The sequence below is a fragment of the Eulemur rufifrons genome, chromosome 17 (assembly GCF_041146395.1).
Source record: "Eulemur rufifrons isolate Redbay chromosome 17, OSU_ERuf_1, whole genome shotgun sequence".
In the NCBI taxonomy this organism is placed as follows: Eukaryota; Metazoa; Chordata; class Mammalia; order Primates; family Lemuridae; genus Eulemur; species Eulemur rufifrons.
Window position 1 is genome coordinate 73377870 of NC_090999.1, and position 72089 is coordinate 73449958.

Consider the following 72089-nt stretch of genomic DNA (forward strand, 5'->3'; position numbering starts at 1 on the left):
AGCTACTCCTCCAGCTAATAAAACAGTGAAAACCACAATACTAAAAAATGTTAAATTTATATTGTTGTTACCATACAAATTTGGTACCTTTTGTTGTCATTTTTTCTTACCTTTCTATTATATTACATTGTCATTGCCATAAGATATTTTTCTGAAAAGATCTTATTTCAAAAATATGATAAAGATTATACATTTATTCTATCTTCAACATGTAAAAATTTAATTATTTCAGTTATAATAACTAAACTCTGATCCTATCCATACTAGTAAGGATTTTCTTTCTTTCTTTCTTTCTTTTTATATCAGCAGTATAATAACAACTAGAATATTGAAGTTCTGTTTAATATTAAGTTTATGTGCTTTGGCTATATGGATTTTCTTTCCTGAGTATTGCCTTTCCACATTCTTTTCCCATTTTCTTTTTGTTTTCTCTGTTTTGTATTTTGAAACATAATGCATAATCAGAATATTAGTGCTATCTTAAATTTATAAACTATAGCACAATTTATTTACAACTGACAACATCTTTCTTCTCAGATATAACACTTAGTAAAAGGTTAAACTTTTAAGAAAGCAATTTCAGATTTTCATGACTAGTGCATTTTGGTAATGAATGAAGATTTTGTCAAAAGTCTGTCACTTTATCAGGGTCAAAAGCATAAGCAAATCTTAAAAATGCTTACGAACTTTATTAAATGGAAGAGAGGTGGCAGATTTTTGAGGTCTGACTTTGTGAAAATTCTAATATTGTTTTCAAAAAGGTTTAATAAGTAAATTGTCAGAAACATATTGCTCATCATATCAACTTCCTATAATCTACAATTATCAGTATCAAATAATTTTCATGATTTTCAACTGACCTTTGCTGTCTGGCTATAGTGGTCGAACGAATACTTGTCTAACTGAAATGTGAAGGGACATATTTCTAGGTGATATATATGTAAAAATGAGATAGTGCCTTTTAATTTTTGGTCCAGTCTCATTTCCCGCTTTGGCTTGCACTGTGGGTTACTAGAGTTTACAACACAAAGGGTTTATGGTGCTTGGAGTTATGACGTGATTACAGTGGTTGGTTGGTGGATACTAACAGTCAGTATGGGATTCTCAGTATATGTAGGAGGTACAGTGAGATTATTTCAGACTGTGGGTAGCAAGAAATTGGTACATCTGACCTTGCCCAGCAAATAGAGATTCTAATTATCCAGTGGGGACAATGCATTCTATGTGGTCAGACTTTTGGTGACATCACTGTGTCCAGAAAGGTTGATGGTTCTAATCTAGTCAGGGTATCTGGGCTTGCAAAGGAATCTAGGTGTATGTCTCTCTTCTAACTGATCAGCAACTCTAAGCCACTCAAGTAATTGGAGTAGTCAGCCCATCTGGTCACTCTACCAGAGAAAATCAGATCATGACTTAGATGAAATGGGGGTGTGGGGAGAAAGTGAATGAACATAGAGAACAACACTAATTCAGTAGATGATATTGAATTTTTGCTCTATTCAATGAAAAACCATAACTTACAAGAAATTATCCTTTAGTTATATGAATGCATGGCCACAACTAAGCATATATCGTAGAACAGAGAGTATTGTGGAAGTTTGCCATTGTATTCATGTCTTTTAATGTTACTACATTATCTGTTACAAACACACATGTGTACTATATTCTTTGCCATATTTATTTAAATCAAAACTTTAATGAAAGAAATGAAGGAATAGATGGCTTTCTAAGCACAGTGGTATTGTGATAGTTCTCTCTTGTTTCTTTAGCGTCTGCATAATCATTCATCTTATGATTTGGCACATGAATATGTGTCTTTCACTACTTAATTAAAATTAGTGGATTTATGTCTCCTGTATTGAATTTCTTTAAGAAAACAAAATTATAGTTTGCGGTCATAGATTCCACCATTTCATTTTCTTGATCATTAACCCTACATCATGCTTACTTTTTGCCAAATACTTGAACTGTGGTTCAAATAAAATAGATATTAAGTAAGGTTTATTTATTTTAATTTTTTTTTGTTTTTGCTTTGAGAATGTTTGAGATAAAGTTATTAAACACACAAACACACACATGTGCAAGAGAGCGAGTTATTTATATAAGCTGTGTGAGGTCTAGAGGTTTTAGAAAAGGACAGGACTTTGTAGGTCATCTAGAATTGTTTCTTCTCCTATCTTACTCCAAACAGTTATTTTCCTTTGTGGATTAGCAAAGATGGAAAACATAATGAGTAGTCCTAAATTCTACTCTCAACTCCCCAACTAATTTGTAGTATGACACTGAGCTGGGTCTTTGCATGTATAGTGCTTCTGTGCCTTGCCAGTTAAACTTACCAGATATTGCTTTTGAGAACTATGTCACTATGAAATATAATATTTGTATTCAAAACTGCAAGATTTCTGCTTGGAAATCAGAAAAGGCTAGAAGATCTGTTTGAAAATCCACAGGGATGATAATCAAGACTTGAAGTAAATTTGGAACACACAAGTAGAAAGAAACATTATTCTAAGGTTAAACTAAACCAATCAGAAGACACTTAAGGAAGATTTTGGTCCCGATGATGTTTCAACAAAAGAAATCTGATGCTGCTTGCAATAAACAAAAATGCATTCAGTAACTGGAGATAAAATAAAGTCCATTAGGGAAATAAGTATGCATTATTTTGGTACAACTGAATAGGAAAAAATTTGTAACAGTAAGTAGCTGTTCATAAAAACAAAACAACTCAATTTACCCACTTGCTGAGGAAAATATTATCTATCCAGAAGTGGCCATAAGGTTTTGCTGAGCCATCTACATAGTCTTGCCTGATTGTGAAGCTGTTGGCTTTAGCCTGTATGTGTGCTTCCGCATTTATAGGTGTCTGTAGACAAAAAAAGAGAACAAAAGTCTAACTATCACTGAGTGTTCTGCAGTGTAGCAATATTGCAAAATTACCTATTTCTTTATATGTGTACTTATATAACTATAATTAATTAAACAAAGAATTTGAAGCTTGAAAAGAATATAAACTCCAATAACATAATTATAAAGCTTGAATAAAAATAAAGTATTATAACAGAAGCAGGGATAATGCAAAAATAGGTCTAACTTATAAATCTGAAATATGAAAACATAGGGGCATAAATGATAAATACTTCAGAATTACTGCTCATAAACTCAAAATGTGGCTCTGAGTTTTTTAAAAGCTGGAAGAAAACAGGTCTTACTGCCCCAGATTGGGCTTATGATATTGATGAAGGTAACTTTCTGGATAATGAAAAACTGTCCCAAAGAAATATAGATAAATTTTTGCAGCACCCTTGAAAAACTCTCATAGTCCTTTGTTAAAACCAGGTGAAAACTTTAGAAGTATTAATATGGCAATGGAACAGAAAGTGGTCAAGATTATTGTGGGCACATTTTTTTCCTAAATAAAAAGTACTGAATGTATCAATCATGCTCAAGTTCAGCCAAAGAGAGCAAACCTTGTGGCCCCATCCAGAGAAGAATATGATTTATTTAAGGGGTTTTCAAGTCTGAAATAGATGGTGTCATCCATGGGGATCTCACCATGCAATACAGCATTGGAAGAGCTGAAAACATCAGAAATTTATTTGAGCAACTATCCATGCTGTCTGAAGTCAAAAGTAAACACAAAGCCATGCTTATTGGTGCTAAGCTACTTTCTCCTTTTATGCCCCTTGATCCAGTCTACCCTGGCCTAGACTTCTTCCAGTCTACCCTGACCTCTGCTGTTGTAAAGAGAATAAAAATTACAGGTGCAGCTGAGATCTCCTTGTCTCCAAAGGAAACCCAAACGCCATACATACTCATCTGAATACACTGAGGAATTTTGGGGAGGGGAGGCAGTTAATGGTTCTGTTGAACCCAAGTCACCACTGTACTTGCTTTTGTTGGTCAGGGAGAACTCAAATTTAACTGATGGATTTGGAGTGAGGTTTAAAGCAGGAAAGGGTGATAACAGTTGCTGCATAGGTGGGGCCCTTTGGGATGATTCAATGTATTCTTGTGACTTCCACTGCTGTATGCTTAATTGTGATTGATGTTTTACATGCTTGTAATATGAGGGATATTGACTTCTGAGGCGACCCACTTGATTGGGAAGAGCTGCATGTAGAAAGGAACTAGTAGGACACATAAATAATTGTCAGAACTCATCGCTGTCCCCTCTCTGATGGTCCAACAGAAGCAATATAAAATTCCAGTGGGGGAAATGGAAAACACAGCCTTGATGAAAGATTTAAAGACAGTGGGAGTAATAAGAGATGAAATGTTTCAATACAACAGTCATGTGTGCTGCTAAAAAGACTCACACAATCTGGAGAATTACACAAGATTGTTGCTGTCTGTATATTGTTGCTCCCATGGCCCTGACTGTTCCAGACACTGTAACTAAAACTGAATCCATTGCTCAGACTGATGTCACTGAGCACACTGTCTTAGACGTTGATAACAACCGTTTTTACATCCCACTGGCATCTGATGGCTAAGACTAATTAGCATTCATGTAGCAAGTCCTCCAATATATGTCTGCAGTAGTTTCTGAGGAATAAACTACCCTGTGTTTGCCATCAACAATCACTTCAGCATTTAATGTGTCTTTATTCTCTGAGGTTCAAAGCTTTTGCCGTATAGATGATGTCCTGCTCACTGCCAGGTCAGAAGTCTTAGACTCAATAAACCTGAGTGCAGTGCTATCACACCTATGAAAAATTTATTTAGGGACCTGCTTACCAAGAAAAGTTTTTGGACTACATAATGAGATTCACAATGCTCAACCCTTCAATAGTCTAAAAAAGTCTTTACTTTTATCTCTTTGAACCTTGACTCTTATCTCTCTGAATCTTTGAATCTTGATTCTTATCTCTTATCTCTTTGGGTTTTAGAGATGGGCCTCACTGTGTCATTACAGTTGATCCTACATAACAGCTAGACCACAAATGAGCATACTGATGGTGGGGCCCCAATCAACAGTCTGTGCTGGAAGACTGCCGAAAATGCCCAAAATGTGGCATGCTCTTTACTTTCAAGACAAATATCCTAATGGCCTTTTGAGCTACAAGTCCCTATGACTGATGGTTTTGTTTATCGGACACTCTGACAAAGGGAGGCAGACCCTGATGTTTTGAATTCATCATCTCCCTGGCATGGAAATATGTCCATTATGAAAAACAGTTATTAGTTTTCTATTGGGCTTTTGTCAAAACCAAATGCCTATGCCATGGAAGCCTTGTGACTCTGGTCAGATTTTACCATTCTGAGGTGAATCAACTTGGATATGGTGACTAATAAGGTGGGAAAGACTTAATAATCATTAGGTCAAATGGATATAGTACATTCAAAAAACATGGCCCCAGAAACATCTCAACATTACATGAAAGAGACTCAGGCATCCTTTTTGAAGAAACATTATCAACCCACTTTAACACCCAAATCAAAGCTTCTGGCTCAAAGGGGACTTTGATTTGTGGGTTTATGGAAACTCCATCATGCATCCCTCAGATAACTTGGAGATCCCTCCAAAATGAAGCTATTCTTGCTTCCTCAGGAAGCTTCCTGTAGGGATAATAGATTTATTATTTATGTGTTACCAGTAAGCATTTATTCCTATAATTGGAGTCATCCAGTTGGAAAAGTTGGTAGAAAATGAGTTTCAGAATTTAGATGAATTTAGATGAAGATGACTAACATTACCTTATTTCTGGGAAGGCATGCAAATGGGTTGCAACTCACTGGCCAGAATAGTCATGAGTGCTAGAACTGATCCAGATTTCTTCTTTGCAAACCAAGATATAATCTGTGAAATCATTAATACATCCTCTGCCTTGATTAAAACATTGTACGGACAAGAAAGATCTTTACAGAAACTTAAGGAAAAAGCCATCTGTTTTTGTTTTTTTTTTTTTTTAAATAGACCTTTAAATTTTATGAAATTGTTCACCTGGCAATATCCAGGTCCCTGGTGGACATGGTTGAGTCCAATACTGATGATTGGTCTCAAATGCTGCTTGGAGTCTTGTTTACAGTAGCTTTAATTAAGCGTTGAGTGAGCCAAATTGAATGGATTTGGCTCTAACCTTTGTCAGTCAGATTAATTAGAGTAACATATCAAATAATATACCCTTGGGAAAATTTGCCAGAAACCAAGACAATGTAGAAATGAGGTGTGGACATTATTGAGAGATAATACTCCATGATACTACTCTCATTACAGCTATTGCTATGCACATTAAAGTCCTTTATCTTTGATCCAAGAGTTTCATGTTTTCTGCTAGCATCTGTGAAACTGACTAACTTGTTGTCTTGCAAGTATGATAAAATCTCAGTCTTTTCCCAGAACTTCATGTATGTGTGTACGTGTGTGAAAATATTATATATTTATATATAATATTTATAACATTTTATATCTAATTTTAACCATGTCCAAATCTAGTTTTTCAAAAGAGTATAAGGTTGAATAAACTTACAAATTCAGTCAACATAATTCCATATATTAATAAAAAAAACAGCCAATGATCACATCAATAATCATGTGTCCATGTGATAACATTCAACATTCTTAATGATAAAATAAATTTATCAAGGTAAGACTGAAAGATAATCTCCTTTATCTGATAAAAGTAACTTACTTCAACTGAGGGCAAATTACAATTTATTTGTACAGTTTATACAATCTGTAAAACTTTGATATCAAACTTTAATGTCACAGATAAAAAAGTAAGCAAAGAATAAATAAGTGATTTAATGGATGAATAATACATAGATGAATAATTTTTGAACAAAATTAAAATTATTATTTGCAGATGTGATTGTCTATATAACTCCTCTATATGCTTAATAGGAATTCAATTTTAGAGCAAAATGTAGCAGAATATATTTTATACCTTCGAAGAGAAAGAATTTCTTAACTAAAATATAAAATCTTTAAACTTTTTAAAAAATGTATTAACTAGGCTACACTAAGATGAATAGTTTTACTTTTTCTAAAATAACATAAATAAAGTTAAGAAAACAAGCCTGGAACAATACAGCAGAAACATATAAAACCAATAAGGAATTAGTTTCTAGAATATAAAAAGAGCATCTAGAAGTCACAAATTCATAAATATTTAAAGTAAATGAATGGGATGCAAGTAAACATACGAAAATGCAATTAACACGACAGTAAATACAGACAGACAATACACATATTAAAGATGACTAAATTCACTAATATTTAAGGAAATGCAAACTAAAGACATAATTACTTATTATTAATACTTAAGACTTGTGAGGATTTAAAAAGTATGGCCATGACAAAGATTAGCAATACTCATTTACTTCTGTTGGAATATAAAACTGGAACCACCAATTTGGAGAAAAAATATTAGCACAATTTAGTAAATACTCAGACTCATTACTCTCGTATTTTCACAACCTTATAGGAACTTGTGTACCTGTAAATAGTCCAACATGAATATGACTATTATAAGTAGCTTTACTTATATGGTGGGGGGAAGGAAACAATGGAATGAATAGTAACAGGAGAGGATACAAATGGAATAATACACAGCAATAAAAATAAATGAAAGAATGAAGGAAAGCCATCCTCAATGAGGATAAATCTGAGGACGATAATATTTGGGATAAAAATGAAGTTTCAGAAGAATACAAATAATTCGATATTATTTGAATATATTTTAAATGCAAAAGAATATCTTATTTAAGGATAGATCAATACATGATAAAACTAAGTATAGGTCTACTCTTGAAACTTAGATGAAACACATTTGAATAGAAATCTCTAAATCGTAATTCATAAATGCAGTGGAAAGGGAACAGGGTATAATCAGAGAAGAGCTCATACCTTCCTCAACATTAGTAATATTTTGTTTAGCAAAGACAGTGGAAAGACACAAGTGTTTGTTGTGTCATTCATTATATGTTTTTTAATACAAAATAGCAAATATTGAGGAATACTAACATTAAAGTGAGAGTTATTTACTGAAGGAATGTAAGGAATTAAAATGGGAATAATTTTCCCAGTATGAATCTACTGCTATCTAATGCTGTTTCATGTAACAGCTAAAATCACCTGGAGAATTGTAACTCATCCAACACCCATATCCTGGGAAACAGTAGAGTGGATACAAGACTCATAACTGGGTCCCCTGCCAAATTCTGTCATTTACTACACGTACGATTTTGTGGCAAACCCCTCTTCTGCTCTGTCTCATTCTTTTTCCATCTATAAAGAGAATTCTTAAAGGTGCTCAGTACTCTACAACAATAAAACTTTCTGATATTAAATTTAAATCATTTTTATCATTTAGAAGTTACCCTTTCAGAGAGGTCCTTTCAATGAGAAGAAATATGCAGATACTTGAGAGAGGGAGACGACATGGGGTCTGTGTTCCCAATTCTTTGTCCCCTCTGGTAGGTCTCACTCTGTTCTTCTTGTGCAGAATATTAGAGAAAAAGAGGAGATAAACAAAGTGAGATCTGAAGAAAGAAAGCAAAGAGAATTGAAAGGGAATCCACAAGGCAGAAATAGGCAACATGGGGATATTTGTGAGTACAGGTTCTGAAACCAGCAAAGCTGGGTCTCAATTCTGGATCTCTAGACAGGTCTTTGTGTGGCCTTATGCAAGCTACATAATCCTCACAGCATCAGATTTCTCATTCAATCACTTGAGATTCTAATACTTAGTATACAAGATTGTGGTGAGGATTAAGTGAGATATTTTAAAGTAAGCTTAGTTGAAGAAAAGCATATTTGGTCCCTGTAGGGAGAATATATATTTAGATATGCAAAATGATGGATTTTGACCTCCTTTGTACTGTCAGGCTCTATAATTTGATTCTTTCACCTCATTTCTTGTCAGCACCAGGCTTAGAGTTGTTTTTATTAAGAGACAAATATAAAAATAATACCAATTAATAAAGTTGAGCAGAAAAATAAAGCCTGGAGTATGGTTAGTTCTTAGGAGAAAAAATAAATGTTAAAGAAAACCACAAAAAATTAGATTGTCTTTTTTAGGCTTTTAAATGTATATTAAAAGTAAGATGACAACTAGTAAAAAATGGGGGAGGTAGATTGGTCTGGTGCAGACAAAAGTTATAATATTGTTAAGTAATATAATTTACAGTGAGGCAATTCAACTCATAGTAGGTGCTAGTTATTACTGAAAAAGATAATAGTACACAGTAAATTGTGGGATTAATATTAGAAATGAAAGATTGATATTCAAATAGTTGAGCTTTTAAGAGAGGATATTCCACTTCACCATGTGACTTTATTTTATATATGCTGTGTTACTGGGAGAAATTAAAAATAATCAGCTGTAAAATAGGATAACACTACCCAAATCATGTGTTTCTTTTGATATTTAAATTAGATAATACATATAAAGTTTTTAAAGAGTTTTAATATTCACATTAGTTGCAATAGTAAGAGATAATCTAAAAATGTTCCATGATTCCCAGAAATCACAAGTGACTTATTTGTAAAAATGTGGATAACTATAGTACTCATTTCAAGAGGTTTTAGTGAAAATGAATGGTATAATATTTGTCAAGTGTTTGAATAGCACCTACACACTAAGAACTCACTTCATGTTATTTATTGGTATTTTTAAACATGTCTGTTAAATCATTATTTATAATTTCTGAGGTATCATGAAGAATATTTAGGTATTTTATGTCAGAATTTGAATTAACACTGTTGTTTTTAAGGGAAAAAGATAAATTTCTTAAATATACACCAACAAATCTGATGCTGATATCAAATTATGGAAATATTTATGTAAATGATGTTTTGTGGGCTCTCTATATAATTGATACTTTAAAAGTTATGTAATTATTCATTTTCAAATATCTACATTTTCTTTAGCCAGTAAAAGATATGGCACATTGTTCTTTTAAGTACACAGTAGTGGTTAAAGTGCAACTTCTGAAATCAGAAATATGTATTCAAATCTTTGTTCCATTGCTTTCTAAAAACATCACCTCTGGTAAGCAATGAAACTTAGTCCCTCAGTTTCGCCATCTGCAATGTGAAAATAATAAAAGTACTGGCTGCATTTTTGGGGTAAAATTTAGGACAGTGCCTGGCATATAAACACTCAACAGCTGTTTCCTTTTATTATTATTTTCCAGACTTGTTATAACATATTTTGATGAAGTTCCTATAGATTTTTGTGGATGCATTGGATGTGGTACTCACTCATTTTTTAATTTGCATATTCTTATTTGTAGTCTTTTGCTTTCAATTAATTGCACAATACTCTGAAGCAGATTTCTTGTTTTTCTTCTCCTTTTTCTTACATTCCATGATTAGTCCTCTCTTAGACAGATAGATGAATTATCTTATACAACCTAGTTTTAAACAGGGACAAGAAGAAAGTGTGACTGGAAAGATTTAATGTTGAAGACAAATTTCATTTCTTTCATTTCAATTTCCATTTAAATTTAAGATTAGAACAAACATTTAATTATTCTGTTAGAATCACAAGACATAAGGGTCCTAAATACCATTCAGTAACCTGTCTTTATGAAATCCAAATACAATTTTATATGACTTACATTTGATGATGTTTCACCTCACTACACCGCTGGAAAAACTTACCTTTGAATAAAGGGGCAATAGCCTAGCCTCAAGTTGTTGAGGTTGTTGCTAAGAAGAGTTTCCATTGTGAAAGATGACAATATACATTATCATCCAACCTGGGTTATTTGGAGACTGGGGAAATTACACCGGGACAGTAGATATAAAATGGTGCTATCCCAGGAAAAGTAGGAGGCAGGTTAATCCTCCCATTGTGGATTAAACACTAATGACAACATCAATGATGAGTAATTTATGATATAATTGTTTAAGAAGCCCAGAGGTAAATACTGCTTTCAGTTATATGCATATTATTATGATAACCTCCCAAAAAGAATACTTTTATATTTTCCACACTTTTATATTTACCTACTGGCAGCCTGCTGGGTATCTAAATCAAGAAACTTCTCTCAGAAGCAAATCAAAATTGCTACGTGTGAATTTTTAATTTTCCAGTTCCAAAGCTTAGAAGAACCAATAAGCATGCAATCAATTTTAATTTAAATTGAAACCCACAGCTGTATTTACTGTAGATAGTCTTTCAGGGAACTGAATCTAATATAATTTCTTCACTTATCTAATCATATTGAAGGGATGTTTGGGCCAACCTGTTACAAGGAGAATATATAATGAAATAGGAAGAGATGATATTATGTTTTATGATGTTTCATATTGTTCTGTTACTCTTCGGTTGTGAGAAGTAGTGAGTCATTTATATTAAACATGTCAGAGTGTGTAATGACTGCTGATAATAGTACAAGAAGCAAAACTGAAATTGTGGCTATGAATGCAGTCACAGAGAATTCGGGACAGGACTGTTAACATAGAACCACACATGTAGTGTATTGCTCAGTTCTTGGCGGTATCTGCACATAAATTATAATGTTATAAAAAAGGATTTTGATGGGAAACCAGAAGAAATGGTATCCTTTAGGACTTTCTGATTTGTTTGTCCTAGAGTTTTTCAGGAAAAAATCTTATACCTGGGGATAAAAGAGGGAATTTATTCCAAAACTTTACAGACTTTGAAACTTTCTAGTGGAATAAATAGGTAGCCTAACTTTTAGAAAATATGGTAGAGATGACACACAGATGATTGATAGATAAAGAGATAAAGAGATAGAGATAGACAGGTAGACAGACCAACCCAGAAAAAAGGATGGTGGTTCTTAGTGTCCATCGTCAGTGTTTACTGGACATGTAGTAGGATTTAAAGTGCTGCCCAATAAGCTAAATAGAAAATCGCAAAGCCATAATTTTGTGTCCTTGCTTGATATGCTATGTAATTGTCCACAAATAACCCATAAATTTAATCGCTTTCTCACTGGGTTTACCTTCTGAAACATAAAATGGTTCCCTAAAAACAAAGTCATATTCAGAAAACATTTCAAACGTTTATTTGAACATTTGTCCTATTTCTGCAAGTTTGCACTTTTCTTTTATATAAAGGCAAAGTTTTCTGTAAGCCTTTACCTTCTTTGAAAATTAATTCTTTCTTTAATTTTAAAAATAGGAACATTGGATTCCCGTTTCAGGAGGTAGAATTCTTTAGCTACATACTGATCTAGATGATATATGAACTTGCACAAGCTTGATCCAGATTGTGTTTAGAGTCATTTCAGGGGTTTCTACTCTGTCTCTGAAACTCATCCAGAAGTTTTCTGGTATTCCCACTCAACTCTGCCACAGTGTTAACACTCTTTATCAGAGTTCTCCATTAACAAAAACCTAAGCAAAACTCCGTTTGGGGGAGTTAAGCTCCATGGGGTCTGGAGGTCAGAGCTAGACAAGGCACTAAGGAACAAGAAAGAAGGTTTGGAAAAGGAAAGAACGTCAGAAAAGGATGGGGTGAACGAGGAGTTTACATGTGTTTTGAATAGTTTTTCTATAAATATATTGTGTCATGGAAGCATTTTATCTTGTTTTGGAAAGATTGCTCAGAATGTTTTACTTTGGGGCAGGGCTTGTTTAGGAAAAGTATTTTTAGAATCTCTCACTTGATTTCCTTCTCCAAGTGGCATTAGGGAATTGGGTTTCTAGGAGGTGTGGAGTTAAGAAGTAGAAACTGGGAAATTTTTTTTTTTTTTTTAGAAAGGGTGTGAAGTGAGAGAAAACAGATCTTATAATTTACCTTCTGTTTTATTGGTTTTGTAGACACTCCTGAAAAATGTCTTTGTAGCACACAACACTACTTCCTTTTTTTTTTTTTAATCTCTCTATGCTCTGCAGTAGAGAGTAAGATGGGAGAATAGGAAGGTACATAAAAAGTTTCTGTATAAACGATACAGCATGGATGAAGTTCCAAATAATTAAGCTGAATAAAAAAAGCTAGACAAGAAAGTGCACATACTGTAGGCTTCCATTTACATATAATTCTAGGAAATGCGATCTAATGTATATGTCAGAAAGCAGATCTGTTGTTTCCTGGGGATAGAGAGAAAAGTTAAAGAAAGGTGAAAGAGAAAGGAATTACAAAGAGGTAGAATAAAATTTTTAGGATGATAAGTATGTTTATTTTATTGTTTTGCCAATTTCACAAGAATAGACATGTATAGACACTTTATCAAGTTGTGCACTTTAAATACGTGCAGTTTGTTGTATGCCAGTTTTACCTCTTAAGTTATTAAAATAATAATTTTTACATAATAATCGAAAGCAATTAAAATGAAAACTATAAATAGTTATAACAAGTACTTTGTGTGCCTGACTTTTGAGATGTATGAAAAAACCCCAACCAGGAAAAAAAAAAAAATAGATGTTCTTCCATTATTCAAACATTGTTTCCAGACCTTTTAGGCCATTTTTATAACACCTCTAATATTTTACTTCTCATATTATGATCAAAATATTGGTTATTTAAGACCAAAATAATATTTAAGGTAATGTTATGAGTATGGTGGTTATAACCATGTTTTTAAAACAGTTTCTATATTTCATCTTAACATTTTAATGACTGGTTTTAACCAGTTTGAATTTCTTAGACAAAATAAATAATTGTGGATCTCTTATTATGCTAGGAATTTGCCTTTGCTTCTTTAACTTTTTAGCCCCCAAAATATTCTAGTATAGAAAACTTTTGTTTTTCTTACCCTTTTAGATTAGAGTTTGTTCTGTCTGACTTTCCCTAATCAAATCTTTAAAATATTCGTAATTGAATTATCAGTCAGTTTTTTGGTAACTTGAAAAGTAACAGTGACTTCAGTAGCAAATCAAACTTGCCTCAATGTCATTTCAAATTAAGTTATTAGTTTCGAGTTTCCTTTCATTGTTGTGCATTTGCTTTCTTTTGTATGTTTGTTAAACTAAATGTTTAGAACATTGCAGATAAATCTTTATTCATCTCAATCTATGATATATCAGAAATGAATTTTTAAGCCAAATCAACAATTCATCTAGATTTATAAAATTTTCATAGAAATGTGCATGTGTGTGTGTATGTGTGTATAATTCAAAATTCTGGACTCTTGAATTTTGAATTTATAATAATGGCTGGTGTTGTCCTTCTCATGGTTGCTATTATGCCTAAAAGAGCATTCAAATACCTTCTAAAAACTGTGAGGGTATTAATTTAGAAGCTTAACCCATTAATTTAAAATGTCTCATTGCTTAGAGCAGTAGGTGTCCCCAAGCCTGCAACTTCAGCAGTTTCTGGAAACTTACTAGAAAGGAAATTTCATGGACCACCCCCCCCCCCAGAAGTGCTGATTCCAAATCTCAGTGCTTTAACCAGCCATCCAGATGATTCTGATGTACAAAGTTTGATACTCACTGTACTAAATGAACATCTTCACTGCCAACAGAATAGTTTTGGAAAAAAAATAAGAAAACAGTACCAATTTGTGACAATGGTTAAAGACTTTATCTCGATGAGAACACACACCCACATGTATACGTGTGCACACACACACAAAGATCTTTATAATCACCAAGTAGAAAGTAAAAATCTTTTTAATGTTATCATATGTAGGGTCAATTAATTTCTCTTTCAAGATTTGAACTTAATTTTTTTTTGCCTTTGACACTTTTATAGATTAAACTTGAATCAGAATCTCTAGACAGTAATTCCAAGAGCTTAGCCTAAAAGTACCCTCCATCTAACTGGGATACCTGAGCAATACAAAGTTTCTCAGGTGAATTACACAAAAAAGATATTTCTACCCTCTCAAATTTTGATAGTTCTGTTTCAACAAAGCATAGTAAAAATGCAGAACACGGAGGTGAAACAATTGGAACTCATATCAGAATAGATCAGCGTGTTGCAAAGACTGAGAAAAATGCTACAAGCTCCCAGCTGGGAAAACTTGTAATTGCAACCAGCCAGAACATTGATATAGAGATAGCAAAATTACTAACAAGGGAAAAAGAAAATTTAGGAGACAAATAGAGGAAGCGTTTTCCTATGTATGACAAGAACCCTAGTAAATATGACAAAGTGCTCGTCAAGAGCAGAATGTTGAACTGGCGTGAAGAAAATGTAAAATTGATTACTACAATGACAAGCCACATAAAATGCCATAATAACAGCACAAGAACTCATTTCAAATAAAAGTGAAATAAAAACACTCTCCCAAATTAAGGGGGAAAATGTGAATAAAACTAAACTTCTTGCTTTGGGCAATTTTGTAACCAGAAACTATTGTCAAAAGCAATCAAGACTAATGGTAACATTATCATAACAGAAGAATACATATGGCTCTAGGGATTTCTTCAATATATACATCTATAACCTCAGTTCGTGTAACATCAGGAAAGCAGCAATCTAGGAGCTAATACCCCATTACAGTAGAATTCGAACAAAGCTATACCATAAATTCATTTCTAAGCCAAGAACTATCTCTTCCTTGATTCAAGGATACCAAAATGCAGGGAAGCAGAAATATGCTTCAGTTATGTATTCAGGATTGCAACACTATACATATTGATATCAACTCAAAAATTTATCATTACAGCTGGTTATTATAAATGAAGTCTTATTCTGAAGTCTAGGAATTAAACGGATCAGGAAGACTCTAGATCTCATTTGCAATGGTTATCCCTGAAAAGTTGCTCAAATGCAACTGAATGACAAGCACTTTATAAGTGATTGCTAAATAAATAAGTGTCTGGTGAGCACAAAGATTCATGTTGTCGTGTAAACTGTCAGATTCTGTTGGACAAGAATTCCAATGTTAGAAGGTAACCATGGTACAGTTTATTAGAATTAGATATACAAATCCCTTACACAGTTACTAACAATAGATGCATAGACTGATACTCACCTGTATCACATGAGATTGTCCTGGTTATTGTAGGTGCTCCTGGGTTTCAAAGTTCCCTATATTTTCCAGACCAATGAATTGGGCAGTAACCAGGAAATTAATGACCAGAATTATGTGGGATCATACAGGTTTGTAGAGAGATGTCTCTGTAATTTAAAAGGTGCCTCATGCTCTTTTTTCTTTTACATTGTTACTATTTTTACAGTCACCCACATTTCTCTCTTACATGTAATGCTTGGCTTTTGTTTTCTTTCATTTTGATTTGTCGAACCTATTTTGTCCGCCTTCCACAAGCACAAGAAAACAATACACTACAATGCATAGGTAAGAATAGCTTGTTATGGGTACAAAAATAGAGTTAGATAGAAGAAATACAATCTACTGTGTGGTAGTACAATAGGACAAGTATAGTTATCAATCATTTATTTTATATTTCCAAATAACTAGAAGAGTAGATCTGGGATGTTCTGAAAACAAAGAAATGATAAATGTTGAAGGTCATGAATATCCCAGTTACCCTGATTTGATCATTACATTGTATGCATGTATCAACATATCACACATGGACAACTATTATGCATCCACAACAATTAAAAATTAAAAAAATAACTTGATATTTAACTTGATATTTAACAACGAAATGGGGGCATAAAAATGATCCCATTATTGCTCTCTATATATTCTTTTGTACCATTTAATTATTTTTACCATGCTCATGTGTTCACTATTTAAATAAATTATGTTATGCATTCAAAATTTCTTCTCAACTTCATGAATCCATGTGATCTAAAAATCCCTGTGGCATAGAAAACACAAATAACTCAAACCTTTTTTTTAACAAAAGTCAGAAGAATAAAAGAAGCAACTGCAAAGTGAAATTCCTTGTCAAAATTTTATTATGGCCGGGCGCGGTGGCTCACGCCTGTAATCCTAGCACTCTGGGAGGCCGAGGCGGGTGGATTGCTCAAGGTCAGGAGTTCGAGACCAGCCTGAGCGAGACCCCATCTCTACTAAAAATAGAACGACATTATATGGACAACTAAAAATCTATATAGAAAAAATTAGCCGGGCATAGTGGCGCATGCCTGTAGTCCCAGCTACTCGGGAGGCTGAGGCAGTAGGATCGCTTAAGCCGAGGAGTCTGAGGTTGCTGTGAGCTAAGCTGATGCCACGGCACTCACTCTAGCCTGGGCAACAAAGTGAGACTCTGTCTCAACAAAAAAAAAAAAAAAAAAAAAAAAAAAAAATTTTATTATAACATAATAACTATATTTGTAATACAATGCTCCGTATGATTAAACACATTTTAACTCCTTTCTGCTACTTTTGACTCTCCATCTCTAGCTCTAAAATGAATACTTTTAGGGATTTGTAGAAGACAATATGGAGAAAACTGCCCCCCCCATAGTGATCAATGCCTTTTGTTTTTTCTGGATTGGCATCCACTTTTACATACCACCATTTTTGCCAAACACAGAGGAAGTAAGGTATATGTGAACAACCCAGGGATATAGCCTGTTGTCCCTCTCTCCTAAAATTTTATGTCTCTAGAAGGGCTCAGTTATTTTCTTCTTGACACTTTCATATATATAGTGCCAGTGTTTTGGTTTATTTCTTTAGTTTCTTTTATGTATCCTGATACTTTATTGCAATGATATTTTCCTTCCTCTTCCATCCACTTTAACTGTTTTGTGTATTGTCAACTCCTGGGTCCTAAAGAAGACCCTACAAAGTAGTGAGGCAGGGGATCTGGAACAATTATGTCAAACATGAGCTGTGCTCACTTCAGAAAGTTTAAACTATATGACTCTCAGTTGCCCATCCATAGACCAAATTGTGAGAATGAGAGATACTTCATTCTATACAGAGAAAAGAGAAAAATGCATTATTTCATAATGTCTGTGGACTATAACAAAAAACTGATTGTAGATTAAGTTCAATGATATTTCAATATATTAACAAGTTATACTACACATAATTATTGACCATAATGCAATTATGTTATATATTAATAAAAAGGGATAAACAAACAAAGGGAAATCTTTGAAAACATCTCATTTAATTGCCTGAGTCAAGGAACAAATCAAATGGTAGTTAAAAAACATTTAGAAAATGAGGAAAGTAAGAATAGTAAATATAAAAATTCATAAAATGGGTACATTTATAACTGTATTGGGTGATACCTATAACAAAGTTGCTTTCATGAACAATCCAGGTTAAAAAGATAAAGTAATCCATTGCACAAAAAGCTAGAAAAATAAAAATAAAATCAATCTAAAATGAATAAAATGAAGGAAATAGGAGGTATTTAATAATTGCTGCATCAGAAGTCAATAAAATAGTATATAGTAATCACATGACAACAGACAAACAAATTTATAGAACAACTCATCAAACACTCACAGAGACTCTTCAAGGATGCAGATTTTTAAATACTAACTTTTAGGGGCACAATATTCTTTCTTAAGGCCCAGCCTCATAGATAAATTTGAAGAAGTCCTGAACTTAGTATGGCCTGGATATATGGGAAAGGACAACTTATTTAGGTGAAATGCACTTCAACCTCAGAGTACACAACCCAAAATAAGACTTCAAGGAATCATCCATTCATGAGCGAACAATGTTCTGATCTATCAGTTTTATACTCTTGGGGAAATCAGCCCGATCCAAGAACATTCCTGAGGTCACTTCTATAAAACCAGAACAACAATTACTTCTGACATGTCTCCAGTAGAATGCCAACAAGCCCTACCAGCAAGCTATAGAGGTTTATCCCACAAAATATATAGCTTGTGTATTAAAAATACATTTCAAAAGTTTTTTGGCATACTCAAGAAGAGAGAGAAGATACAAATCAAGAGTAAAGAATTGGAAAATATGTCCAAAAACACAGAAAAAAATATTTTGTTCAAACTATGATTTAAAAAATTACAGATAATATACTATATTGAAATCATAAAATCAAACTAGAAAAAGATATATGGGACAAAAACAATGAACACATGCCCCTTCACCCTCCCCCATCCACATCCATCCCTACTCCAAAATTAGAAATTTACTCCAATGAAATAATTATGGGAATGTGCAAAAATAGATCAAAAGAACCACAGTGCCATTTATAATTGGGAGAACATGCATATAAAATTTTACTATCTCTCTCTCTATATATATATATTACATGAAGACAATGTACAAAACAGGAGACTCAACAGCATTGTTCTCCATGGAATAAAGGAAACTTCCCTGTCCTTCGAATTACTACAAAGATGTCCTGCCAAGGCCGACTTCTTTCAGATTCTTTCAAGAAGCATGTGTGCTGTGTAGGGGACAAGAGTATAGTGGGAAGTGGTTCATATTGATCGAAATAATCTGGAGTCTCTGGATATCTTTCTGCCAGCCCAGTGCACTGCCTCAAGTAAGTGGTCAATACATTCCTTAGTGCTTCTGTGAGGTTGAAGAGAAAATCTGTCTTTCAGGGCAAAGTCTTCCCGGTGCTCTAACCCTTAAGAAACCTGAACTTCAGGCCTAACTGAAGTAGATGTCTGCACATACTAAATGTCCAATTTTTAGAGATATGTAATAAATGATGAATAATTTATAAAATGAAACCCCCTGTGGGTATAAATGTTATATTACAAAGTCAAGAGGCATCACCTCCTCTAAGTCTAAAGAAATAGTATTCTTGTTCCGCGTTATATAAATTGGATCTATCAGCTCTAACTCCAGTCACCTTCCAAAGAGTGATTCCCAACTGTGCTAACAATTTATGAATGAGTCCCTGATTTGGTGATAATGTCATATTTTAGATTACTGGTTGTTTTTATCCATTTTACTTTTCAATTTATTTCCAGAAAGCACGATAGAGATTAAATGCTAATCTTTGTGATTTAATTTATACTATTATAATTTTTATTGTATCAACAAAGGCTGTGCAATTTGTACTATTTGATACCACATACTTGATATGTACATACTATCATTCATCTGACCAGATAGATTTTTGAGGAAGAAGTTCTTCAATTTTAATGTTTCCCCATTTGCTTTAGCCACTAATAAAACCTTTCCTAAATTTTGTGAGTTTTCTGGAAAAAGTTTTCTTACATATATAAACTAAAGTGAATGAGGGCTTTTTGATATAGTCTATAATGCATTATCAACCTAGTTAATACAAAATTACATTAAGCAACTACTAAATGTAAGATTCTTATGTTTAATACTATGAGCGATACAGTGTGATCTTTATCCTCAAGGAGCTTAAAGTCTAGTAGAATTGAGGAGAGGTACAAATATATTTATAATACAAAGCAGAGTGTGCTAAGTATTTTGAGAGCTTTACAAATTGCGATTACAACATATAGTGTGCCTTTTGCCAATTACTTCCAGTTGGGAAGATTAGGGACCACTTTAAGGAAAAAGGAATACTGAGACTTGAAAGCCAAGCATACATTGAGCAAGTGAAAATAAGGGCAAAGTACTGTATTCTGGGACAGAAGAAAGCCCCCAGGTCAAGGAAGTTTCAAGTGTTCAAGTTCAGGGAACAGAAATTATTTTATGAGATTAAAGAGTAAGGGATATAAGGATTTCTAGCACTGTTGAAAATGTAAGTTGAGACATGATTTAAAGGACGCTATTTCATATTTAGTCTTGCAAAATTGTTTCAGAGAACAATTAGTATCTCCCTCTTTTCTATTACTTGAAGTGAGTTGCATTTTGGAGAAACATTTCCAAGAATAGGTTTCATTTCATATCTTTAGGATTGCATTGTTGTATTCATCTACTGAGGAAATACATCCCAACTAAGGAACACTAAAACAGAATTCTCAACTACATACTAAAGACTTCTGATTAGAATAGTAACTCCTAGCAGCTAATATTAAAATTTCTTGCTACTTACCAACTTTCTTCAGACTGGCTCTGATAAAAGTTTTTCTGGAGTGAACTTCAGAACTTAATGGCACCCAATATTTTATTTACTAATTCCTTTTCTGAAAACAAACTTGCAGAAATGAAATGTTAATTTGGTTTTTACCCCATAAACATTGGCTGAGGTGTGTTCCCACTATTTTGTTAATATGGCAGGACACCAGAACAAGGAACTTCTCCTAGGCTTTCAGAGCCACACAGACCAGGATTTCCAACTTAGTGACTCTTCAGTAATTTTTCTGATCCAACTGAATTTTACTCTGTTTTCTCTTAGCAGTATTGGAAATGCTTCAGGTCTCATTACCTCATCAACCGTCCTCCTAACCCCATAAAATAATGAAAAGTAAAACAGCTTTTCATAGGCCTTCATTGTAATTGATTCTCCAGGGTATCTTTCCACTGCTCCATTAAAATGGTGTTGTTGTTATGATAGTATTTCTCAGCAGGGGTGTTCTAAATAACTGATTAATATGCAAAGCAATAAAAATGTAACTTTTGCAGTTAAATGGCCAATGCCTAGCATCTCCAGACTGCTGAAACAAAACAAAACAAAATAAAATGTTCAAGCCGTTCTTTCTACAGAGGTACCTAAAATGCTAACAAGCCAGGTAGCTAAAATATATTCATAGCATTGTATGGTATAATCAATACATTTATCACTTTTGAATTCTTTATGCTACTTTTTTTTGTGGTACACCAATGTACTTTAGAGTTTTAGGCAAATCCCTGATAATTTTGTTACTTCTTTAATGTGAAGATTAAAACATTTACATAATGAATCTTATTTTATTTAATAATTTTATTTATAGAACCTTTTTTTTTTTATCTTGCTAGGCATATTAAGTATTATTACAGTCTGTTTTCAAATTTCTTAAGGTCCTATTTAGACTTAAAAAAGAAAAGAAAAATAGAAACCAGATGGTTTTGTTATTGTCCTGCCTCACAAAACACAATCAAACAAAACTATTGAGACAAACAGAATTCAAGAAAAAAGCGCACAATATCAACCTTCCCAACCCATATGTTCCAGATACCCTAGTTTTGCCAGAGGTTTGAACAATATAGTAAACCCTGAGAAAATGCTTTCAGGAGGAAAGCCAACAAGATTCTCCCTCCCCACCAGCCCCCTCCACTGGGGCTGTGGCACATGCACACAAGCTCTTTCATGAGTTCTTCACATATGTTTTCTGGTTTGCTCAGTGAACAAGCACCAAATCACTGGAGATTTTATGCCCAGTGACTTCTCACCACGCAGATTCTAATTTGGCAATGATTCTAGGGTCCTCCTGGTGAGAAAGCTGCCTCTGGCAGGAGCTCCCTCTCTGATGGAGGGAGGTGTTTCCGCCCACGGCTTTGTTCTCTTTAAACCAGACCTGAGATCACATCTGTTGCTAGGGCTCCAAGCCTAAGGGACCTCTGAGTGAAGAATCACCACAGAGAACTCTATTTTCTCTCCCCTATGCCAGAAGGAACACTACTCCTCGTTGCCTAATGACCCTGACAATTTTTTTTCTAGCATGAAATTTTACCTGAGATGTATAAAATGACATTGTGTGTAGACGAAAGCAGGATGAATTAGACTGTGGCACTTCACGCCATGTAGAAGTGACAAAAAGGTATAAAGGCATGCTTTCCCTGAGGTAATGTGACCACAAAATCACCAACTAGATGAGGTGTTTAGGAAATATAGACAATATTGACAAGAAGAAAATTAAGCATGAATAAAAATTGTTGCTCTGCCTGTGTAGGAAAATTTGTTGGGTTTATGAAGAAATATTTTAATCATAAAATATTCTTGCACAAACTATGAGTATAGAATGTGTGATGTTGTTTCTTCCGAATGCTGCCAGCCCCTCCGATACTGACCCCTCCCAAAGCATAGACACCTATATATGTTGAACACTCAATAGCAATTTCTGGCTTATTTGAATGAAAATGTTTAAAAGGTAATATGTTTTTATAAGTCAAATCAACCTATAAGTTTTAGGAATGTTCTAAAAGGGAAAACAAAAAAGAAGAGGTCCATTTCTTTGCAAACTGTTAGGACAGGTATCTCTAGCAGCTGGTAATGGACGGCATTCCTAATCAAGTCAATCCAAATATTGTCAATTCTCCATTCATAGTGTTATGTGAGATAAGTAAGTATTCCTTCCATTTTGCTCCATCAAAAACACTTTGAATTTCTACAACAGCAGGTCCTGAAGCTAAGCTTTTCCATGGAGACCTCTCCATGAATTAGTAACCACTTGAAACATATTCTTTTCAAAGAAGGAGACAATAATTTTACGTCCTCTCTTTGTATGCTTCATTTAAATAGTTTTGTATGTGTGTGAAAGAGAGATAGAAATATTTCTGAGAGAAATGGCAGACAAAGAATCGTCGGCGTAGTATGTGTGTGCTGCCTGTGGCTATTTTACAAGGAAATCTACCAGCTCTCAATAATGTGAAAATCTTCTTGAGAGGCGCCGTGGCACAGCAAGTCACTGAACCAGAGAAATTCAATTTGCCTAGTGTAAAGTATGTTTTGTCTCTCTCAGAAAGCTCTAATTCAATCCAAAATTACTTTCTAGAAGCAGTCATTCTGGCCCAGGAAGGGTGTCCAGGGTCTGGAATAGGACAGAGTACACTGGGCTAAAACTGTCAAAAAGCATTCAATGTTGCTTCTCAATCCTTAAATGGGAACCACAGGCCAACCTGGAGGTCACCCACCTCTTTGTGTTTGAAATCCATGTATATTTGCGACTGAATAACCTTTAGGTAACTTTTATCTTTGATATACATTCACTTTAATAATGCCAAGGGAGAAATGGGAAACAAAGAATAGATGGTCAGATTCATAATATGGGGATGTATGAGGATATATATTTCTGCTTGAATTCTATGAATCATAAATTATTTTCAGGTAGCTTTGACCATGCCTAGAGAGTTTTTAAACACCATTCTAATACATATCTTTGCAGTTAATCATTGGGTATATAAACTAATGGTTCATATAAACTAACCCAAGACTTAACTTTTCCTCTAAATTAAGTAGTTAAATTTATATTATCAAAACTTGGGGAGATTTTGTCAAACATCATTTTTTACCTCTTCTTTATCTAGAAATCATGATACTAACTTGCCTATAATACTATCATTAATTTAATCATATTTGCTATTATGTGAATTATGGGATCTTCATAATAATTTTTTAAACATCATTTTTAAATGAAAATCTGTCACACTTCCTGATAAAATAAAGTCAGTTTAATGTGATTGTTGAGTTCTATATCCAAATCTATAAGTGATAAGGATCTTAAAATTATTTAAGGAGCATATAAGAATATAAAGACAGGGATTTGGTAAATAACTTTAGCACTTTGGCACAATTTTTTTGTTTGTTTGTTTTTTAAACTAAGATGGCTTTCACACTTCAATATTTGTATTCAAATGTAAGAAATAGTTAAATAAATTACTTTTAAGTGTTTACTAATTAAATTCAACAAGATTATAGGTTTTTTTATGGTGCTTTATAAACTGAAGTGTGCAAAAGAATCCCCTGGAAATACATACAATTATATATGTCAATTTAAAAAATAAATAAATCATTAAATTTTAAAAAGTGAAAAAAAAAAAAAGAATCCTCCTGTATATCTTGTTTAAAAAATATAGCTATGTAAGAGATACCCTCGAAGGTTCTAGTTCACTGGGTGGAAGCCTACTATGACACCATCATTTTAACAAGCTATCCAGTAATTATGATGGAGATGATTATTTTAGTACAAATGGAAGGCAACAAAACCCTGCCATACAAATATCTTCCAAAAGTCATTTGAGAACTAATTTTTAGGCCTGAAATATATGTGCTATGATAATATTTTAATAATCTTGATATCTTTTAAATTGATTTGAAATATTTTGTAATTTACTTTGGGAGAAGTAAGAATAGTCAACTAAGAAGAAGGCTATAGCTTTAAAAAAAATCTCTGTGTCTGTAAAACATAGGATTTATTTTTTCAACAGTGGTGAATTCAGTTGCCTTCCTAGTGGGAAAAGTTTGGATTGTAGTAGTCCAGACTATTTACAGAGACTTGATTGCATGATTCATTGCTCTATAACCCAAATCTCAAAGTAATCAATAATTTTGATCCATCAATAGTATGAAATATATTTCAGCAATCAGAGGGAAATTTATGATCATATTCCCAAATTTGTGCAGCTTGACACTGGAAAGTATTCCAGAATTTTTTTTTTTAACATAAATAGGCATACTTTATTTTGCTCAGCTAACAGCTGTGAGATGAATTGACATATCTAACAAAAACATTTTTTAAATTTCTAATTATTCTAAAAATGAAAAGGAAGTATATATGTTGGAAAATCATCACCTTTATTGTGTGTACTTTCTTGACCAAAATCTGACAGAATAAGTCCATTAGTACTTCCTTATTTTTTGTTTAAATTAATTACTACTTTAAGTATTTTCCACATGGAAAACTTGTGAAAATTAATAAAGCTATTTAGGTTTTCTAGTGTTTCATAGGGCATTATAAAATGAGTAAGTTTGAAGACACTAATATCTTTCAATATTAAAAAAAAATACTTTGGTTAAATAAGAGTTTCAGAACTATGTCAAGGAACAAAATAATCAGCCAAATAGACATGTGTTTACTATGAAGCTCACAAAAATTAAATTTCTTGGCCTCTTCCCTTCATGAGTCCCTTCTAACCCCCACTTGCCCATGCTAAATAAATACCGTTTCCTATTTAGTTCCATAATCTTAATTTTGTTTTCTTTTTCTTAAAGAGAGTTGCCAAAGTGTATGAATTTCAGGCCTGCAAAACTTGGATCTACACTCATGTATAAAGACAAATCTTTGTAGTTGAAAGAAAAGAAGAATCAAAGCACATGACCTCTCCTATCTTCATTTTGCTAGCTCTTATTCTACAGAAGCCATTAAAATTTTTCTTTCGTCAAAACAGAAAACAGAACTATGCATATGCATTCAATCAAACCAGAAGAAGAGGGGGAAAATGTTCTTTTAGGAGGGTGCTTTGAATTGGTTGTTAATTTAATCATGTGCCATCTTTTCATCATGCAAAGCTGAAATTACAATGGCTGATACCAGTGACACTGAAACAAGAAAGGTATCGTCTGGGTAGGCTGTGGTCATGTTAACCAACCTGATGTAGGAGGCTCATTTTCTGTGAGTATTCTGCCTGTGTGCTTTCTCAAGTTCTACTGGAGGCAGTCTGAGATGTCATGTTGGGCACACTTTTTTTTAACTGTAGGAGACAAGAATATGCCACTTTAGCATAAGGACTATTTTGAGCTGTAGGCATTTGAGATTTAACAGATGCAGAAAGAAGCCTTCCTGGAGCTTCCCTTAGCTGACTAAAAGCAGAAACGTCTGAGAAATGAGGACTGCCATAAATTCTCCTCTTCCAGAGAAGTTTTATGGCCATGAAGAAGAAGATGGAAAGTAAGCAGTGAGATGAACTTGCACAAACAAACTATACTCCCTTATTTTTCTCTATATACTTACTTACCTTCCCATAGTTTGCCACCCTTGGGAGCCAAAACTCTTCCCTTTGTGTTGTCATGTCTCTACAAATTTATTGTTCTTTTGTTAAGACATTATATTAGTCCAAGTTCCAACTGCCCCTTTGAGTTACTTATCACTGAATTTCTTTCATGTGTATGCGCCAAAAGTGTTATAAACTCTGTTTCTTTTTCTATTGTGAATCTGTCTTTTGGCAGTATAATTCCCAGGGCTCCAGCCACAGAATCTGGGAGGGTAAAAGAAAAAGACATCTTTTCCTCTCCTTCACAATCTATTTCCAAAGGCTGGATTAACAATAGTGAAAAGATACAATTTTCCTTTAAGGTTCTATGGTAGCAATGTGATTTGGGACTGGAGATTTCTGTAATGTCTCTATTAAGTCACACTGAAGCTCACACCAGCAAATTTCTCTTCTGTCCTTATAACTTAACTTACCTGTATTCCTAAGAAAACACTCAAATTAAAATAGCAGTCAAATTTTATCTTATGAAGAGGAGACTTGCAAAGAAATTAAGTGAAATAGAGGTAACCAACTTGTAGGTTTAAAAAACAATTACTACTGAAAATAAAATAAAAATATGTAAATGCTTTTTGGTGGTTTTGTGTGTGTATGTGGGTGTTGTCCTTTTGGGGTTATTTTGGACAGAAAAACAGCAACCATAAAACATTTCACTAGAAGGAAGGCATAAAGGAAAAAGATTAGTTTTGGAACATAATTTTTAAATTGTCTAAAACATGAAGTTGATCAAGTTCAAAAAATGTATTCATCTCAATTCATGTTTATAATATAATAGATTATTGAAAAAGAAGTGCTGCAGCACAAAGAGAAACTGAAAATTTACCTAGTCATATGAATGTTTTGCTTTCATAATTCCATATGCTTTAAATGTGATTTCAGCTATTTAGCTATTTGATTTTTTCATGCATGGTCATATAGCTAAATAAATAACTGAATATTTAAAAACCATTCAACATAAATTGGCTATTCTAAGAGGCTTTTCGGGACTTGTCATATGCCACTTGCTTGCTTGCTTCCTATAGCCTTCTTAGTAAAGAGGTCTAACTTTGTAGGTGAACCTTTGGAGCACTGGGCTTGACTGGAGACTGGAGACTGAGAAAGTCATGTATAACTTTGGAGTTTCTTTGTTTTCTTATTTGTAAAATGAAGGATTTATATTAATTTCTAATACTCAGCCTGGCCTTTAAAATATGTACAAAATATGTAATATCAGTGGTAGAGAAATATTTAAACACTAGCCAGCATAGAAAAACAACTATTTAATATTTGGAAAAAAGTGTTATCTGTAGAGCAGTAATATTATGTCTTTCTAGCTCTTTCAAATGAATTTACTCTCCAATTTTTCATCACTTTGTCCTTTCTGTATTTACTTTGCTTTTCTGGAGTGAAAAGAAAGAAAAGACAAAGGAAAATGAGAGAAAGGAAAAAATAAAGTATGGGTAGGGGTGAGGGAAAGAGTAAGAAGAGGGAAAAAATAAAGAAAACTTTTTCATTTTTAGTATTTTAAAATAATCTGTAGCTTAAAAGATTGATAACATATTGCTGTTCAATTCCAACTGGAATATAAGCCCAGCATTAGAAAGAAAGTCCCTGAATTGAGAAACCAAACAGCAACAAAATTTGATAAGGACCTAAAAAGGCCATTGAAAACAATATACAAAATTCTCCAGTTGTAATGTAGCTTTGGTTTCTGGAGAAAGTTTCTACAGTGGATTTTAGTAATAGATGAACTTATTTGTAACTATTTTTCTCCTTTTTGCCTTGCCGAAACTCTAGTTTGGCTAAAAAAAATTGTTTTTAATCAAATTAATTAAAAGTAATCCTTTTGATTTTAAAAAATAATACAAAGTGAAACTCAGAGAGTTGTGTTTATTCTTACATGATCCCTCTTTCTTATACATATGTGATTATAATCACCATAGTAATTATCAACTTGAAATATAGTTCTCTGTCTTTCCCATTATATGATAAGTTTTTGAATAAATGAATTATTAATAATAGATTAATAAAACCATTTTGCTATATCAATACATTATGCTAGAATTCAGTTTATATTATTAGGAAAGTAAGATTACAGAAGTTATTTTTTTGACAATATGCCATCTCTATTTAAATTTTATGCCTCTACTCACTTGCTGGTAAAAGTAAAAACATATTTGAGGTTGTACACATTTTGTTAGGGTAATATTTAAAGTGAAATTATGTATATTCAATTCTGACTCACCATTTTTAAGAAGTTTTTAGTATTTTTAGATTTTTTGAAAGTACAGTATATATAATCCATGCTACAGTGATTGATATCTCATAAGTATTGTGAACGAATGAATAAATTGTCAAACACTCTACCATATTTCCACATCAGAATAATTTTTAAAAATTTTACTTCCTATTTGATATGTAATTCAATGTAAAGTCATCAAAGAAGAGATTTTTTAAAAAAATATTTCTTTCACTATAGCTGGAACTGTTGGCTTTTACCTATTTTACCCTTTACCTTTTCAGAGCACATACTTTAAATTTGGAATTCTCTATTCATAAGGGATATTGGTCTGTAGTTTTCTTTTTTTGTTGCATCCTTTCCTGGTTTTGGTATCAGGGTGACGTTGGCTTCATAAAACGTGTGGGTGAGGATTCCTTCCTTCTCGATGTTGTGGAATAATTTCTGCAGGATAGGCACCAGTTCTTCTTTGTAGGTCTGGTAAAATTTAGGTGTGAAACCATCTGGTCTGGGAATTTTTCTTTTTAGGAAGGTTTTTTATTGCTGCTTCAATTTCAGTACTTGATATTGGTCTGTTCGGGAATTCTATTTCTTCCTGATTGAGCCTAGAGGAGCTGTGTGTTTCTAAGAATTTTTCTATTTCCTCCACCTTTTCAAGTTTATGTGGATGGAGGTTTTTATAGTATTCAAAGATGATATTTTGTATTTCGGTGGTATCAGTTGTAATTTCTCCTTTTTCATTCTTGATGGAGCTTATTAGACTCCTTTTTTTTCTGCTTATCATTAATCTAGCTAGAGGCGTGTCAATTTTCTTTATTTTTTCAAAGAACCAATTTTTTGTTTTATTAATCTTTTGTATAGTATTTTGTTATTGATTTCATTTAGTTCTGCTCTGATCTTTGTTATTTCTTTTCTTCTGCTGGGTTTAGGGATGATTTGTTCATCCTTTTCCAGTTCTTTGAGATGATTCATTAGATTGTTGATTTATGATCTTTCTGTCTTTTCTACGTAGGTATTTATGGATATAAATTTTTCTCTCAGGACTGCTTTAGCTGTGCCCACAGGTATCTGTTGTCTTCAAGAAACACACCTAACCCACAAGGATGCATTCAGACTCAAGGTGAAGGGATAGAAAACAATATTTCAAGCAAATGGAAGCCAAAAGAAAGCTGGCATGGCAATTCTGATTTCAGATAACTTAGTCTTCAAATCAGCAAAAGTAATGAAAGATAAAAATAGTCACTATATAATGGTGAATGGTACAATTCAACTTGAAAACATAACAATCTAAATATGCACTTAACTCAGTTGCACCCATATTCATAAAGCAAATCCTACTTGATCTAAACAAAATGATAAACAGAAACACTGTAATAGCTAGGGACTTCAACACCCCTCTGACAGAACAGGACAGATTCTCCAAACAGAAAATAAACAAAGAAACGATGGACTTAAACAGAACTCCAGAACAAATGGGCCTGACTGACATTTATAGAAAATACTACTCCAAAACCACTGAATATACATTTTTCTCATCGACTCATGGGACATTGTCTAAGATTGACCATATCCTAGGCCACAAAACATGTCTCAACAAATTTAAAAAACATAGAAATTATACCATGCATCTTCTCAGACCACATTGGAATAAAATTAGAAATCAGCTCCAACAGAAACTCTCATCTCTACACAAAGTCATGGAAACTAAACAACCTTCTGCTAAATGATTGTTGCATTAAGGAGGAAATTAAGATGGAAATCAAAAGATTCTTTGAACTAAATATTCTTGATTGTATTATTTTATAATAGCTGTGAATCAGAAACTGTTATTTTGCTAAAAGTGATGTGACTTGCACAAGGTCACATAGGTGTTAAGAAGTGAGGAAGGACCTTTGCTTCCATAAATGGAAAAAGTGGACTGAATTTATCCTCCTGTACTCAATTCCCCTCAAAAAAAAAAAAAAAAAAAAAAAAAACAGTAAAAAAATTCAGACAAAATATTTGAATAAAGGTTTTCAAGATAGAATATTAGGCATGGACCATGATCCTTAGAAATAGAAATCAAATGGTGCAAGCCTTAAAATTGCCCCATATTAATGTCTTGAGAGAGTATACCAACTATGATGCCAAGCAGAGAGCCAAGGCAGAGCACACCAGAGTTCCTGAGAGAAGGAGATGAAGCTTAGACTCTGGGGAGACCAAGGCATCTACTGCTTGAAGGACAGCAATCTGGAGAGAAGAGTATTTCACATAAAGATAACAATAAAGAGCTGCAAAAGATGTCCTTGAGTATCCAGTAGAATCCTGATCAGTGCATTTGTGTGAAGAAACTATCCAAGGCTAAAGAAAAAACTGTCAAAGGGGTTGGGGGGAACTATACCTATTGCTATTTTCCAGCCAAAGTGGAATACTCATAATTCAAGGTAGATTACTCAGAAGCATTTGCATCAGTTGGGAGAATAAATGCTGCTTTGATTTCATTAAACAAATCTTAAAAACAAGACCCAACAGTATCAATTGTTTCCATGTAAAAGTTGTTTCCCTTAAGGAAGCTCAAGAATTTTTGTAGAAATAAAAGATATCCAGGGCCCAGGAAAGTAAAATTAATAATGCCTCATTGTCAGTAAAATAATGATCAGGTATGTGAAGAAGAAGGAAAATATGACCCATTATGGAGAGAAAAATCAATTGATTATAATGGATCCAGAATGAGCATAGATGTTAGCATTAGAAAACAAGAACATAAAAACAGTTATTATAACTGTATTACATATTTTTACATATATACATAGCAGGATAAACTATCCAGTATGAAAGTCAGATGAGAAAAAGAATGAGAAAAGTGAATAGAGCACAAGTGAATAATCTAAATATGAGTAACTGGAATCCCCAACAGATAAGAAAGACAAAAAAGAAAAATATATGAAGAAATAATGATCAAAATTTGCTGAAGATAACCTTATAGATCTATATGGTATATGTATACCATGGAATACTACTCAACTACAAAAACAAAAAAAAATGGTGAACTAGCACCTCTTACATTATCCTGGATAGAGCTAGAACCCATCCTTCAAAGTGAAATATAAGAATGGAAAACAAGCACCACATGTACTCACCATCATATTGGTACTAACTGATCAACACTAAGGTGCTCACATGGAAGTAATATTCATCGGGTGCTGGTCAAGTGGGAGGGGGGTAGTGGAAGTGGGTAAACTCACAACTAATGGGTGTGCATTGTATGGGGGAAGGGAAAGCTTGTAGCTCTGGTGAGGCAAAGGCATTATATGTAACCAAAATGTTTGTACCCCCATAATATTCTGAAATTTAAAAAAAAAGAAACCAGTAATAGACCCACATAAATATCCTGAACTGATTCTTGACAAATGTGCAGAAGCAATTCAATGGAGGAAGAATAACCTTTTTTTTTTTTTTTCTCCCCCAGATGGGGTCTCACTCTGTCACCCAGGCTGGAATGCAGTGGTACAATCATAGCTCACTGGAGCCTTGAACTCCTAGGATCAAGTGATCCTCCTGCCTTTGCTTCCCAGAGTATTGGGATTATAGGCATGAGCCATCATGCCCAGCAAGAATAGCCTTTTAAACAAATAATGCTGAAGTAGTTTGGCTTTCATAGGTCAAAAATGAATTTAGACTTAAACCTCAAACTTCATAAAAAATTAACTAAAAATAGATCATGGACTTAAATTAAAATGTAAAACGATAGAAGGTTTGAAAGAAATATGAAGAATATTTTGAGACCTACATCTACATGAACAGTGTTCATATCTAACACTTTAATTACTATTCATAAAAGGAAAATGGGTAAGTTGCACCTCATCAAAATTTAAAAAATTGTTCTGTGAGATATCCTATAAAAGAGATAAAAAGACAAGATGTAGAGTAGAATAAAATATATATATATATGTAAATACACATATGTATACATAATAAAAGACTTATTTGCTTATATAAAGATCTGTCAAAAACACAACAGTAAAAAAAAAAAACACTGTAGTCACACAATGGGCAAAAGATATTAACAGACATTTTACCACAAGCACATGAAGAGATATCATAAGCTATCAGGGAAATACAAATTAAGACCAAAATGAGTTTTCTTTACGTATCAGTATGCTTAAGATAAAAAATAATAATGACATCAAATACTGGTGAGAATGCAGAATAAATGGATTACTTATACATTCCTAGTGGAATGAAAATGATACAGTCACTTTGGGAAAGAGCATGGCAGTTTCTCACAAAACTAATTATGTGCTTCCAATACAACATAGCAATTACACTTTGGCATTCACTTTGAGAAATGAAAATTTCTCATACAAAATCTTTATATGAATGTGTATAGCAGCTTTTTTCATAATAGTTAAAAATTGGCAACAATCTAAATGTCCTTTAATGGATGAACAGCTAAACAAACTGTGATACATCTATCACATGAAATATTTCTCAGCAATAAAAAGGAACAAAGAATTGATGAATGCAACAACTTGAATGGACCTCAAATATTATCCTTAGTGAAAGTAGCCAATCTCAAAAAGTTGTATACTTTCTAATCCCATTTATATATAATATTATTGAAGCGACAAAATTATTAGAGAATAGATTGAGTGTGTGCCCCATGTTATTGTGTAGTGGAAAGAGGAAGGGTAACGTGAGGTGTACTTGTGCAGAAACCACTGTGCATCTTGACTGTATGTGGTGAGGAACACAGCAATCTAGCTGTGATAAAATTGCATAGAAGTAAACACACACACAGTGCATGTAAAACTGGTGAAATCTGAACAAGGTTCTTCAGATAGTGTTAATGTTAATTTCCTGGTTTTGATAATGTGCTATGCAAGATGTTATCCTTGGAGAAGCTGGGGTAAAGAGCGTATGGGATTTCTCTGTTTTATTTCTTGAAAATGCATGTGAATCTACAACTATTTCAATTTTTTAAAAAGAAGGCAGAAAAAAGACATTTTCAAGACTGGAAAACCTGAAGGCAGCTCTGGGATGAGGGTAAGGAAAGCTAGTCACCCAAGACATAAAATTTGAAGAGGCATCCACTCTTCGGTGCTGACCCTGCACTTGCATTAGCCTGATTGAATGCCTCCTAAATTTTATGCCTTGGGAGTCATGTTTGCCTCAAACTAGTCCTGGACCTGCCTAAAGGTATTCATTACAAGCAGACTTTCACTATAAGAAAATTCAAAGAAAAATCTCCTCAGCCGGAAGGGAAATCATACCAAATCGAAATGAGGATACACACAAAGCCACGAAGAGCACCAGAATGAAAATCACATTGGTAAATATATGATATTTTTTAAAAGATTACTTAAATATCTTTAAAAAATTACTGAATATTTAAACAAAAATAACATTGTATTGTGAGAGTTTAAAACACATATAAATAAAATATAGGAAAGCAACATTTGAAAGACAGTGAAAAATAGAAACATAATATTTCAGGATTACTATATATAATTTGCATTTCCCTAATGATTAGAGATGTTGAGCACTTTTTTATATGTTTGGTGGTGTTATTCTGTCTTCTTTTGAAAAGTTTGACTCATGTCCTTTGCCCACTTTTTGATGGGGTTGTTTAAACCACAGTGAGATCTGATCTAACTCCAGTGAGAATGGCCTTTATCAAAAAGTCCCAAAACAACAAATGCTGGAGTGGAAGTGGAGAGATAGAAACACTCTTACACTGCTGGTAGGACTGTAAACTAGTACAACCCTTGTGGAAAATAATTTGGAGATACCTCAAAGAGCAAAAAATAGAATTACCATTTGATCCAGCAATTCCACTGCTAGGCATCTACACAAAGGGAAAAAAAAGACATTCTGTAATAAAGACATCCGCACTCCAATGTTTATGGCAGCACAATTCACAATTGCAAAGATGTGGAAACAACCGCAGTACCCATCAATACATAAGTGGATTAATAAAATGTGGTATATGTATATACTACTCAAATGTGGTATATGTATATACTACTCAACTACAGAAAACAATGGTAAACTAGCACCTCTTATATTATCCTGGATAGAGCTTGAGCTCATCCTTCGAAGTGAAATATTACAAGAATGGAAAAACAAGCACCCCAAGCACCACCATCAAATTGGTACTAACTGATCATGACTAAAGTGCTCATATGGAAGTAATATTCATTTGGTGACAGTCAGGTGGGAGGCGGGGTAGTGGGAGTGGGTAAACTCACAACTAATGAATGTGGTGTGCGCTATATTGGGGAAGGGCAAGTTACAGCTCTGGCTTGGGTGAGGCAAAGGAATTATATGTAAGCAAAATGTTTGTACCCCCATCATATTCTGAAACAAATAAATATTTTTTTTAAAAAGATTACTATACATAAAGTTGTATAATATCACATGAAGGTCAAAGTGATACTACAAATGTATAACGTATGCCCTAAAGCAATAACTAAAATAACAAAACGAACAGTTATAGTGAGTAATCCATAAAAAGAAAAAACAGACTTATAAAAAATACTCAATTTATAAGAAGGCAGAAGAAGAGGAAAAAAAGGAACACAAACCTGTGGTGTGAATAAAAAACAAATAGCAAAATGGTAGATTCAAAGAAACACAGATTAATAATCACATTAAAAATCAGTGGTCAAAACACTTCAATTAGAAGGTTCTATTTTATCAGAATAGATAAAAAGATCAATGCTTAAGTATATGTTGCTTACTACAAATTCACTTTATTTTTTTAATTTTTATTTTTTATTTCAGAGTATTGCAAGCGTACAAATGCTTTGGTTACATAAATTGCCTTTGCACCACCCGTCAAGTGTGTCCATCCCCCAGACAGCATGCACTGCATCCCTTAAATGTGGGTTTACCCATCCCCTACCCCTCCATACCTGCCTGACAATGGATGAATGTTACTTCCCATAATGGCACATTAGTGTTGATCAATTAGTAGTGATTTAATGGTGAGTACATGTGGTGTTTGTTTTTCCATTCTTGTGATACTTCTTCACTTAGAAGAATAGGCTCCAGCTCCATCCAGGGTAATACAACAGGCAGTTCATTATTTTTTTCTATGGCTGAGTAGTATTCCATGGTATACATATACCATGTCATTAATCCACTCATGTATTGATGGGCACTTGGGTTGTTTCCACATCTTTGCAATTGTGAATTGTGCTGCTATAAACATTGGAGTGCAGATGTCTTTTTTGTAGAATGACTTTTTTTCCTTTGGGTAGATACCCAGTAATGTCATTGAAATCCACTTTAAATATATAAAGGACACAAATAAGTTAAAAAATAAAATGATATATATTGATAGTTAAAAGAAAGTTGGAAAAGGTATGTTAATATCATATAAAGAATACTAACATGGATGAAGAAGGTCATGTCATAATGATAAAAGGATCAACTCATCAAAGGGCATACAATCCAAAATATTTATGCATTAATAACAGCATTTAAAAATACATGAAATGTAAGCTGATAGAACTGCAAAGAGTAATAGACAAATCTACAATTATAGCTCAATAATTCAAAATGCCTTTTTCATCGATTGATAGAACACATAGACAAAAATTCAGTAAAGTTATAGAAGACTTGAGTAACACTATCAACCAACATGACCTAATGGACATTTACAAAACACTCCACACAACAAAGGCAGAATATACGTTCTCTCAAATCAAATGACACATTAACAAAGATAGTCCATATTCTGGTCCATAAAACAAGTATCAAGAAACTTAAAAGGATTAAAGTCCTACAAAATAAGTTTTATGAAAAAATGGACTTAAATCACTGATCAATAACAGATCCCTCAAAAATCCTTTAATGTTTGAATATTAGATAACACAAATCCAAAAAACACATGGGTCACAAAATAACTAAAACTGTATTAGAAACTATTTCTTAACTAAAATAAAATTAAAACACAGCATATATCAAATTTTTGGAATGCTGCTAAAGATATACTTAGGAGGAATTTTATATCAATAAATAACTTTATTAGAAATGAACTCAGCTTCTACATTTAAAAAAACAGCAAAAAGCAGAAAATATTTAATAAACATGATTGAAAGGAGGAAATAATATCAGAGTTGGTATAAATGGTCTAGAAAGGAGAGAAATTATAGAGAAAATCAGTGAACTCTAAGGTGGTTGTTTAAGAAAATCAATAGATTTCTAAACCTCTAGCTCAGGAATTGGATATATTATTGCCTGTGGGCAAAATTTGGCATTGGCCTGTTTTTATATGGCCTGTGTGCTCTGAATGTGTATGCGCGTGTATGTGTATGTATATGCACACACACAGTTATATATTTTAAAGGGCTGTTAAAAATATAAAAACAAAAAACAAAGAGGGATAAAGAGTAGAGATCTGATGTAGACCACAGCTTAAAATATTTACTATCTGTTTTTTTATAAAAGAATGTTTGTCAACTCATGCCCTAGTCAGACTCATCAGGAAAAATTAAGAAAGAACAAGTGTTAACAAAACCAGGAATGGGAAGGCCAATATCACTATACGGATACAAATATTGTTTAGAAAAGGATAATAAGAAAATATGAACAACTTTATGTTAATAAATTTTACAGTTTAGATAAAATGGGTCAATTCTTTGAAATAAACTACCAAAGGTCACTCAGTAAGACATAAATATTATGAATAATACTATGTATTTTAAAGAAATTGAATTTATAGTTAAAAACCATCCCCTAAATATAACCACAGTCTCAAATAGATTCACTGGTAAGTTCTAACAAATGATTAAGAAAAAAATAACACCAATTCTGCCCAAACTCTCTCAAACAGTTAAACAATTCTAGGAAGCCATTATGTTGATGCTAAAATCATACAAAGACATTATAAAAAACAATATAAACCAATATTTCCTCATGAAATTAGATGCAAAAATCCTAAACAAATGTTACCACGTTTAATCCAACAATATATGAGGAGAGTAAAGCATCATGATCTAGTGGAGTTTATCCTAAGATTTTTTCTTTTTTCTTTTTTTTTTTTTTTTGAGACAGAGTCTCACTCTGTTGCCCAGGCTAGAGTGAGTGCCGTGGCGTCAGCCTAGCTCACAGCAACCTCAAACTCCTGAGCTCAAGCGATCCTCCTGTCTCAGCCTCCCGAGTAGCTGGGACTACAGGCATGTGCCACCATGCCCGGCTAATTTTTTCTATATATATTTTTAGCTGTCCATATAATTTCTTTCTATTTTTAGTAGAGGTGGGGTCTCGCTCTTGCTCAGGCTGGTCTCGAACTCCTGAGCTCAAACGATCCGCCCACCTCGGCCTCCCAGAGTGCTAGGATTACAGGCGTGAGCCACCGCGCCCGGCCTATCCTAAGATTTTAAGATATATTTAACATTAAAAAGTAACATAATTAAAAATATTAATAGAGTAAAAGCATACATAAAAACATACAACCACCTCAACAGACCCACAGAAAGCAGTTGATAAAAATCCAATGATTACTCCTGATAAAACTCTCAGCAAATTAGGAATAGAAAAGAAATTTGTCAATCTCATGAAGGTATCTACCAAAAAACTACAGTTAATGACCAAATGTGGAATATTAAATATGTTCCCCTGAAAATGACATATAAGGTAAGGGTACTGAATCTCACCATTGTATTTGACATTGTCCTAGTGGTTCTAGACAGTGCCAAACAAACAAAAAACAAGAAACACAAATAAAGTGCATGCAGATAGGAAGGAAAAAGTGAAATTGTCTTTATGTACAGATGATATAATCATCTGTACAGAAAATCTGTTAGAGTCTACAAAGGGTCTACCAGAAGTAATAAGTGAGTTTAGCAAAGCTGCAGAATATAAAATCAGTGTAATTTTTAAATTTTTATATACTAGTAAAGAATAATCAGATGTAAAAGTATCAATCAGATATTAACAATAAGATAATCAATACAATTTGTAGTGGCAACAAAAGCATGAAATACTTCGAGGTAGATCTGACAAAAGATATATGAGACCTCTTCACAGATGATGACACTAAATTACTGACAGAAATTAAAGAACTAAATAAATGGAGTCCCTGGTTTGTTGGACTTAAGACTCAATAGGTTAAGATAACTATTCTCCCATAATTGATGTATAGATACTGTTATATATACTATTAGTCAAAATCCCAGAAGTCTTTTTTTAAAGAAATTTCCAGGTGAAATGTATACCGAAATGCAAAAGACCCGGAAACCCCCCCCCAAAAATTAAAAAAAAAAAAATCAAAATGAGAGGACTATTGATATATGACTTTAAGACTTATTATAAAGATATATCATAGAGATTTATTTATTATACAATTTATTCTAAAATAATATATTGTCATAAAGGTAGTGGGTTTATTTCCAGAGTCTCCATTCCAGTATATCGATATGATTTGACTACCTTTGGCATATGAGGACAATTGTCAGAATGTGACTTTCAATAAAGTTGCAAAAGCAATTTAGTAGAGAGTGGATATAATTTTTCTCAAATTGTGCTGGGCAAATGGAATATTCATATGCAAATAATAAACTTTTATCCCTTCTGATACCATATACAAACATTTACTCAAAATAAAAACAAAATCTAAATGTGAAGCTAAATCTACACAATTCTAGACAAAGTTTGGATTGGGCAAAACCTTTTAAGGTATGATTCTAAAACCAGGATCCATTAATAAAGATGAATTATAATTTATCAAAATTAAAACTCTTTGAAAGACACTGTTAAATTAAATGTAAAAGGCACACAGTGGGAAAAAATATTTGCTAAATATATCTGATAATAGATCTAGAATATATAAAGTAATGGTAAAACTTAATAATAATAATAATATAATTAACAAACTGCTATAGTTTGAATGTGTCCCCCAAAAGCATGTGTTGGAAACTTAATTCCCAATGTAAACAGTATTGGAAGGTAGGGGTTAATGGAAGGTATGGTCATGAAAGTTCCACCTTCATTAATGGATTAATGTTGATCATATTATAAAAGGGCTTGAAGCTTCAACTTCCATTTTTTGCATTCTCTCACCCATCTGATGCTTCCACCATGTTATGATGCAGCAAGGAGACTCTCATTAGGTACGGCCCCTTGATCTTGGACTTCCCAGCCTCCAGAATAATGAGCCAAATAAATTTCTGTTCATTATAAATTAACCACTCTGTATTTCTGTTATAGCAACATAAAATGGAACAAGACATAGCCTAAACAAAAGGACAAAAGAATAGAATAGACTCTTAACCAAAAGAAGATGTATAAATGGAAGCTAAACACAGGAAAAGAGGTTCAACTTCAATGGACTGCAGGAAAATGCACATTTAAAGCACAATGTGGTCTAACTAACCACATACATTAGTTAGAATGACCAACATACTAACTAGCTGATAATACAAGTGTTGGCAAGGATATAGAGAAACTGAAACGCTCATACTCTTCCTGTGGAAATGTAAAATGTTTTAATAAAACAGTTTGGCAGCTTGTAAAAAAGTGAAGAATACACCTACCATATAACCCAGACATTCTAATCCCCAGTATTTAACCAACATTTAAAAAAAAAATTTAGAAACACTTATGTAAGAATATTCATACTAGCTTTGTTGTAATAGCAAAAACTTGGAACAATCTAAATATCTGTCAACAAGCAAATGAAAAAATAAATTGTAGCATATCCATACAATGAAATCCTATTTAGCAATTAAAAAAAAAAAAAACACAGAAAACTTGTGTGTGTGTTTGTGCATGTGTGTGTATATGTGTAAGCCTATATACAATCCTCCCACCTCAGCCTCCCAAGTAGCTGGGATTATAGGAGCATGCTAACACACCAGGCGAATTTTCCTTATCTTTTAAAGAGATGAGGTCTAGCTATGTTGCCCAGGCTGGTCTTGAACTCCTGGCCTGAAGTGATCCCTGGACCTTGGCCTCTCAAAGTGCTGGGATTCTAAGCCTGAGTTACCATGCTCGGTGACATCTTCACCTCTTAACCACTGACCTATTTCATTATACTCCATTATAGTCATGAAAAAAAACAATAAATCCAATAAGTACCTTTTGGCACTCTCTGTGCCATGGGTTCCTAGCAAATCATTCTTGAAGGAACGAAATCTCAGATCTAAGTGAGCACTTGCTTCTCACAGCCCTTACCATTTATCATTGTCCACTTGCACATGGCAGGGCAGGATATGGGCATAGCATTATATTGATGACTACAAGTATTTTCTTCTCAAAACAGATTCCTATGGTTCTGTGATGGGAACAAAAATGAAAAGGAAATTGCTGTAACATGTATTTTTCTCTCTCAGGATATTCAGACAAGAAAACATGTTTGTCCATTGTGGAAACTGTTTAGACATAGTTGTCCTACAGTTCATTCTCAATACTTAAAAAAAATAGAAGTTTCGTGTTTGTCATTATTTCTACTGCTTCCAAGATTTCAGTAAGTCAATCAGGAAGCCTGTAAGCTTTTGAGATTTATTTGAGTGAGGAGTATATGGCATTATCTGTCCTTTTAACTTATAATGAGAAGATTTTAGCAGATGGAATCTAATTTATAAGAAGGTCCTGCACCCTGGATAATGAAACATAGCCTATTAAAAACTTAAATAAACAAGGGCTATAATGCAATGTCAAAACAAATCATTTTGACATGTTTTAAAAATGTAAGAGGCTTCTTCAAATATCATCAGGAATAAGTCATTTAGTGTTTCAGGTTCATACATCAATGCAGTTGCTGTCACTATGAAAAATTGGACTTTTTCTTTACTTAAAATTTGAAATGCCATGATTTGGTAATTGAAAAATGAGGCGGGAAGAATGAATGTCCTCCTGTTTGTGAAAAATGGGGATTTTATTAGAGCAAAGCAGGGAAGAGAAGAGAGTGCTCATCTGCTCCAGGAGAATAGTGTTTACACAGGAAGAAATATAACAATGGGCAGACCACTGGGGACAAGAGAAAAACAGAATCACTTCGGGAGCTGCCTACAACAGGAGACAAAAATACAGCCTGGGCCCGGAGCTGACCCACCTCTTGGTCCCTATACACACATAATGCATAAATGCATCTTGAAGTAAGACTCATATTTCATGGCAGCGTGAGACTCCCCAGTTAGACGGCATCTGTTAATAATAAAAATTTCCCTTCTGGAATGAGAGTTTGCTCATGCTTTAAATAGGAGATCACAGCAATAAATCAGCATTATGATTTTAGTAGGTAGTAGCATATGAAATATAATATGTTATTTCTGGCATTTAATTTGGTCAAAATTAAGTTAAAATATTCACCCAAAGGGACGGATTGATAAAATAATAATTATAGGCACACAATCCTGGGAAATTTTATGCATGGTGCATTCTGGAAGTACCATTAAATTTAACATACATATTATCTTTATTGTCATAATGAGAAAATATTAAATTATTTCATTCAACTTCAGAAGCCAAGTGTCTGTTTCAAATACAATTTATTATCACAATAAAGTTTACATACTGACTGTGTTTTACAACATGTTTTCATATATTCCCTTACCGACTTTCATTAGTTATGAACATATGAGATTAATTATTAGTAAATTCTTTTATTAGATAAACACCTACATTTATAGTTTTATTAATAGAGACATCATTAATTTTGGCATTTGTATGTCAATTCAACTAAATTATTTCCACTTGTCCTCCTCTGTCTCTACACACATTCATACATAGAAACATACACACACGTGCATAAAAGTATCAAAATTATGATAGACATTTCACCTGATATAACTATAAATGAATACAAATAATATAGACTTAAATATGTACTTATGAAACTCAAACTATATAAGTAAAATAATTTTAAAATCTATTTGAAAGCAGGTTCTATATCTGACTTGTATTTTATCTGCACCCATACATAATACAATATTTTGTAAAAAGTTGATTCTCAATAAGTATTCATTGAAATAACAAATGAATGGAAGACTGAATATAGTAATGAGAGCTGTTAAAGATAATGTAGAAAGACAATCTAACATGGTCATGGACATGATTCTCATTGATTCTTCTAGGTCAGTCAGCACGTATAGAACCTTCTCCTTCCGGAGAGAAATACACAGTTTATACTCCCAGGTGCAGATTATGAACACCCCATGCCATGCATCCTTGCTAACTATAAGCTTCTGAGAAGTACTCTTCACTAGGTTGAGAAATTGTATTTATATTCCTATACTATTGGGTTTCTTTCTTTTTTTTTTTTAACATTAAAGGCTATTAAATGTTACCAAATTCTTTGTACAACATACCCTGATGCTTTCATGATATGTTCCACTAATCAACTGAACTGGTGAATGGCATTAATAGTCTATTTGATGAAGAACCATTACACTTCCTGATGAATATTCTTTTTTATATTATATGTTCAACATATATGTTTACTGTGTTGACAATTTGTTTTACAGATTTTGATATATGATTATTTTGTTTTCTAAGGAGAATATAGGATGGAGTAAAATGTGTATAGTTCTTCAAATCTGTCCAAAGAATAATAATTAAAACAGTTAAAGCATTCCACTAAACTAAATATTTTCTCATTTGTTAGAAACAAAGTACATAAACATTTTGGAAAAAGTAAGTGATATAAACGGCTTTAATGTTTTCTACCAGTAAAATGAATATGGTATTCCCTATAGAATATTGACTTAATTCCATTTGGTTAGATAAATTAAATAAATGCCACACTCTTGTAATTACTATGGTTTTATAATATATCTTACCATGTGGTGTGATAAGTCTCCCAGCTTTGTTCTTTTTCTTAAAGATTCCTTGACCATTCTTGAGTCTCTAGATGGATATGTAAAAGTTATAATCTGATGAACAATGCAAATGAAAAAGAAGATTTAGGATTTTGAATCAGATTATGTTGAATCCACATATTATATATTAATGTACTAATTGTGAGTCTGACAATTCATGAATATGGTATATTCCTCCATTAATTTAGATATTCTTTAATATTACTGAGTAATTTTTTTTTTTAATATTTTTTTTTTTTATTTTTTGTTTGTTTTTCAGCTCATTAAGGGGGTACAAAAGATCAGGCTATATACATTGCCCATGCCTCCCCATCCCCCCGAGTCTGAGCTTTAGTTATGTCCATTTCCTAGACAGTGCACATCACTCTCATCATATAGGTGTGCACTCCTCCCCTCCCCCCACCCCATCCCCCCCAGAGAGAACTTCAAACGTGTCCATTCCCCAGGCAGTGCGCATCGCACTCATCAAGTAGGTATACACCCATCCCTTCCACCCAGCCCCGACCTCTGTCCAATACCCAATTGGTGTGAATCCCAAATGTGCACTCAGGGAAACCAGTTTGCTGGTGAGTACATGTGGTGCTTGTTTTTCCATTCTTGGGATATTTCACTTAATAGAATGGGTTCCAGCTCACTCCAGGAGAACCAAAGAGATGCCATATCGCCATCATTTCTAATAGCTGAGTAATATTCCATGGTATACATATACCACATTTTGCTAATCCATTCATGAATCGATGGGCATTTGGGTTGTTTCCACATCTTTGCGATTGTGAATTGTGCTGCTATAAACATTCAGGTGCAGGTGTCTTTTTTATAGAATGACTTTTGTTCTTCTGGGTAGATGCCCAGTAATGGGATTGCTGGATCGAATGGTAGGTCTACTTGAATCTGTTTAAGGTATCTCCACATTGCTTTCCACAGGGGCTGCACTAGTTTACAGTCCCACCAGCAGTGTATGAGAGTACCTGTCTCTCCACACCCACGCCAACATGTATAGTTTTGAGACTTTTTGATAAAGGCCGTTCTCACTGGAGTTAAGTGATATCTCATTGTGGTTTTGATTTCCATTTCCCTGATGATTAGAGATGTTGAACACTTTTTCATATGTTTGTTAGCCATTTTTATATCTTCTTTTGAAAAATTTCTATTCATGTCCTTTGCCCACTTTTTGATAGGGTTGTTCGATTTTTTCTTACTGATTTTCCTGAGTTCTAAATAGATTCTTGTTATCAGTCCTTTATCTGATGTGTAGTATGCGAAAATTTTTTCCCATTCTGTAGGTTGTCTATTTACTCTTGTGACTGTTTCTTTGGCTGTGCAGAAGCTTTTTAATTTGATCAGGTCCCATTTATTTATTTTTGTTGCTGCTGTGATTGCCTTAGGGGTCTTCCTCATAAATTCTTTGCCTAGGCCAATGTCTGTAAGAGTCTTACCTACGTTTTCTTCTAGAATTCTAATAGTTTCTGACCTAAGGTTTAAGTCTGTTAACCACCGTGATTTGATTTTTGTGAGGGGTGAGAGCTGTGTGTCCTGTTTTAGTCTTCTACATGTGGATATCCAGCTTTCCCAGCACCATTTATTAAATAAGGAATCTTTTCCCCAGAGTATGTTTTTTTCTGCTTTGTCAAAGATTAGATGGCTATATGAGGATGGTTTTATATTTGGATTTTCTGTTCTGTTCCACTGGTCTGTGTCTTGGCACTTGTGCCAGTACCAGGCTGTTTTTAGAACCACAGCCTTGTAGTAAAGTTTGAAGTCTGGCAAATTAATACCTCCCAATTTGTTTTTGTTGTTTAATATTGCTTTTGCTAAACGGGGTCTTCTCTGGTTCCATACAAAGCGTAAAATTATTTTTTCTATGTCTGTGAAAAAAGATGTTGGTAATTTAATAGGGATTGCATTGAATCTGTAGATAACTTTGGGCAGTATAGACATTTTAACAATGTTGATTCTACCGATCCATGAGCATGGTATGGTTTTCCACCTATTTACATGTTCTGTGATTTCCTTCCTCAGAGTTTCATAGTTCTCCCTATAGAGGTCCTTTACTTCCTTAGTTAGATATATTCCTAGATATTTTATTTTCTTTGTTGCTATTTTGAAGGGTATTGAGTCCTTAATTTGGTTCTCCGTTTGACTGTTATTGGCGTATATGAATGCCTCTGATTTGTGTGTATTGATTTTGTATCCTGAGACTTTGCTGAATTCATTAATCAATTCCAGGAGTCTCTTGGTTGAAATCTTGGGGTTTTCTAGATATAACATCATATCATCAGCAAAGAGTGAGAGTTTGATCTCTTCTGTCCCTATTTGGACTCCCTTGATTCTGCTCTCTTGCCTGATAGCTCTTGCAAGGACTTCCAATACTATGTTGAAAAGTAATGGGGACAGTGGGCAGCCTTGTCTGGTTCCAGTTCGAAGTGGGAATGCTTTCAGTTTTTCCCTATTCAGTATGATGTTGGCTGTGGGTTTGTCATATATGGCTTGTATCATTTTTAGATAGGCCCCGTCTATGCCTATTTTTTTGAGTGTTCTTATCATAAAAGGGTGTTGAATTTTGTCGAATGCTTTTTCTGCATCTATTGAGAGTATCATATGATCTTTATTTTTGCTTCTATTTATGTGATGAATTACATTTATAGATTTCCGTATGTTAAACCATCCCTGCATCTCTGGGATGAAGCCCACTTGGTAGTGATGGATTATTTTTTTGATAAGCACTTGGATTCGATTTGCTAGAATTTTATTGAGAATTTTTGCATCTATATTCATAAGAGAAATTGGTCTATAGTTCTCTGTTTTAGTTGCATCCTTTCCTGGTTTTGGTATCAGGATTATGTTGGCTTGGTAAAAAGTGTTGGGGAGAATCCCATCCTTCTCTATATTGGAGAATAGTTTATGTAGGATGGGCACCAGTTCTTCTTTGTAGGTATGGTAGAATTCAGGTGTGAACCCATCTGGTCCAGGGCTTTTCTTTTTGGGAAGGTTTTTTATTGCTGTTTCGATTTCAGATCTAGATATCGGTCTATTTAGGAATTCTACTTCTTCCTGGTTGAGCCTGGGAAGGCTGTGTGTTTCTAGGAATTTGTCCATTTCCTCCAGGTTTTCTAATTTGTGTGCATAAAGATTTTTGTAGAATTCATATATGGTATCATGTATCTCTGTGGCATCAGTCGTGATTACTCCTTTCGTGTTCCTGATGGAGGTTATAAGAGATTTTTCTTTTCTGTTCTTGGTTAGTCTAGCCAGAGGTGTGTCAATTTTGTTTATTTTTTCAAAGAACCAACTTCTGGTTTTATTAATCTCCCTTATGGTTTGATTGTTGTCCTTTTCATTTAGTTCTGATTTAATCTTAATAATTTCTCTCCTTCTGCTGGGTTTAGGATCGGTCTGTTCTTCCTTCTCCAGCACTTTGAGTCTATTCATTAGATTGTCTAATTGTAAGTTTTCTGTCTTTTTGGTATAAGCATTTATGGAAATAAATTTTCCTCTCAGGACTGCTTTAGCTGTGTCCCACAGATTTTGATAGGTTGTATCTCCTTTGTCATTTAATTCAAAAAATCTTTTGATTTCCGACTTGATTTCTTCATTTATAAAATGATTGTTCAGGAGAAGGTTATTTAGCTTCCATGACTTTGAGTAGAAGTGAGGATTTCTGTTAGGGTTTATTGTTACTTTTATTCCACTGTGATCTGAGAAGATGCATGATATAATTTCTATATTTTTAAATTTTTTAAGGCATGCTTTATGTCCTAAGATATGGTCAATCTTGGAGAATGTCCCATGAGCTGATGAGAAGAAAGTATATTCAGTGGTTTTTGGGTAGAATGTCCTGTAGATGTCAGTCAGGCCCATTTGATCGAGCGTTGTATTTAAGTCCACTATTTCTTTGTTTATTTTTTGTTTGGAGGATCTGTCCTGAACTGTCAGTGGCATGTTAAAATCTCCGGCTACTAACGTGTTGTTATCTATCATTTGGTTGAGATCAAGTAGGGTTTGCTTTATGAATCTGGGTGCACCAAGATTGGGTGCATATATATTAAGTATAGTTATGTCTTCTTGTTGAATTGTACCCTTCACCAGTATATAGTAACCATCTTTGTCTTTCTTTACTTTTGTTGATTTAAAAACTACGTTATCGGAGATTAGAACCGCCACACCAGCTTTCTTTTGGGTTCCATTTGCTTGGAATATTGATTTCCATCCTTTTATCTTCAGCCTAAATGCATCCTTGCAGGTTAGATGAGTTTCCTGAAGACAGCAGATACTTGGCTTATATTTTTTTATCCATTGGGCCAGTCTATGTCTCTTGAGTGGGGAATTCAGTCCATTCACATTTAATGAGAGAACTGATAAGTGAGACAGATTGCTTTTCCTCAAGTTGGGTTGAATTTCATTGATCTGTTTTCTCTCTTGAGCCATTATGATAACTGGGTTTTTATATTTATCTCTTGATTAGTGTTACATTCAAGGGTCCTTCTTGTGCTGGACCATGTGTAACTCTGTTTTGAGTACTTCTTGGAGAGCTGGTCTTGTCTTGGTGAATTCCCTGAGTTTTTGTTTATCTGAGAATGTCTTAATTTCACCTTCATATATAAAACTGAGCTTAGCTGGATACAGGATTCTAGGCTGGGCATTATTCTGTTTCAGAAGAGTGAGAATGGGGCCCCAATCTCTTCTTGCTTGTAAGGTTTCAGTTGAGAAATCTGGCGTGATTCGGATGGACTTTCCTTTGTATGTTACTTGATTCTTTCTCCTTACAGCTCGAAGAAGGGCCTCTTTAGTGAATGACTACATGACGTGGTGTCTTCCTATTTGGTATGAATCTCCCAGGGGTTCTTTGAGCTTCTTGAACCTGTATATCTAGAGATTTGGCTAGGCCTGGGAAATTTTCCTCAATTATATCTTCAAATAGTTTATTCAACCCTTGCTTATTGTCTTCTTCACCCTCAGGAATGCCGATAACTCTGACGTTAGGCTTCTTCATATAATCCCACATTTCTTGTAGACTGTGGTTATTTCTCATGTTTTTTTGTTGTAACTCCGTAACTGATTTATTTAATTGGAAAGTGTTATCTTCGATCTCTGAGGTTCTTTCTTCTGTTTGATCTACCCTGCTCTTGAGACTTTCCACTGTGTTTTGTAGCTCCTTGAATAAATTCTTCATTTCCAGGAGTTCAGTTTGATTTTTCTTCAGTATTTCAATTTCTTTGGTGAATTTTCCTTCCAAGTCCTGGATCTTTTTTGTGGTTTCTTTATGTTGATTATCCATTTTTACTTGCATGCTGTTCAGCGTGTTTATGATCCATGTTTGAAATTCTTCCTGTGACATGTTGCTATTTGGAATCTGGTTTGTGTTAATTGGTGGTGAACTAGTAATCCTCTTTGAGGGTGAAGTTTCAGCTTGATTCTTTATACTTCCAGAGTTCTTTCGCTGAGCCCTTCCCATCTGGATGAATCCTTAAGATTCCTTCTTTCAGCTTTAGTCTGGAAAGGGGTAGGCCGTGAGCGCCAGGTAAGCTGCCTCCTCTGTCGCTAGGGGGAGCCCTTCGCGTGTTGTTCAGGGTTTTGCTACCTCCGCTGGGGGGGCTGCTCCTCTTCCTCTCCCAAGGTGGTTTCCGTCTCTCTCTGCGAGAAAGACAGTGGATAGGGGGAGGGGAGCGGCGCCCTCGTTCGCCCAGCGCCCCAGCTGCTGCAGTTCCCGTGGGCGATGGTCCTCCCCGCCCCAATGTCCGCAAGGTCCACGCTCGACTCTCTCGTGACTGGGGAACCACTCAGTGTTCACACAAAGGCTTAGCTCCTAGTCGGTCCATGGACTAGGGAAGGGAGCCGCCCGGTGCCCAATTGCTTCGCCGGGTTTAGGCTGCAAAACCCAACAATGGCGGCCGCCCATCTGCAGCACTATCACTGGGGTTGAACGCTCAGCGACCGGCAGAGGCCAGAGGAGCCGGGACCGGGAGAATCCAGCCGCCCGCCTAAACGAGACAGATCGGCGTCTGCTCCAGCCGGGAGGGAGGCAGCCCCGCAGCCCGCGTATAGGAGACAGTTGCTAGGCGCCTCAGCCGCGCACAGCGCTCTAGGGTCCAAAATGCCTCCCACCAATGTCTCCTCTGCAGAGCTCACGTCTCCCGCGGCAATTCTGCGCTGACTTTGGGCAGATCCCCAATTGAGTGGGTGTGGAGGTCAGAGGGGGAACAAGATGCTTTCCTGTGGGGCTGAACCCACCCCACTCTCTGGTGGGGTGCGTACAACCGTCCCGCGCTCCCTTCTCTGATGACCCTCCGCACTCTCTAGTTTTTCGCGATGTATTTCCCGATCACCTCAGTCCTTTCTCGCTCTCTCTCTGTCCCACGCTGATTCTCCGTGGGTTCACACCGCCGTTCTTGTGGGGGAGTGAACCTCTAGCGTTGTGGCAGTCCGAGACCCATGCCTTCCACTCCGGGAGCACGAATCCAGGAGGTCACCACCATTCTGCCATCTTCCTCCCTCTTACTGAGTAATTTTTTAAAAAAAAATTCAATGTGGAGGTCTTATAAGTTAGATTTATTCCTAGGTATTTGATGTTTGTCAATATAATTGTAAATGATTTTGACTTCCATGCAAATACCAAACAAAAAAGAGTTGGTGTAGCTGTACTGATATCAGACAAAGCAGAATTTAAGAAGTATTACTAAAAGGAGGGATATTTGATGATGATACAAGAGTAAATCCAGAGTACAATATAATAATGCTAAAATTTTCAGGGCTCTCCATGTGCAAAAATAATTAATGAAATGAGAAATCTTCAAGTCCAACATCCTATTAGTTAACTATATCTCTTTCAATAGCTGAAAGCATAAGCACACATCCTTCTTATAAAGACATAGAAGATTTGAATGATAACATTGACAAATGTTACCTAATTTGCAAGTACAGAACAACTTCACTTATAGGTGATAAAATTTATGTTATTTTCAAGTGCACACATAACATTTAACAAAATTGACTGTATTTCTTTAAAAGCCTGGAGATGGCAATAATTCAGAGTATAACCTATGGCAGAGATGAAATTAATCAAGAAATCAGCAATACAACTAGAAAAAATGACTACTGTACTGAAATTGAATAAAATTTTCAATAATGCACGGGTACTAAAAGGCACAAAAATAGACATTATGGATTGATTTATCTAAATGGCAATAAAGATATTATACACACACTTGGAGATTTTTTTTATGTTTCTGAAAATAGTTTGAGATTAATGGGAAAAATTAATGGCACTTCAGTTGAAACAAATGTAACTCTCAAGTTACTTTTAAGATCTAGTTATTTTTAAGATCACTTAAAAAGTTATTTTAAGATGACTTTTTAAAAAAGAAATAGTTAATTTTGAAATCACTTAAAATGTCATCCTAAGATATCATGTGACTATTTTTATTGTTTAGGTCTTGGTTAACATTATTCATTAAAAACTACAAGATAAGTTTGTACTAACTCCTCAAGATTCTTATAGCATGACTGAGTACAGACCTCTACTATAGAACTGGGATATATATAAGTAGATATTTCACATGATTTTCTGCTCTCTTAATCAATTGATGTTGTCATACCATATTAGTCTTTCCAATAAAATAATAAACAGAATACCATATAAGATAGAGACTTAATAAATGTTAGTTGAGGAGATGTATTAAAATACTCATGTCTATAGTCTAGAAGGAAACCAGAGACAATGGAAAAAAGCACCATATCAAAGATGGGTACAGGAGATTTACCATTCTGGGGAGCTAGGTGTTCTTAAATTCAGCATAAAATTTCCATAGACTTTTCAGGAGTCTAATATACTTATTCATAATGTAATTCAAGTAGGTAATTGTGTTTTCTATATCGGAATGTAATACTGATGAGTTACCTTAATGGAAACATCCTAGGAAGACCAATTTTAAAACTGGGAGTAAGTACACATACAAAAGTTTTAAGCTAGGAAAGGTACCTTCAGTAAGAACAGCAGCTCTCATTTTGGCAACACTGCTCTGGGGTTTTTGAGCCAAACTTGCAAGGTTGAGAAGTCCCTTATCTCAAAACTTGGACTTCATTAGTGTACCCAATGCAATAAGTAAGTGGCTGGGAAGTATGACCTCAACACAAATGCAGTGGTTGATGCAGAAGGACAGCAGCTGGGACTATCAGTCAATTATACTGCTCAAACAAATGTGAATGGTGCATTCTCAAGTCCCCTAGACTTTTTGAGTGCACAGTAGAAGACACATTAGAAGAAACAAATACAAATGAAGCACCTCTAAGCAAGCTCTGTTCAACTTTGTGTCACCTCACTGGAACAGTAATGCATCGTAGAGTCTTGCTTGGGATTGTATTGCAAACAGATGATAAAATACTATATACCTGTCCAACTGCTAATTTATTTCAATCTTTCCTATCATGAAAAATGGTCTACAAACAAGAAATGATTACACAAATCTTCAGAGAGAAATAAAGAGATACAGAGATGAGTCAATTAAAATATACATCTATATAAAAGCTCTTTCCTCCAAATATTCAGTTGGGCAGGGTTTTTGCTACATTTACCCAAAATCTAATTGCATATAATATGGTTATCACATAATTATTTCTGCAAGTGAATTCATAATTAGCCACTGATCACAGGAATATCAAGCCTATAAAATACAGAAAAGGCTAAGATTGGTAACAGTAGTAATTCTGCTATGCTTGTAAGTTATAAGAAAAGTAAGGCTAGACAAATGAAGAAATCTATTATAATTCATTCTTTCATTCATCAAGTAATTTTAACATAGGCATTCATTGATCACTTTGTGTAAGATACTTTCTAGCTAGAGGCATGTGATTTTGAATAAATTTATGTTTATAATCTTTGTATAATAAATAAGAAAGCAAGTAAATAGATATATAATTTCAATATACAGTGAGTATACCACGAAGAAATATGTGAAAAGACAGAGAATAACTGGGACACACTGGATTTTCATTAAAGTGACATCCTCAAAAAAGAGAAAAGGCAGACAGACCATTATATCAAGAATCTGGAGTAGAATTACTGGGCCAGAAAGTAAGCATATATTCAAGTTTTATAGATGATGCAAATTTGATCTCTAAAATGGTTTGTTAATTTGTACTTCTACAGGCAGGTCCAGTGGCTCTAAACCCAAGGACAACTGTTATTGTCAGATTTTTATTATGCAAAATGGTCAGAATAAATATATATCATTTTGTGGCTTTAATCAGCATTTCCATTATTACTAATGACATTGAGCTATTTACCTATGTTTTTTGGTTTTTTATATTTCCTCTTCTGTGAAATATGTAGTCAAATCTTTATTTATTATTTGAAGGGTGTGGGCCTTTTAAAAAATTTGTATGTTAAATTTATTTATACTCGTGCATAGTTTTCCTTTATCAGGTATATTAAAATTGCAAATATGTTTTCCTAGGATGTAACTTGTCTTTTTCCATTCTTTATGTCTTAATTAACAGAGTTCTAATTTTAATGCAAAAATTGTTGTTTGTGCTTTATAAAACTTTTAAAGAAATTCTTCTGTTGTGATCATACAGCAGAAATAGGATCAACCCTGACCCAAAATTTGGTTCAGATGTTGAGACTCCCGACACCACACAGAAACCATTAGGGTATGAAAAATTTTATTGTTTACATAATGAAGCTTTCTGGGGATAACAGGGGAGGCTTCCCAAGATGTTTCGAAAATAGCTTGAGAGTAACAGGAAAAGGAGACTGTCTAGAGTATTTGTGGTGGTTAGCGCGTAGAGCCATGGTGACAGCAGAGGCTATGGGGTTTGAAACTCTTTCCCTACCAAAGGAATGAGCACCAGGCTTTCTTATCAACTTGCCTGGATTTGGGGTATAAGAGGTAGAAGGAAGAATGAGGCTTAAAAGCTATCATCACTTAAAAGTCAGACTCTTCGTTAAATCTTCATATTTTCCAATATAGTCATTTTAAACTTTTCTTATTGTTACTTTTATATTTATTGTATCATATACTTGAAATTAACTTTTATATTTTTGAGGAATTAATCTAACTAATATTTTCAAACATATGGATAGCAAATTATCTAAGCTTTATTTATAACATAATCAATTTTTTCAGATATAAAATGCCATATCTGTTAATAGTGAACTTCTATATGAAAATGGGTGTTTCTCTTAGATTCCTATTCTGTTGAACTTATGCATTTTTTTTTTTTCTTGGTCTAGAACTGATAAATGCTCCCAGGAATAACAAAAACAACAATAACAACAACAAGCCACACACACAAATGCTCCCAGGAACAACAACAACAACAAGAAGACACGCACACACATACATACATAAATATACACACACATAAAAATGAAAAAACTAGAGAATATGTGTTGTCTCTCTGGGGTCTTCCTCTCTCTTGAAGTGTCAGTTCTCCTACCCCTTCCTTCTATAGCTTTCTGATTCCATTAAACAGATAACTAACTTTTGGATTTTATATAGCTTTTCTGATTATTCTTAGCAGAAATATTGATCCGCCACAAACTATTTCCTTCTAACCAGAATATTTCTTGTTCTTTCCTTCTTTTATTTTTTCTTTTGTCCATATTCAACATACTTATTTTGTGCATTATGTCTATTAATTTAAATACAAGAATTCTTTGTCAATCTGATTCAGCTGCCTTTTTATTCTGCTGACTCTTGCTCATAGTGCCTTTATCCTTGTGTGTTTCATTTTATTTCAGCCACTCAGAACTTTTTTGCTATTGGCCCTATTTAAAGAAAGGTATCGAAGGTTTTTCTAGTTTGCTTGTGGTAGACAATTGGAAAACTACTATACTAGAAACAATTTAAATATACATTTGGCTTGAAAAATTTTTTAGTCCTACCAATTTGTGAATTTGAGCTGAAAATCTGCTTGAGACCAAGGTTTTAATCATATATTCACATTAGAAAATATTTTTGTCTACTTGATTCTGATGTCCAGATAATAAACTTTCTTTTAGTTTCTTTCTAGAGCACATGATTTGGCTCAATTTTACCCTTCCATTGAGGCTGTGTTGCTTTCAGGATTCAGCTACATGCAAGCACTTCTTACTGGAACTAACATGCTGGATAGCCTTTGGCTTTCTTTCCTGTCCCCTGAGTTTCTCAAAGCTTCAAAATAGAAGCTTATCATGTAACCATCAGAAAAATATCAAACAAACACAAACTGAGAGACGTTATATGCCACTCCACCAAAGTTTCGAGATCATTACAAACAAGAAAAGTCTAAGCAATGGTTATTGTTAATAGATAGACGTTCTTCAGATGCATGATAACTGATAGTAATGTGGTATCCTGGATAATATACAGGAACAGAAAAAATGATTAGGTAAAAACTAATGAAAAACAAAGTGTGGACTGTAGTTAAACACAATGTATCAATTTTGTTTCATTGATTTTGACAAATGTGTTATGGTGATATAAGATGTTAGTAAATGAGGAAATTGAGTACAGAGTATAGAATTTACAGACTTTTCTTATATGACCTTTGGAACTTCGCAAATTTGTCGGGAGAGAATGATTCAGGTTTATTTGACTTTGGCAGTTATGCAAAAAGCTAAAGCTGCTTGAATCTTGCTTTCTCTGTTCCTTCCTTCCTTTTGCTTCCCCTCTCTCCCTCCCTCCTTGTCGCCTTCCATTGCTCCCTCTCTCTCTCTTGCTTTGCTTTCAACTATTAATTCATTCTTGTAGTTTCAGGTTCTCTGATTTTCTTGCCTAATCAACAATTCACTTGAAATTATGTTTTTAATATTACCCAACATTTTACTTAGTTTTAGAAAGAGTTTTCTCAGCGTATTTAACTGTTCATAATGACAGAAGTCAAAAGTGGTGCTTTCTTTTTTGCTTCAGCAAAATATGACCCTAAGTTGGAGGAGTCTAGTCATACGCTCACAGGGTAACTGCAAAAAAGCTGAAGAAGTAAGTATCTTGATTCTCCTCATGAATTTGCCATTGATAAGGTGAAACATTTCTGAACAATAAGAATGATAAACAAATAATGTTTCTTCCAAGCTAGATATTTGTAGATGGATTACAAATTATCAATTATCAGAAAAATATTGCATAATATTACCATAAAATTTTATTATTTTAGCTTTCAATGTGTTAATGTTAATGGATAAACCAGATAGTGCTTTGCCATTAACAAAAGAAAATTGTTTTTGAGAAGACCAGCTCCAGGCCCAAATCCTATGTGCAATCTTTCAAGGCCAATCATAGGCAATTATGCCTCTAGGAGCAGTCTATACTCCAAGACTGCTCCTCTCACCAGTCTTGGAGTATAGTCAGTGTTTGCCATTTTCCAAAAGGAGCTGTAGTCAAGGACTCAGCCCTCCTAGACCAGCCAAGCCCATGCGTGTATCTAAATTCCAGCCCAGGCACCTCCTATTGGAGTCCTTCTCATCAGGGACCTGGGACCTTGGCTGAGACTTTCAAGGCACATTTGCAGAAAGTTCTTCATAGGGAAATCTTGACTGAGGCATTTCCGCTCCCCCCACACCCCCCCAATCTGTGCTGGATGCCATCTGATAATTGTTCCTTATTGTTTTGTGGGAAAAATGAAACAATGGAAAGCCAGCAACTTTCCCTTTTGTATGTTGCTTTCACTGAATCATTAAGCAAAATAAATCCTTGATTGTCACTTTCAGTTTGGCTCATCGTACTAATTGAACACCTATACAATAGGCAACTCCACAATTTTACTTACAAATACTTTTACTGAACTATTGTTAACGTTAGTTTTTAATGATAACATTGTTTAATAATGCTAATTTAAGTTTGCATGCAGTCAGTATTTTAATACAAATTCTTCAGCAGACATTATTAAATGTTTTATTTAAATGAGTTAATGAATGCTGTAAATTTAAATATTTTACCTATTCAACTAATATTTTGCTATAGAATGTTGCTAAAAGAATAAATTTAGCCACAGGCATCATAAAAAAGAATATTTATATCTAAAATATGTCCTATGATACAAATGTCAATCCTTAATATAAATGATATATTGATGTATTACTTTTGAAACTGCTGAATAAGGCCACTGAGTAATCACTGGAAAAAAGTGATGGAATAATTTTAATTTTTCCCCTGTTGAGGAAGTGGCAGGCATACAATATATAATTTTTATTCAGGTTTTTATTTTTATGCATCATTTACTAGTTTAGTACTCTATCCTTCAGTACTGAAATACACTCTTTAATTAACCAAACATACTCCTTAGCAATATATGAAGTTCAAAATAGCTCATTATAACATTAGTGCAAATATAAATTTAAATGGGTATTCAAGAATGGAATAGCATTTTGAAAACAATTTCAAAAACTTACATTCCTAACAAAGGATTAAATGTCACTGACGCTAATACTGATTTGATAGGATTCATTTCCCAACTAATGAGAAGTGTGATTTTGGTAGAGTTAGTAATTAAGAACAAATGCCCAATGGTTATATTAATATTCTAGGTGTGAGAAATCATAGAGCTAGTAGAAAATTCTCAAGTAAATTCAAGCTCTTTTGATTCATATTGAAGTGCAGTTAAGTCATTTAAATGATGAATATCTTTGTTTTTCATATACTGTTATGATACATGAAATATGCCAAATCTGATGAAAAATTTTTGTGTGAAGTGGCAACATTAATGAACATTTTCATTGTCTCTTAAATGTACTATCTGTGTAAATACAGTGTCCTTCCCTGGAATTATTATGTGGTATTCTTTTGTTCCAGCAAGTAACATTACCCTAGGGCTTATGTCATTGGTTTCCTTGTTAACTTATTTTGTATTGCAAATCTCATGTTAGCTGTGAATCCAGGTACATTTTTTTTCCCCTTAAGCACTATAAGCTTTATAAAAATGAGTTATAATTCAGGCTGCTTAACCTATTTTGAATGCTTGCAATTTTAGACTTTCAACAGATCCAGAAATGCATTTTATTTGTTTACACTCATTTTATAAAAACAAGCCTGTGGCCTTAAAATAATACTCTCAAATTTAGACAATTTGTCATCAGAACTTGTATTATTACATTCAGTGCAATAGGGTTGTGTTCAAAAAGATGTTTTTTCTTAATTGTTGGATGATACCGCAACTGAAATATCCCCCTTGCTCCAGTTTTAGTTATACTGTCAGATTAAGCCAATAGTGTGATTCATTTGGGCTATATCAATTATACTTGTTCATTCCTTTAGCATGTTGAAAACCTGCTAATACAGCAGCATGAAACTGCTGGATTTGTTGTTGTTTTGTTTCTTAGACTGAGGCAATTTGAAACCTTACTTTAAAATAAAACTTTACCAAATCAGAGAGCAGAATCAAATAAATAATATAATTTCTTTTAATCATTGCTATCTTTGAGGAGCTTAGGTTAGGATCTTTAATTCTATAAAACACAGATTGCCATTTTGTTATTAATTATCTTCATAGTGCATTAGTCTATTTCATATAATAGTCAATAAGACACTTCAAGGCATGTCTGGAAGGTGTATTAAAACATGTCTCTGCTGAGGGTAGATTATATAAGATCAAAAGCAATTTAATAAGTATAACTTTATCATTTTTGATGAATTATTTTATTTTATTGAAATTAAACATTTTAAGGGTATGTGAATGACTTGAATTTCGAAAGATTCTCACAAAGCAAATGGGACTTGGGGCTTAAGTAATCTCAAATAGTATAAAATATTATTTGAAATTAAATGTAGTCATATTATTAGATTTCGTATTAATTCTGGAGTTCAAATAAACTTATTTTGGTAGAGTTTGCTTACATAAGCAGGATATTCAAGTACATTTTTGTGCAATTATGATTTATCTTTCTCTGAATATCCTCCAGAAATATAAATGAACTAGTAGCATCAGTTAATACTTAGATGGCATTTATTTATGCTCTCTTATAGAAATCTGACCCAAACCTGGCATTCTTGTTTTCCTCTAATATGCCCATTTGAAGAACTCTAAATTATTTAAATTATTTATTGATGTTGATATTTAACATAGTTAGATTCATTTTTTGATTTTTAGAATTTCTTTGCATTAAAAATATCTTACCAGATGAATGTTTTGCCTCAATACTGTGTTTGAGTCTTTATCACTTATGCTTTGAAATTATTTAGCATGACCAACAGATATTCCTTTTAAGAAAAAAAAAAAAATCAGTCATCAGTAAGGTCTCTGTAAATGTGACTGGTGAGAAAAATTTGGTGAATGCTGAAAGGATTCAAAACACTAGAGGAATATCATGTAATTTTCTCACTTATGTTTGATTTGTACTCTGCATTTTAAGTTCTAACTTTCAGGAAGAAGAGGAAGGAAGTCCAATGAGAATCTCTAAATATTTTTTTCCAAACTTAAATAATCTATGTATTATATAAAAATATTAATTATATTTATATAGAAATATGCATGTAAAAATTAAACTGGATATAATCATAATTCAGAAGTTTGAAGAGAATCTTAAGAGTTGGAGGAAGCCAAAATAAATAGAAATATTATTATAATGTGAATGATATCTATAAAATTGTTAAGCAATGCATTTTTGAAATTTATATGGTTAGTTGGCATAAAACATGGAAACTAAGAAGCAAATTTACTCATTTTATTTATATAGTTATTCTCTTTACCTCCTATTTATTTGCTCTCATTTGCCTTGTAAACAATATTTATCTTCAAAAATAAATTTTATTTTAGATTTTATAAATTGCTATTCCTTATCCATCGTTTATAAATACTTTGAAGATGTAAGCACCATTTTGAATAACAATTGCATTGTTTTAAGTAAATAAAGAAAACTAATTTATGTTATAAGAAAAGAATAATTTTCTTCATTCAAAGATTTCAAAGTAATTTCAAATGTTCTACAACATTAAGCTTATTACAAAATCTAATGTTATTTCAATTTTAAAATGTCAAATAGTTTCAGAAATATCTTCCTAGTCATGTATACAAATATTCTACAGGGTATATCTTATCTTTATTAGTTAAACAAATATTAGCACCATAAAGATAATGAAGTGCAACGTGAATGGCTGACTTTAAGGTGTTCACTCATATTGCGGCTACATGTATAGCTAGTGCTATAGTTTTGAATAGATAAGTCCTAAATTGTAAATTTTAATTCAAGTGTAAATAAAGAAGTCTGCTTTTGTTTCAAATATCTCTTATATGCCACTTCAGTTTCTCTTGGCTTTATCTGTCTCCAGGAGCTTTGGCCACTGTTTTGGTTCAGTAACTGCTATAATGACCAGCTCGTTACATGGCTCTTCCTAACTTCACATAGATACAACACAACCACACCGTGCCTGGGTACCAGGGTGCAGCCCTCTGCTGAGTTATGTGTTACAGGCTTTCTTTTTGCCATGGAGCTTTGAAACTTCCTAGGACCTGTGGAAAAAAATAAATGCTATGGAATTAATATCCTACAAGGGCAAACGTTTCCGAATTTAGGTCAGGAAAGTTGGTAGATGAGATGAATTCTTTCTCTTTCTTCCTCCTCCGCCTCACCATGAGCTTCCCTGAGACCAGTAATTCTATAGGCTTTCAGGAAATAGTCTTTGGAGAACAATAATCATTTGCACTTGGTTCCACGTGGTAGCAGCTCAGTACCACACCTGTTTATTGACTTTCTTCTTCCTTGCTTCACTCCTTTCTGTTTGACTTCTGCTTGCCTGGGATTGCACTCCCTAATAAAGTAATTATGTCTAAGTTCATGCCTCAGTTTTGATTTCTGGTGGAGGCAAATTAACTAAGTTTTCAAAGTTCCTTTTCCATTCTAACATTCTTTCTAGGAACAATATTACCAAGGTAGGAGATTTAAAGTTTGCCATGATGTTATATCTTCTAAACCACACCAATGTTATATAGCCAATATTTCAGAATCAATTATTGTTGAAAATCCAAACTTCAGTTGCAAACAGGTCTGTTTCTAGATATTTAGAAGTCTGACGAATATTCAGTTTGTCATCACTTTAATGCCATGCATTTAATTATACATTTGGAACAAATACTCATCTGGCTCCATCACATCAAAGAGAAGAATTAAATATTTTTTAAACAATTATTGCTTGAATTCTTCAACAGAAAAGAACATTATTTGGAAATAATATTTTGGAAATGACAATGACATGAAAAATTTTAAAGAAGCTTCTCAGGATTTAGTAAGTATACTCAGCATTATACACTCAGCATAATACATAATGATATTTAATCTTTAAAACTGCTGATACTTGGGCAAATAAACTTTAAAAAGTAACGTCAGCCATGATTGGTAAATTTTGTAATAAATCACTTGTATATAAAATATTCAGCATATGTTGGGCTGTGCAAATTGGCAACTGCTTAAAGTAAAAATTGCCAAATGTTTTAGAGTTATTTCCTTTAATTAATACGGAAATTGGTATTTGATGTTTGTGTATGCCTAGAAACCTGTGGAAATAAATGCAAACTCATTTCATTTCAAAGAAAGGTTGTCCTGTCTCTGCTGAATTCTGGAATTTAAATGCAAACCTCTGAGGTTAAACAACTATGTTTCCGATTAGAGAGTTTTACCATGTCATGTGTGCACACATTTAAAAAAAAATCAATACAAAGCTCTCTTTTTGTTGTCAAATAAGAAACAGTAAATTAATTTTGCTTTTGAATTATGTGAAATTGAATTATACAAGAAAATCTTGGCAATGTTCCTTCTTTTAATTAATGTTTTGTCAGATCATCAATCTTACCTTCTCCCTGTGTGTTAATACTCAATTTGTTTAGTATTTACTTAAGCCCACATCTCTTTCCTAGAGAAGAATTCTTATCTTGTTAGTTAAGATGTCTCTAAGCAGCATAGCAAAAGCAGTGGGGATAATTTCTCACCATCTTTAACAAACAAATGAAGTACCCAGTTCTCCATACTGAAATCCAGAGTGCCTTCTTAATGAATTAGGTTAGAAGCCTACACACATTTTTTGCAGGTAACAATAATATGCAGCACAATAAAGTCAATTTTTTAAAATACTTTATTGATGTGTGTTAATATGATAAAAGTGTGTTTAAATAGTAGCTTTACACCTCGGAGGCAAATATTTTTCCTTTAGAAATACAGAGATGATTATTTCTCAATTTGGTCATGAAATTGACAAACAAACAAACAAACAAAAAAAAACATGTTTTTTACCCTCTGGTCACTGGCTTTGCCCATTTCAGAAGCTTTATGCTGAAGACATTAGAAGGTGCAATTACCTCATGGCTCAGTGACTGCTAAGCTGATATGCCATTGATTTTCTAAATCATGAAGCAAGGCAGGGCATGGCTGCAGTGGATCAAATGTCTCAGCCCTGTTAGAAGGTCTTTTTCCCCACGTCTTTGCTGCACCTATGCAGGGAAGAACCAATCAGAAAGAAAACGTATCTGATAATATTTAATCTACAATAAGTGGAGAAAAAAATTTGAATGAATTTTTCTATAAAATGGTATTATATTTATTTTTATAGAATTGTTTGGATCATTTGTAAAAGATATTGACAAAGACTTAGGCATGAGCTTAGCTGCAAATAAAAATGAATGAACTAAGTATATATTTTCTTGGTCTATGTCATTGACATATTTTTATTTCCCCATATTAACATTATTTTCAGAATATCACAAAGCTACTTAAAAGAAAAGTCAAAGCTTATCTGAAGAAAAAAAATAATGAAATAAGGAATGAAGAAATGAAGGAAGAAGAAAGGAAGAAGGAAAAAAAGAAATATTATTAGTAATACATAGCCACCCTTATCTCATGAAAATGGTGTCTTGGGGGATTTTTTTTCCTAACAAACAAGGTTTATTTGAACAAACTCTTTATAATGTCTGGCAAAGCACAACTCACCATTTCAGGACTTTTTTTTTTTTTTTTTTTTTGAGACAGAGTCTCACTCTGTTGCCCGGGCTACAGTGAATGCCTAGCTCACAGCAACCTCAAACTCCTGGGCTCAAGGGATCCTACTGCCTCAGCCTCCCGAGTAGCTGGGACTGCAGACATGCGCCACCATGCCCGGCTAATTTTTCTATATATATATTTTAGTTGGCCAGATAATTTCTTTCTATTTTTAGTAGAGACAGGGTCTCGCTCTTGCTCAGGCTGGTCTCGAACTCCTGACCTCGAGCGATCCACCTGCCTCGGCCTCCCAGAGTGCTAGGATTACAGACGTGAGCCACCGCGCCCGGCCTCCATTTCAGGACTTTTGATAGCAGAAACAGCATTAAGATAAAGCCATCTCTCCTTAAGTGAAGAATAGGGTAATGTTTGATTAAATATTTCAGAGGTAGTACGTCATAGTGGAAAGGAGAAAAGATTAGAGCCAGACTACATGGATTTGAATCCTAGTACCACTTACTCATCATGTGACATTTGCAAATTACTCAATTCTTTTGTGTATCTCCTCACAACTCCACTCCTTAAAATAGGGTTAATAATCATTAATTTTCTATAGCATTACTGTGAAAGTGATCATAAAGCTCGTAGTATCTGGTTTAAAGTAAGCATTACATAGTATTAGCAATAAATATTTTAAAATTATTTTTAATATAATAACAACATATAGAAACTCTGTGAAATCAATATTCCTTGAAAATATTCTTCTGTCTTCAGATTCTGAGTTCAAGCAAACTTTCCTCTTTGTTTACATTTGTCCCATGTTCATCTTCACCGTCAGATGCACTGCTTGCTCTTTCCCAACCTTCCTCTAAACCTGCCTGTGATCTTTCCCTTGGTTTTGGTCATTTGAGCATCTCTCCCTCTGTTGCAGACACTTCACTTTCACAGGACCTCAGTGTGCCACATGGGACGAGTGGTTTCTGTCTGGTTTTTGCCTATCAACCCCTTTTGTAATGTCTGCGTAAGCTAGCAGCCTCTCATATGATGGCCTTTTCTAAACTCGTACTTCACTACCTGCGTGACAGGCAGCAAAAACATTCCCTCTAAATGTGGAAGCTTCTTGATAGGCTGTAGTTGCTGAGAACTGCCCTAAAAGTATGTATCTGGAGGCTCCACTGTGGGCTGGAGAAACTTTCCAGCAATCCCCCTCCCCCCCCCCCCCGCCCCTCCAGAAAAGTGCCTGCCACAGAAGAGATATTTAAGTAACATTTTGAAGTAAATTAGGAAAGGTAATGTTGATATGAAGTTTTATATTTATCTTTGAGAATTAGTAAAATATTTAGATGAGAATATTTTAGGATGATTTCAATTCAAAATTATAAAAATTAATAAAATTTTAAGTAACAAAATATATGTCTTAATTATCTAGAAAAAAATGGCATTTCTGAATATTAGTTTCCATAGTATTTTAAATAACCGTATTTACTAGGTTAATATCGCATCTTATGTTATCCTTTATTTTTTATTTTTTTTGGTTTGGAGAAGTAATAATTTTTATATTTCTCCACACACGAATGGAACTAAAATTTAATCGATGGATTGAATTTCTTAACATTTTTTTTCCCTTGTTTGATGGAGACTTTCATGAACACTTTTTTTTTTTGAATCTCAGAGTTGAGTAATCAGTGATTTACATTCTATTGTCTTATCAATTTTAAGAGGTATATTTGGCAAGGTTCTTGAAACACATTGAAGTACAAAAACAATAAAGCAAAATGTTATTAGGCAAAATAACAAAGTCTTATTTTTTCTATATATTTACTCACTAATTTCTGCAGTCTCATTTTTTACATATATTTGAGAAGCTATGCTTTCCTCCCATTACTGTTTTCTTGTTATAAATTCTTGTCTGTGTGAGCCCTTCAATTTCAACCAAATATAAATATGACTGAAGCTAGATTTTATGTCAGTGTATTATAAGAAGATAAAATAAATGCGCTTATAAAGGTAAGATCAAAATGGGAATTTTCACTAATCTATGTCTTGCCCAGAAAAATAAAATCTTTTTTAGAAGTTAATATGAAATTGAACTTTCATGAGCTAAATGAGGAAAAAAATCAATAAAACATGTCAGCATCTACCTGAATATTAGTATACGATACTTAAATATATGCATGCACTGCATTTTTAATTTAATGTTGCCAGTTTCTTTCATTTTCATTTATTCTGTAAGATTGTAATGGATTATTCACACTCTAAATTAGCCCTTATAACGTAATGTTAATTCACTAAAGTCATTCAATATGACATAGTAGTGCAATTATAATAATGGCAATGATTTGTACATCTATACTCCATTGTGCTTGAGAGTCTAAAGGTGTATTCATTTGTCCATGCTTTACCATAGACTAAGCATAACAGTTCACTGAAATTCTTCAAAGACATTTCTGCTGTAGCTTAATAGCTAAGTCGGCATGTGCGGAAGAATCATGTGATGACATACTTGAGGCTCTTTTTCTCTCTCTGCTGGAAAATCTACAGGGAAGAGATGGTACTTACATAGAAATGTGTGACACATGAGAATAAAATTAGTTTTACATTAAACTCTAATCTTGAAAACAGAGTGCATTATTCTAAAGCAGCGAACACAGAATCAAGAAAAAAAGTTTATTTTCCTACAAATCTAATGAGTGCTTTGTGATTATTTTTAAGCATAATACCAAAAGTAAATTAACTGCACTCACCTGATAAAATATTCTATTAAAAATGGTTTAAGAGTTTATAAATTTATAGCTCACTGGGGTAAGGATTAGAATTCTGAAACTCTATTAAGGATATACTAGAGTTGAATAAATAAGGAAATACATCTTAGATCATTTGAGTCAGGTTTCATATTGTGAGAGAAATGTGGCAAATAAGGAAAGAAAAGATGCTGAATGAATCCTGTAACGTTGCATTTAATGGAGTTATTAATGTAAACCTGTGGTTTATATATATGTCTAATACGTACATACAGGTAGACAGATTCAGAAATAAATATACAGATGTTTGTGCACGTGCATTAATATACATTTGTATATTTCTAAGCTCTATTCCCGAGATGTCCTAGAGGCAAGGATACTCCAGTAGCAATGGGCACTCTCAGAACATAGATCTTGGTTAATAAATACTATTCCTGAATAAAAACAATCAAGATCTTTGGAGAAATGGTTGATTCCAAGGGTAGAGCAGGGAAAATAGAAAATATCCTGGAGGATTTTGTGATAACAGAAAGCAAGAAAGTGCACTAAAAACGATACAGACATGCCAAAAAGGGCAGAGGAATCAACATGAAAGCACTTCCAATAGCCAAAGTTGGAAAAACGTTACCAACAAAATAATAACAGTACTGGAATGTAAACCACAGAATAAAATATAAATTCACTGATCAATAATGATATAATTCTAAAATAAATAAAGGAAAAAATACTAGCTCTTCCTTCCAAAAAATTCCAATTAGTAAATGGAGAAAAAATGAAATTAATATAAAATAATAATTAGAACACAATGATCACAATTGTTGTAGCCAAGACTCATTCCTGGATGCTAAAACTAATGAGTGATGGTAAAGTAAGATATTTGCATGGTCTCAAATATCTCTCCTAAGACATTTATTAATGAAAACAAACAAAAAAGTAACTTTACAGAGGCATATTTGGCACATAGCATCTTAACCAAATGATCAATATTAAAATTACCAGTAATAGGATATATTAGCATCATTTACCTGCTGATAAAATGCAATGAGAAAGGCATATCACTTATGTGGCAATCTTGGCCAAAGACTATGTGACCTTAATCTAATCATGAGAAAACATCAGAAAAAAATTAAGGGATATTCTACAAAGAACTGATGAGTACTTATCATATGTGTCAAGGCCATTACAGAGAAAGAGGAAAGAATGAGAAACTGTCACAGATTGGAAGAGACTAAGAATAGAAACAAAATGTAATGTGAGCTCATGGAATGGATCCTAGAACAACAATATAAGGGCATTAATGGTATACATGGAGAAATGCCAATTATGCTTTTAGTTTAGATAATAGAATTGTATGAATGTTAATTTGTTAGATCGGATAATTACAGGCATACCTTGGAGATACTGCAGGTTTGATTCTAGAAAACCACAATAAAGTAAATATTGCTATAAAGTGAGTCATATGAATTTTTTTTGTTTTCCAAGCTCATATAGAAGATATGTTTACATTATAATATTGTGTATAAAGCATTATGTTTTAAAAACCAGTGCATATACCTTAAATAAAAAAATACTTTTTTGCTAAAAAATGCTAATGATCATCTGAGTCTTCTGTGAATTGTAATCTTTTTGCTGGTGGAGAGCCTTGCCTCAATGTTGATGGCTGCTGAATGATCAGAGTGCTGGCTGCTAAAGGTTGGAGTACAAGTGACAATTTTAAAAAATTAGGCCAGAAAGAAGTTTGCCATATTGATTGATTCTTCTTTTCAGGAAATATTTCTCTGTAGCATGCACTGCTGTTTGATAACATCTTACCCACAGTAGAGCTTCCTTCAAAATTGAAGTTAATCCTTTCAAACCCTGATCTGCTTTATCAACTAAATTTATGTAATCTTCTAAATCCTCTGTTGTCATTTCAACAATGTTCATGGTGTTTTCACCAGCAGTAGACTCCATCTTAAGAAACCAATTTCTTTTCTCATCCATAAGAAGCAACTTTTTGTTCATTAAAAACTACACATTTTATCATGAGATCACAGCAATTCAGTCACATCTTCAGACTTCACTGATTTTGCTATTTCTACCACATCTGCAGTTCCTTCTTCCACTGAAGTCTTCAACTTGTCAAAGTCATCCATGAGGGTTGGAATAAACTTCTTCCAAACTCCTGCTAATGTTGATGTTTTGACCTCCTCCCATGAATCACAAATGTTCTAAATGTCATCTATAATGGTGAATACTTTCCAGAAGGTTTTCAATTTATTTTGCCCAGATAATTCAGAAGAATCACTATTATAAATGAAAATACTTGAAATCAAAATTACTTCTTGATCTAAGAGCTATGGAATGGATATTATATTGGCAGGCACAAAAACAACATGAATCTCCTTGTACATCTCTATCAGTCCTCTTGGGTGGCTAGGTGCATTGCAAGGAGCAGTAATATTTTGAAAGTAATCTTTATTTCTGAGCAGTAGGTCTCAATAGTGGGCTTAAAATATTCTGTCAATCATGCCATAAACAGATGTGCTGTAATCTAGGCTTTATTGCTGCACTTATAAAGCACAGGCAGAATAGAATTAGAGATTTAGAATAATTCTTTAGGGGTACAGGATTTTTGGATGGCCAATGAGCACTGGCTTCAACTTAAAGTCACCAGCTTTGTTAACCCTTAACAAGAGAGTCAGCCTATCTTTTGAAACTTTGAAGCCAGACATTGGCTTCTTTTCTTAAACCTCATGAACCAAATTCTACTAGCTTCCCACTTTTGTTCTGTAGTTTCTTTACTTCTCTTAGCCTTTATAGAATTGAACAGAGTTAGAGCCTTGCTCTGTATTAGGCTTTGGCTTAAAGGAATGTTGTGGCTGGTTTACTCTTGATTGTCTATCCACACCACTAAAACTTTCTCCATGTCAGCAATAAGGCTGTTTCTTTTCTTATCATTTATGTGCTCAGTGGAGTAGCACTTTTTAATTTCCTTTAAGAACATTTCCTTGCCATTCACAACATGGCTAACTGCAACAGAGGCCTAGTGTTCAGCCTATCTCAGCTTTTGACATTCCCTCCTCACTAAGCTTAATCATTTCTAGCTTTTGAGTTAAAGTCAGACATGTACAACTCTACCATTTAAGTGAATACTTTCAGGCGATTGTCAGGTTACTAATTGGCTTTATTTTAATATTTTTGTGTCTTAGGGATAGGGAGGCTCAAGGAGAGAGGGAGAAATAGAGAAATGGTCAGTCACTGGAGCAATCAGAACACACGCATTTATCAATTAACTTCACCGTACTATATGGGCACAGTTTGTAGTACCCCCAAACGATTACTAGAGTAGCATCAAGGAGCACTGATCACTGTCCTGACAGTTTAATAACAATTAAAAAGTTTGAAATATTTCATGAATTACCAAAATTCATGAAGTAAGCACATATGTTGGAAAAATGGCACAGATAGACTTGGTTGATGTGTGGTTGCCACAAACCTTCGATTTGTAAAAATGCAGTTTCTACAGAGTGCAATAAAATTAGTTATATCTATGGACTGTAGTTTTGCAAAATGCTAACATAAAGGGAGGCTGGTGAAGTAAATACAGGAACATTGTGATATTTGTGAAACTTTTCTGTAAGTGTAAAATTATTTCAAAATTTTAAAAAACAGAGAGAGATTAAAAATGATGGAGGTTGATTTCAAGTTCAATAAGTGTTACTGAAAAACTTACCATCTTATTAATACCACAGTTGACTGCATCAACCTAAAGGAGCAATCTGAGATTGTTCATTTTCAGAGATTATTTTTCACATAGGCAAGAGCTTGATTTGGAGGTTTCACAAGCTAACCTTATAATAAAAGATAAACTGGATAGAACAAGAGAGAAAATATTCAAAAAAGGAGGGATTTTTGAAAATTTTACCACAGAAGAGGGGAAATTATGAATACATTATAGCATATATAACAGTATCTTATTTGTAGATTTGACGGTTTAAACAGATCAAATAATACACAATGTTATTTTTGTTGTTACAAAAAACAATTTGAAAATTTGCTTTCTCTTAAATACATAATTTTAATTTTACTAGTTAAATGAATTATAAATTGTAATTGAGATTTTTCTAATAATTCTCAAGCATCCTTGATAACTTTCTTGAAAGTAAGGGAATACTGCTTAGCCTTTATATAGCATTCTTCACCTGAGGAGTCCTTTCTAAACATTAAATTATTTATACCTCCATATAGAGCTAATGTAAAATCTCTAAGACAGAAATCTTGAAATACCTGTGCAGGTCATAGAAAGGATATTGTTCTAGTCCTAAAAGAGAATAAAATTTCCTTCTGTCCTTTAGCTTCTTCTACTTTATCCCAACCATGTTATTTTCCAATAGATTTCATTATGGAAAAATGAATGTGAGATATTTCAACTCCTTAACTATTACATTCAATTACTATAGTTCTCTACTAAAAGCCTTTTATCCATAATGAAAGAAAAGTGGGTCCATATAATATATTCGAATAAGATTAATAGATACCTGATTTTAAGGTACTCTGAAAACATAAATTGCTCTTCAGGTATCAAATATTATAACATATACTTTTCTCCATATAGAATTTTGTGACAAAAATATACTAATATTTAGATAGAATAGGAAAAATTTGTCTCAGTGTCAAGAGATTTTTATAGTGAAGATAGTAAAGATAGGGAGAACTAGATAAACAAAATGATGATTTTCACACAAAATGATTTGATTTGACATTACATTTTATGGTGTTTAAGAAAACTCTGAAAATTGTTTGGTCAAAGTTGGCCATTATAGACCCATTTGCAAATGTTATAAAATGTTTAGCTTTGCAGAACAGTACATACAGATGGCATGATGTGACACATACTGCATGTAAATTTACTCAGTATCTATTTAAACCTTTCTCCCGTGTGCCTTCTGCTAGAGAAGTTGGAAGGGTGATACTACTGTTTCCCAACCTCCCCTTCAGATAGGAAGGATTATGTGATACAGATTTCATGGATACTTGTGTGGAAATGTCCTCATGTTAACAAGCAGCTATCTTGTAAACATGAGGACAAAGTCCTTATCTAAAGAGGGCAAAACAGAATCTAGGAAGAATTTGAGTACTTTAAAAGTATAATTAAGTTGCCCTAGATTGTTATTGATGTTGGAGGAAAACAAACTCCTTGATTGTTTAAGCCAATGGAATATGTTTTCACAATTTTTCCAACTGATTACAATTCTACCTGACACACATGACCTTGGGGATATGGGGAATAAACCATTCTGATTCATCTCTGCCTCACAATCCCTGGCACAGAGAAGATATGCATTTATTATTGCTAAATCATTGCAATGTAGGATGCTGGCAATAGAGAGATAATGGGACTTTATTGCAAATGGGCAGAGGATGAACAGAAAAACAGGGCACATGAAAGAGAACACTATCTTATAGGCAATAGATATTAAGAAATAGCTAAATGTCTGTAATCCCAGCAATTTAGTAGGCTGAGGCACGAGGATCCCTTGAGCCCAGGAATTTGAGGCTGCAGTGAGCTATGACTGCCCCACTGTACGCCAGGATAGGCAGCACAGGGAAATACCTGTCTCTTAAAAAAAAAGAAAGCAGGAAGGAAAAAAAAAAAGCCTCATTAGCAAGTCAAAGTATTTCAAATACTTCTCTGGAACTCCCATCAATGTCTAATGGAATAGAATGTTATAGTACAGGGTCCCTTCCAGAGGGAACAGAGTAGTAGGCATTTTACTCATTTAGTATTTAAGAACAAGAACAAATCAGAAATTCATTCTTTCATTCATTCATACACAACATTTATTTGACACTACTTGATTAGCAACTTGCTAGAGCAGGAGTCAGCAACCTATGGCCAGGAAGGCAAATAGGGCCCGATGCCCTTTGCAGCAAATAATAAAGTTTTATTGAAACATAACCATGGTCATTCATTGATTTACTGCTTCTGGCTGCTTTGACGCTACAACATCAGAGCTGAATAGTTGGGGTAGAGATCTTCCGGCCCACAAAGCCTAAAATATGTACTGTCTGACCCCTTACAAATACCGTTTGTCAATTCCCAAGTTGGAGAATGGGGTTATAAAAAACAAAAAAGGATTTTCTTTTTTTTATTAATTACTTTATTTTTTATTTATTCAGGATATTATGGGGGTACAAACATTTTGGTTACATGCAATGCGTTTGCACCACCCAAGTCAGGGCTACAAGTGTGTCCCTCCCCCATAGAGTGTGTTCTGCTTCCATTAGTTGTGGGTTTCCCCTCCCCTCAATGAGTACTACGACCATGTGAACACCTTAGTGTTGGTAAATTAGTACCAATTTGATGGCGAGTACATGTGGTGCATGTTTTTCCCTCCTTGTGATATCTTACTTCGAAGGATGGACTCAATCTCTATCCAGGATAATATAAGAGAAAAAGAAAGTACTACAAAAAAGAAAAATAAATAAATAAAGAATACAGATTCTAGTTTCTGGAAACAAACAAACAAAAAAACTAAGAAGGAAGGATTCCAGCCCTCAAGGAGCTTCAGTATAGAACATAAGGGAGAAATACCAATGAACAATGTCTATAGAGTCATTAATACTAAGATAAACAGTGAAAGCACAGGAAAAAAAATACTGTCTTCATCTGGGATTTAACAAAAGATACCTGGAAGAGAATGAGGAGAGAATGATACTTTTTTAAAAGGTGGAAAGTGAGTTTCTGGGGAAGAAAGAACAAGACCATGAGGCACAACATAGGACAAAGTGATTGGGAAAATATAAGCATTTTTTGTTCTAGCATGGAAATTGTGAAGTGTAAGGTATCAGGAGAAAACGATGGAGACAGAAGAGGGCCTCTGCCCTCAAGGGCCCTGGATATAGATAGCTCTGTCTTGAAATTGAATTTATCCTGGAAATGATTTAAACAGTCAAGGGTTTGACAAAATTCTTGCTGCAGTGTTTTTTGTTTGTTTGTTTTGTTTTGTTTTGAGGGGATGAAAGGAAAAGCCAAGATTAAATAGGGAAAGGAATTGTGGAAATGGCATGGTTTATGGCTGAATTTTGTTTCTTATTTATCTTCTTATCAATCTTCTTATTCATCTTTGTAT